The sequence below is a fragment of the Felis catus genome, chromosome C1, assembly GCF_018350175.1.
Source record: "Felis catus isolate Fca126 chromosome C1, F.catus_Fca126_mat1.0, whole genome shotgun sequence".
In the NCBI taxonomy this organism is placed as follows: domain Eukaryota; kingdom Metazoa; phylum Chordata; class Mammalia; order Carnivora; family Felidae; genus Felis; species Felis catus.
The window spans coordinates 75748514-75809461 of NC_058375.1; the positions used below are offsets into that span (position 1 = coordinate 75748514).

Genomic DNA, 60948 nt, shown 5'->3' on the forward strand with positions numbered 1-60948 from the left:
AGGCATGTGATACTTCTTTATTAAGTAATTCAGAAGGAATGTCATCTGTAGGGGATATGGTATTAATTTCTTGGAACTGCATTTTAATAGGAAAGCCAGGAAGAAAAGCCTCGTAAAATATCATTTAAATACAGATTCAAATTCAGTTAGTTATTCCTCTTGTCGTAAAATTGATGGGGGAATGTTTCTTTGTAAGAAGCTGTGCCTGCAGGGTGCACCCTTGCTCTGGCTATCTGGCATGTCAGTCTTAATTAATTACATAATAGAGGCAGGCAGGATGGAGGGAGCGTTTGTTGATTCTGTATGGGGATGGAGTACTGAGTAATGAGCTGGGAAACCTGCAGAGATCGGATTTTTAGATTGTGTCTTTTGGTTCCTCTAAAAGATAGATTGTAATTTTTTTTTTTTACAGAGAGATGCCACGTTCTATATAAAACTCCTTTTTATATAGTTCATTGGAGAGGCGGTGTAGCAGATGGCTCATAGCGCTGGTTGGTGTGAATTTGGGGTTCGCTGTGTGAGCTTGAGCAAGTTTCTTCATTTCTGCAGTCCTCAACTTTCTCACCTTTAGAGCTAAGATCATAATACCTCCCTCACTGAATACATGGTAATGGTAGCCTTCCCTTTTCCATCGCCTACCTCTTAATTCAACAGCTAGTTATTACTAAGAATCTCTTGTGTGTTAGGTCCTGCCCAGGACACTGCACTCTTCAAAGAGCTCAAAGGGAGAGGCTGAAAGGCATCTAACCAGCTCTTTGTGATGCAGTTTAATGGCAGTGTAATAGAACTATCAGTACTCCCTAAATGCTGAAGAAGCCTGAGGAATGTTTTGAGTACTTTTCTGAGTGGGGGGAGAGTGGATAGCATTCATTTTAAACATCTTTTGTGTTTAACGGTCATTTAGTACTTGGTGAACATTAACCCTTTTAGGAATAATTTTAGGGTCAGAAGTGAATTTAATCTAAATACCAGGGTGATTTGCAGTGCATGGCAATTGATATTTATCATTGGGTTAAGAATATATGGTAATGGACGTAACATTCTTTACAGCGATCCCTATGAGAAGTTACCAATTTTATGAGACTGAAACCATCCAAAAGACATACAGTATTTTGAGCTTGGTCATAGCTCACAGGAATTGTGGAATTACAATACTTACAGAGCATCTAAGATCTGGCATACCCTGAGGAGATGAGAAATATTCTTGCCTTCCCAGGGCCTATGGTCTTGGGGATGGGTGGGAAGGGCAGGTAGGCACAAAACAGCATGATACACACCATCCTTGTTGGGGTGAAAACTCGATACTTCCACTGGTCTTGGTATTATTCCTGTTGCACTGTACTTTTCATTTGTACAAAAGAATTGTGAAATCATAACTTGATAAGATATTAAAGCCATTTAGGAGTGCTGTGGCATTTATCCAGTGACCCATCACTGATTCAAAATGACTCACCATCATTATAATGCAGCCAGTCATGGTAAATTGACAGCTGTTCTCCGTTCAGGTTTGTGAGATGTCATGTTTGGTGGTGAAATTGGCAGGTGTAAATTTTTTTCCTTTCTTCCTGAAGAGTGAAGGCTTAGCCTCTGCTTCTGAATCTCTGGATGTATCATGGGGTGATGGAAATGCCAGAGGTTCTGTCCCCTCCCTCTGCTTTGCTTTCTCACCCTTTGAGACGCATCATGTGTGTGGTTGGGTTCACGGACCATTCACAGAGCTGGGCCTCTTCCTCTGTACTTGGTTCCTAACTGGGTGGTAAGACCTGACCTAGTATTATTTGTTCACTCAGTAATTATATACTAAATATTTATGGTGGGAATAGAGGCAAGACTGAAACATGAGGGAACAAGAGATAAGCTAATAATTTGTTACCCTGGGCAGGCTAATGATTTGATGCCACTTCAGACCGTTATTCTTTATATATTTATTCACAACATTTTTTAAGAGGAAAAGCCAAGCCCTGTGTGAGAGGGAAAGGGTAGCCAAAGAACCCCTCAAGTTCCTAGCATCTCAACTGACCAGAAGTAAAATAGCAGACCCCTTCTTTTTCCTTGCAACCACACTCTGTACAATCCCTGAGAAAAGTGCTGGTGGATATTATTCTTATTTAATCTAGTTACGTTTCCAGAGATGTTTTCAACACCCTGCTGATGAATCTGTACATGCAAGCTGCCGTAACATGCAGGCTTTTAATCTAGCACTGGAAAGAGATACCGAGAGCAGTCCTGGAGATGTAGATAATGAGATGCTGTCCCAGCACTCAAGGAACTTGAGGCAATAGCTTATTGTATACGATAAAACAGTGGGAGAGAACTGTTAGTGTCATAGGAACACAGATGGAGGTCAAGGTGGCTCATGGAAGTGATTCATGGAGGTGATCAGGATAGGACAGATGGTGAAAGGAAATGTCCCTCTTTTAAGTACATCTGGTATTCATAGTTTGAACTTTTCAAACTGATGAAATAGGCTATTATATAACCTAAAGCCTTAAACTTACGGAATTGCCCAAGGCAGGATGAATAAGTGTGATATTGCAGTGACTCTTGCCATATCTGACTTACAAAATGAGATCGGGTTACTATGCAGAGATTTTTGACTTCTTGCTAAACCTTAAAGGGAAAGATTTTATTTAGCCATCTAAAACACAAATTTGCCCAAATGGAAAGCCAATTTTCAGATCCCAAAGTTTTATAACCGTTCTTTGCTTAACTACAAAGGAGTTCATTTTGTCAGTCTCCCCTATCTCTACTGACCAGAAGGAAATCAGAGCATCCAGACTTCTCTGCTTTCAAAGTAAAAGGCTGGGGGCCTCCTGTTTTTCTGTCATAGTTGATTGTCCCCTATTGTTCTTTAATCCCCAGACCTTGGTGGGGAGGGGCGGGTATTCCCTTATATGTCCCTCACTAGGAACCTCCCAGAGGGAGCTCTTATTTGAGAAAGGCAATTCTTAGTCTTGTGTGTCCTCTCCTAATCTTCCAGAATACGTGTTTTGAGATTATTTTGGAATTGACTTTGTAAGTGAAAGTGAACACGTCTTGTGTCCTGCCACTGGGGAGCGAAAATGTTTTTGGGGGGGGGTTGTTTATTTTTGAGAGAGAGAGAGAGACAGAGACAGAGGATATGAAGGGGGCTCTGCGCTGACAGCAGTGAACCCAAGCCCGATGTGGGGCTCAAACTCATGAACAGTGAGATTGTGACCTGAAGGTCATGACATTGGACGCTCAACTGACTGAGCTGCCCAGATGCCAGTTTTATAAAACCCATTAGCCTCGCAAGCTGGAGGAGCTACTGACCACGGCACAGCCCATGTCAGCACGGGTCGGTCAGCGTTACTCTGGCAATCAGAGTCCTGCCTGTTTTTAAGCTGCCTAATGTGGACTATTTATCCTGTTAGAACAAGCATTGTCATTTAGTATTTTCACATTTCATTTTTCTAACTGGTGCTTTTGTTTGGGGCTGAGGAGGAAGAAAGGCGATAACTTTTGCTGTAGTTTCTAAAATTAGTTTGAGTGATTTGGTTTTAGCCTCGGTACAGAAACCGAGCTACATTCTGTTGTGTTTTTTTTTTTTTTACTTGGCAGCAGTCACTTCACTCGGAGATGACAAGCTGTCATTGTAAGAGCTGTCGTTACATTTCAGTCTTCTCAGCAAAATACTCCTCTGGTGTAGGTAAATAAATGTTAATGAAATTTGTTAATAAAACATGTTGAAAAGCGTTCACCTCCACTCCATCAAAGAAATGCAAAATAAAGAAACAATAAAATAACTTAGAATGGAATTAGCATAGTTTTGTGTTTTTTTTGTTTTTGTTTTTTTAATGATGATGACCACATCTGGTGAGGGTGCTACTCATATATTGTTTATAGAAAAGAAAATCCGTGTATTTCTTGAGAAACAATTGGTTGTTATATATCAGAGGCCTTAAAATGTTTATGCCCTCTGGCCCATTACTCTCACTTTTAGAGATCTATGCAAAGAAAATCATATGAACAGAGTACAGGGATATTTGCAGTATTATTAGTAAAGGGGGAAAAAGGGAAAATCCAAGATTCAGTAAGGAAATATTTTTTTAAATTAATGACATACATATGTACTATTACACTCCTAAGAAAAATGATGTTGGGCTCCTTGGGTGGTTCAGTCAGTTAAGTGACTCTTGATTTTGGCTCAGGTCATGATCTCAAGGTTCGTGAGATTAAGATTGAGTCTCTCTGTCACCACAGACCTCTCTCTGCTACTCCCCTGAACGCTGTCTGTCTCTCAAAATAAATAGGGGCCACCTGCATGGCTCAGTCTGTTGGGTGTCTGACTTCAGCTCAGGTCATAAATGATCTCACGGTTCATGGGTTTAAGCCCTGCATCAGGTTCTGTGCAGCCTGCTTGGGATTCTCTCTCTCTCTCTCTCTCTCTCTCTCTCTCTCTCTCTCTCTCTCTCTCTCTCTCCCCCCCCCCCACTCACACTTTCTCTCTCAAAATAAATGAATAAGCTTAAAAATTTATAAATAAATAAACTTTATTATAAAAACAAAAACAAAAATGATGTTCAGGGACATGCCTGGCTGGCTCATTCGGTAAGAGCATGTGACTCTTGATCTTGGGGTTGTGAGATCAAGCCCCACGTTGAGAATAGAGACAACTTCAAAATAAAATCTTTTTTTAAAATGCTGTTTAGAGAAACTGTGACAACACTGAGAAAGCCTATGATAAATAATAGGCAAAAATGTTGTGCCATTGAATTTTACAATGGCATAGTTTGTGTAAAACTAGCAGGCCAGCAAACAACAACAAAAAAACAAAAACAGTGGCAACAAAAACTGGAGAGAGAAACTATCCCAAATATTGGCTCTCCCCACCCCACCATGTTTCCTCTCTTTTCTATAAGAAACATGGATATTTTCAATGGGTTTTTTCAGTGGGATTTTTCTATTATTTATAAAGTGAGTGGTACCTGAGATATAATGCTTATCTCATTCTCAAGTAAACATTTAATGTTCATATTTTATGCCTTGTAAATTGCTGTGGTGATGACATTAAATTGTAACTTGTGCTAGTCCCTGGGTCACTCCCTGGGTATTAGTCGATAACCTTTGCAAGAGATCAGAAGGTGATCTCTTTAACAACGCTCACTTTTTTAGTTACTTTTTGTATGTTTCATAAAGTTATTATAGATGTTGGAAATCTTAGAGCTGCATGAGCGGATAACTTGTCTTGCAGTCTGATGGGTAAAATGTAACAATATGTTTATGATTTCTCTTTAGGAATTTTTCAAATAGAAACTAATTGCAGAGTTTCCAGTTGACCACCATTCATAGGGTAAGATTAACATTCTGAATTGTGAACACATGGTAAAGATAATTACTCTTAACATTGGTAGCTTGAGGCAAATACTGACTACTTAGTATGTAAAAAGAGATTGTTATTTCGACCGACATTTTGAATAAAATCTTTTTTAGGTTTTTCAGCCAGTTAATAAACAGACAATTAAATCTCTGTACATTTTGGTAAAATGTCATCTTGCTATCCTTCGTTGGTCTTGTATGTTGCAAAATATATGTGTGTATGTTTGATATTTGTCATTTTTTTAAACCTTAAAGATCTGAGGAATTTAATGTCAATGACAGGCTTAGACTCTGTAACTCCATGTCTATAGTTTTCTGGGTTTTGTTCAAGGTAGTGTTTTTTATGCATGGAATCAATTTGCCATGTTTCCATAAGTAAACGATAGCCATACTTTCCCAAATTACGTAAGTCAAAAATAAAAAAGTCCTATTCTCTGTTGCTTCCTAGAAACATCACTTATCTTTTATAATTGTGGCAAATTAATCTTAAATTAGTTCTGTGGCAGAGCTTTTGACTTTGACGTAATGACCAATGAATTTGTACACTGTATTAAGTAGCATGACTCTCTAGTATTGTGAATATGACAGATATCTTGAAAAGTGTATCGCCCAGCTCTGAACATATATAATCTAGGTTAAGGAGTGGTGAGGACAGTGCCTCTGTCCTCTAATGTATTGTGAACACCCTTCTTTTTATAGATGAAGGTATAGATCCTTTGATGTCTTCAGTATATCCACATAGCCCTGCTGATCCACTGAGTTGACTGTGAGTTTTTAAAAGCTAACATGAGATCAGCTACTTCTCTCCTTAAGGCTCTTCAGTGTCTTTCCCATCACTCCTGGGCTGTTTCTCATCCAAACTCTGTGTATTGTCTGCAGGCCCTCTCACTCCTCTGCTTTCCCCAGGTTCCTGACATTCCAGCCTGGGGCCTCCTTTCTGATCACCCATTCATAAGCTTCTTCCTCCTTTTACTTGGAATGATCTTCCCCAGTATCATTGCATGGCTGGTTCCATTCAGGTCTAAAGAGGCCTTCCCTGTCTGCCCACTCTAAAGGAGCTCTAGGAGCACCTGGGCAGCTCAGTCAGTTGAGCGTCCAACGTCATGACCCTCAGGTCACAATCTCACTGTTCATGAGTTTGAGCCCCACATCGGGCTTGGGTTCACTGCTGTCAGCGCAGAGCCCCCTTCATATCCTCTGTCTCTGTCTCTGTCTCTCTCTCTCTCTCTCTCAAAAATAAACAAACATTTAAAAATGCTTTAAAAATAAATAAAGGAGTTCTATATTCTTCATGGCATTTCTGATTTTATTATGGTTGTCTGTTTGGTTGCCTCTCTTCCCTTTTTCCTCAGTAAGGTCTCTGAGAGCAGGGATCTTTCTGTCTTGCATATCTATATTTCCTGAACCCTCTGAACTCCCCTGGGCACATAATAGGCATTCTACAGACTAAAATCCTGACCTCTCTTTGAGAAATGCTGCTGTTAAGATATTTCACCCATTCTCTTTGGGTATTTTCTTTATATAGAATCAGATGTAGTACGTACTAGGTTTAGCCGTCATCCCACCCATTTGATACTGGTGACAGCATGACATGGTGGTGCTGACTTTCAACTATGCGTGTCTTCTGTCCACAACAGGACTGTAAATCCCATGAAAGCAGAAGCAAGGTCTCATATTTTCTCGGTATGCTTTTGTAGTCCTAGCCTCCATAATTGAGTGCATATAAATGTTAAGTTTAGAGAAAGGGTTAAGACTAGTGGCTTAGGGGCGCCTGGGTGGCGCAGTCGGTTAAGCGTCCGACTTCAGCCAGGTCACGATCTCGCAGTCCGTGAGTTCCAGCCCCGCGTCGGGCTCTGGGCTGATGGCTCAGAGCCTGGAGCCTGTTTCCGTTTCTGTGTCTCCCTCTCTCTCTGCCCCTCGCCTGTTCATGCTCTGTCTCTCTCTGTCCCAAAAATAAATAAACGTTGAAAAAAAAAAATTAAAAAAAAAAAAAAAAGACTAGTGGCTTAATCATATTTTTAGCCTTTCTAGAGCACACTGGTTTGTCCCAAAGCAAAAAAAAAAAAAAAATCATTTTGATTTATAGTTAAAAATATATATATAACAAAGAAATATTCTGGACTCCATTTGCAAATTCATGTTATGAAACCCTGTTTATTTTGTTAGGAAGAGCCTATTATTTAAAAATTTTTTTTCAACGTTTATTTATTTTTGGGACAGAGAGAGACAGAGCATGAACGGGAGAGGGGCAGAGAGAGAGGGAGACACAGAATCGGAAACAGGCTCCAGGCTCCGAGCCATCAGCCCAGAGCCTGACGCAGGGCTCGAACTCACGGACCGCGAGATCGTGACCTGGCTGAAGTCGGACGCTTAACCCACTGCGCCACCCAGGCGCCCCGGAAGAGCCTATTATTAATTAGGACAGGTGGCCAGAATCAATGCTCTCAACCTCCCAGCTCTTTTGAAATTAGGAAATGTGACCATAATTCCATGCCCTGGAGAAGCAATTTAAACACCTCTAAACTTTAGGTTTCTTACTTGTAAAGAGTTGCACTCTGATCTCCATGGTTTCCTCCTGGATTAAATAGCCCATGTGACTCAGCTCTTGTGAAAGTAAGTAACCAGTGGAAAAGCAATTGTAATGGTGATCTCAGCTATCAGCCAGACATTGGAAAGGAGAGCATGTAGATTCACAAGAGCCAAATTGCATGTTTACTGTGGGTGGTGGGAGGGGGAGGCAAGAAGACATTTTTATTAACAATGAAGATGGTGGAGAAAGGTCTGAGGTGGCCTTCTGTTTACACATCCTAAGAATTATGTAGCCACTGGTGGCTTATGTGCTAGTGTTAATATTATAATGTAACTGCAACTTCTTTCATTTTAAATGGATTCTAGAGAATTTGGTAGCTTACTGAACTCATCAAAGAATTGAGATGTCTTTTCCTAGAAGGACAGTCGCCATCTACGTTAAATAAATCATGTGTTCTGTAACTGTTAGAAACAAGGAAAAGTAAAGCCACGTTTTACTTTTTAAGTTCAGAACAACTCAGATTTAATAAGGAGTTCTAGAGTTACTGTTTTTTATTTATTGTTGTTAGTTATTATTTATTGTTATTGTTACTTGTTTTTTAAGTTCAGAACAACTCAGATTTAATAAGGAGTTCTAGAGTTATTACCATGGTGTTGTCATATTCAGCAAGTGTCTTCTGGGGCTTCAGATGATTAATTTTCCTAGGATTTAGAATATTATTTACGATTGTTTCAGAGACCCATTGCCACTGTACAGCTTTTGGTAAGAAGCTGCAGAATGCTAGTTACGCAGCACATTTTTCCTTTGGTTTCTCTGTGTTATCAACCATGATGTCAGACTCTTTCCTTGAATTTCTGTGCTCCAGAAACACCGCGTTTCTCTTTTATCTCACTGACCCTGCTTCTTTCTCCCCCTTTGTTCCTCTTGGTCTGAGAGCTCTTCCTCATGGGATTTATTATCTAGGAAAGAGATTTTGTTCTTCATTCACTCAATTCTTTCTCTCAAAGAGTTAATTCACTTCTATGGCGTATCTACTACTTAAATATTCTTGAGTCCCTATGGTGCATTAAAGATGTCTGTAAATGCTCCAGTTGGGGTCTGTTACCTTTCCCTTTAAAAATCTGGGCCGGCCCTGTTACCCTTTTTGAGCACTCACACATGGCAGAGATGGGGTGGAGTTGTTTCTAAGGCTGGAATTTAAGGAAGTGTGTAGCTTCTCCTATTGTGTGCTTGCAGTGTTCCTTAGCTGCCTTGCTGTGGGGCAGCCTAAACAGCCATATGGAGTAGTGGCCGGGCCTCTGGTCATTAGCCTAAGCTGAGCTGTAGACCAGCAGACAACCCAAATGCCAGTCCTGTGACTGAGGCATTTTAGAACTTACAGCCCTCCCAGCATTCCAGTCAACACCATGTGAAACAGAAGAACTGCTTCATCATCCCACAGAATCATGAGAAATGATAAATGGTTGTTTTAGCCACGAAGTTTCGGATTTTTTTTTTTTTTTGGCATAGCAGTAAAGAACTAAAACAAAAATTTGTACCCAGAATTGAGGTGCTGCCATGACAAAACATCTGGCATTGGCTTTGAGACCAGGTGACAGTGAAGGTCTGAAGGGAAGTAAGACAACTATTAATGGTAGCTGGTAGGGCGATGAAGAAATTGCTTTTTGAGGATATAAAACAGTACCCTTGTTTCATACTGACAGGAAAACTGACAAGACTTGTATCTCCAATAACACGGAAGATGGAAAATGAACCCAATGGATTTGTATCTCCAGCTTAGGGGATTTTCTAGCAGAATGTTGGAAGCGTCAAATGACTTTTTTAACCACTCATGACCAAAGTATTGCAAAAGAGAGATGAATTAAAGAAGAAACTGTTCAGATTTTAAGTAGACTTTAGAGGATGTGTTTCCAATCCAGAATTTTCTAGGGCTGTAAATAAAACTGTGTTTCTCATTCCCTGCTTCTCGACTCAGCGAAAAGGTACTCAAAGTAAGAAATGGCCTCAGGTGGAAAGAACAGATCCAGAGCAATACTGCCACTAAAACTTAATCTCAAGGTACAAATGAAAGCAAGGGCATAGCGGCAAGACCCTATATTATGACTTCAAAAAGATGTAAGTCTGTGCCTCCTGGGGCTTCTTAACTAGATAACAGGGCTTCCAAGGACCTTAAGAATGTTGTCCCACAGCCTCCTCTACTTAATTTAGACGACAAGATCCTGGGCTTCAAGCCTGAACTCGATACCAGAGTTGGACGAAATTTTTAGGGGCTTGGAAGAGAGTGAGTGTGCTTTGCATGTAGGAGGACTTCACAACGTTTGTAGGCAGAGAGACCAGGGAAGGTTAAGCAGAGCTGCCCATCCTTTGCCACCCCTCCCATCGAGAAGTGACGTTTCCCATTCCCTGGAATCTGGGCTGGATCCATGGCTCCTTTGGCTGATAGAGTGGAGTGGATGTGACACCGTAGCTTTGAGAGCCAGGCCATAAAAGAACTGCAATTTTTCACCTTCGTGCTTGGGATGCACCATCTTGGAACCCAACCACCGTCTATGTGAGGACCCTGAAACAGCCATGAGGAGTCTCACTGAAAGTGCCAGCCAGCAGGCAGCTCCAGCTACCCCGCCTGATGAATGAGAACATTCTGGACCTTCCAGCCACTTTGTGCCAGCCAGTACCATGAAGTGAAAGAACCACCCACAGAATCATGAGAAATAAAACACTATTGTTTTTTTAAGCTGTTAGGCTTTAGAATATGCAGAAGAGTTAGCCCAAATCCTTCCTGTCTACATGTGGCTGTGTTCTAGTCTCTCTCAGGAAATGCCCAATTACCTTAGATATACCCTGCCTAACATCTGACCATATTATTTCCTGCCTTCTGATATGTTCAATTTTTTATTGTACAAATATTTGTCGTACACCACATGCTAGAAACTGTGGAGGATACTGTAATACCATAGACTCAAAATGTGAATCCATTTGACTCCTGCTTCTCCATGGACCCCTCTGTTTGATGTTGCTAAATGGTGTTGAATTTTCATTTACAGTGACAATTTCATTCATTGCTTTCTTTCCAGTGCATTGCAAAATTTTCCCTCATTGCTTCCAGCCTACGCAATTTAAATACCTTTTGGCTGGGTTCTGTTGTTTCTGATTCCTCTTCAAATCCACCCTGCAAATCTCTATAGCTCAATGACTCTCTGACCTACTGCTTCGCACACCTGGGGTCTCAGGTCTCTGAAGAGTTTGTGGAGTTGCTGGTAGCTGTTACTCGTAGTCTGCAGAGAGGGGGAGGCACTCTAGATACCTAGTGAAACTTCCAGGAAGGGTTAAAAGGACAGTACTTTCCCCAGATATTTCATTGTCAGTCTGTCTTGTGAGCTTTCTCCTCCTGGGGAAATTTGGAGAAAACAAACAAACAAAAAGTACTGGTCTCAGCTAGACCAGTTGAATTGCTTGACCAATCATAGGAGAAGGGCTTGGATTTGAGTTTTTGTTTTTGTTTTACAGAGAGAGTGCACACAAGTGGGGGAGAAGGGCAGAGGGAGAAAGACAGAGACAGAACCTCAAGCCAGCTTCACACTCAGAATGGACTCCCCCCCCCCCCCACCTCCCGCCAGGACTCAATCCCACCACCCTGGGATCATGACCTGAGCTGAAATCAGGAGTCAGATGCTCAACCGACTGAGCCACCCAAGTGCCCCTGGATTTGAGGTTTTTTAAACTGCTCCAGGTTATTCTAATGTGAAGCCAAAACTGAAAACCACTGTCATAGATTCTCAAAAAATGGTTACTCTACCTACTGGAAGCATCGACATTAAGTAGAAATTTGTTAGACACATTCTTGAGGACTACTTCAGACCTAATGAATCAGAAACTCTGAGGGTGGGACCTACCACTCTGCGATTTAATACGCTCTCCAATGATTTTTATGAGCATTAATGTTGAAGATACACTTTACTATGTGAATCTTAATTCCTTCTAGGAAGTCTCAAAACTACAACTAAATTTGGAAAGGGTGTTTGTCACTTGAAAATTACTCCACTGACAAGATCTGAAGCAACTGGTAAGGGACATAAGCTGGCATATCATGTGTCTTGCTAGTGATCATTTAAGTACTTGAGAAATGCTGAACAATCATCAGATCTCTGAAGAACGGTTCAAGGGGTTATTTAGTCTGAAGAAATGGAACAAATTAATCGGGGGTACTGACACACTATTTCCCAGAGAGAGAGCTCCAAGAGGTGAATTTAAACTTCAGTTGGATATACGTTAGACCCAAGAAACGTCTTGTTGAGAAGTAGTACTAAACATTTTGAAGGGATATAAGGCAATCTCTAAATCAATTTGCAGTTAGAGCAGAGAGAAACCCCATTTTGAATTGTTTGGTTATATCCTGCCTGGGGTCAGAGACAGAGATCTTTGAAGTAGTGTCCAGTTCTCTGCATAGAATGACTCTAAATACCATCTGATCATCATTTGTTTATTTTTTCACTGGTTATTTTGGAAAAGCTTTCAAAGTAAAAGAAGGACTAGTGGGAAGACAAGATGCCTAACTTGAGTGTTTTTGTTTCAATCCTAGAGACTTTGGGGTGAGATTGTCAAATGAATTCATGTGCTTTGAAAAGCTTTTATGATTTCTTAATGAGGTTTAAAAGCTAAAGGAATGGGATTAGGACCACAAAATCCTTTACTCTTAACATTGTGTCTTTGAACTGATTTAGTGCATTTGTATATTAGAAATAGAGATCTGATTTAGATTGAATCCTCATTGTTTGCAAAAATATGGTCTGGAAAAAATTTCCTAGACACACAAACAGTATTAAATTTTGTAATGACAAAGGACAGCTATGCTCTAGCTCTCGTGTTAAAAACTTCCGTTAGAAAAAGTTAACATCATTTAATATATAGGAATGCTTGAGACTTTTCATGCATCATTAGATTTGGATGCTATCTATTTATACATTGAATCTTAGTTCAGTGGAAAATGTTTGGTAGAAAAAGTTCAGCTGAGAAAGTAGATTATATATTATGTTATAGGGGACATTGCAGGAAACTGTACATTTACATCTTTTGTTTTTCAAAAGACTAAAATAGAACCAAGTTACAATGCAATTGTTGGGGTAAATTGATGTCTTAGTCTGTTCAGGCTGCTATAACAAATTACCATGGACTGGGTGACCTGAACAGCAGACATATTTATTTCTCAGTTCCTAGAGACTGGGAAGTTCAAGATCAAGGCACTGCTCTGGCAGATGTTTTTGTTTTTTGTTTTTTTTTATTTTTTTAATGTTTATTCATTTTTGAGAGAGAGAGAGAGAGAGAGAGAGCATGAGGGAGGGAGGGGCAGAGAGAAAGGGAGACAGAATCCAGAGCAGCTCCAGGCTCTGAGCTGTCAGCACAGAGCCCGATGCAGGGCTTGAACCCACAGACTGTGAGATCATGACCTGAGCTGAAGTTGGCCGTTTAACCAACGGTGCATCCAGGTGCACCTAGGCACTGGCAGATTCTAATGAGATCTTACTTCCTAGTTAATAGGTGCCACCTTCTTGCTGTGTCCTCAGATGGTGGAAGGGGCAAGAGAGCCCTGTGGGGTCCATTTTATAAAGGCACTAATCCCACCCTCATGACCTAAGGGCTTCACCTCCTAATACTATCACTTTGGGGGTTAGGATTTCAAAATATGTATTTTAGGGGGACAAAATATTTAGTCCACTGCAATTGGGGAAAAGAGATAAATATTTAGCTATTTCTTTAAACTTTGAGAGAACTGAGTGGCACAGTTAATTGGATTTAATGACAATGTGATCTTGTTTCCAGTGTGGAAGAGGCTTGAGATTTGAGTCTGAAGACCTCCATTCTAACTAGAACTATTTCTTGCCAGTTTTGTCGCTTTGGACAGGATAACTCCTCTGGGCCTGCTTTATTTCCATGTTTTGAAATGTGAAGAGTAATAATATATCTAATGGTTTATTATATGAAACAAATTAATGTAAATGAAAGTGCTTTGAAAGTAGAAAGACATGGGGCGCCTGGGTGGCGCAGTCGGTTAAGCGTCCGACTTCAGCCAGGTCACGATCTCGCGGTCCGGGAGTTCGAGCCCCGCGTCGGGCTCTGGGCTGATGGCTCAGAGCCTGGAGCCTGTTTCCGATTCTGTGTCTCCCTCTCTCTCTGCCCCTCCCCCGTTCATGCTCTGTCTCTCTCTGTCCCAAAAAATAAATAAAAACATTGAAAAAAAAATTAAAAAAGAAAATAGAAAGACAGATATTAGATTTTAAACAGTATATTTTTATTTGCTCTTATTGACAAGGAACCCCTCAGTGAAAATCTGAGTTAGGTGATTATAGGGAAAATTTATAGTTCTTAAAAAGGCAAACAGGAAAAAATTCTTTACTAATAAATTTAAGTTAGTATAAATATAGTAAACCTGTAGTTAGTTGTGGTTCTTTAATGGATTAGTTATAGTAGTTTCTCATATTGATTATTTTAAAATATGTGTTTTAAAATAGTACTATAGTTGGAGGTTTGTGACTCTGTTTCATAGAAATACTGTGTTTAAAGTAGAAAATGTGTTTACAATATTTAAAGAAAACTGTGTTGTATAATAAATATCGGGATGGCTGAGAAGCACTCTGGAATTATGTAATATATTCTTTCCGGATATATTATAGACCCAGTGCAATGGAAGAATATGTAAAATGTTTCACACCTCAAATATTTTATCATGCTTGCTGCACATAAATGCAGGTGTGTATCATATGTTGTAAGCCTTTTAAAAATGAATTGTGAATGAGAAACTCATACTCCGTTGGTCATATCTAATTATGAATTAGTCACAGCTAGATTGTCGTACACACTAACTCTGCTTTCTGGCCTGCAAAATAATTTGATACGGGATGGCAGTTAGAAAGTAGGCTTTGCACATGGATTGGTAAATCCAAAGTAAATTTCAGACATGCCCAACTTTTTGATCTTTGAAAATGACGAGATCACAAGAGTATTACTAAAAATATCTTAAATGCAATTTGGGGTTAGTACACTGAGCTGGGTTTCAAGTACTTAATAAACCCAAAAAGGATTGTATCTTTGGGGCAACTATATAAACATTCCCAGCAGCTCTTCAGAAGTTCCATAGGCACTAAAAAATACAATTTTCATACCAAATTCAAATTTTTATATGTTTTAGAATATCCTCATATTTCAAACTGATCGATATATATGTAATTTAAATTATTGCAAGTGATTGTTTGAAGTAGATGCTAAGAATGGCTTTTATTAACCAACAAGGTTAAAAAAAGCTAATATAAAGGGTAGCTACATTTAATAATATAACTTCAGAGAATTTCAGCAAATTTCTGAGCTGTGTCTTCAAAAGTTATTAACTTGTGACTATTTCTAATGAAATCAGTAGGCTAAATTTGAAGAGCACCGAGTCTTATTTGGAGAGATGTGCGGTTTTAAATTAGGATGCAGAAACTACATGGTTTGACAGGCCATCTGATAAATGCAAATAAGACCAACTGTGTATGAGGACTGAATGAGAGAAATTAACATATGTAGGCTGCTTGGAAAAGCTAAGTGTTCATCTAAGTGATGTAAATATGGCATTTTAAAATACATTAACATCTAAGTTTCTGTGGAAACTTCTCTGTAACCTAAAGGAATTCAGGGGCTGAGTATGATCTCATATATGGGTGGGGTCCTGTCTATATATACCTTGCCAAAATGTCCTCTAGTGTGAAAAGTAAACTGATCTATGAAAATCTATTTGCCATATCGTGTCTTATGATGGAGAGGGTCTCTGAAGACAGTGTTTCCAATTTTGTTTGAAATACTGCAGCTATTATAAGATATCTGTGCTTTCTCACAGAATGAAGACAAACACAGAGATGGTGTGTCTAAGAAATTTCAAAAGGTGTCGGCCTCCTGATTGAAGCACAGTCAACTTATTGGATTCATTTTTTTTTTCATCCAGTAAGTGTAAATATTTAAAGTACTTTATTTTGGTCAATGTTGACTTGTGTTCTTTGTTGAATGAATAACCGCTGTCTGAATACCCTTATCTCTATTTGTGTTTATATTCTTTTGCATTTTCAGTCTCATGTCTTAAATGAATTTAACTTTCAGGGCCTTTAAGGGGACAAATTCAGCCATAAACTTTGAGGCTGGCGGTGTCCTTAGAGATGATTTGGTTCATTCTCTTTATCCATTAAAAAACCATGCTGCTGTGATTTTTTTCTTCTTTTTTCTTACTAGATATGTTATTAGGCCCAAATGTTTTCTTTTTATTTCTTGTACTCTGTGCCATTTTATAGGTTGTCTGGATTTTACTAATTAGCAATTTTTTAAACAATTGATTTATATGAGGTTGAACGTTACATAAATCATTTCTGTAAGGAACACTGCCTGAATACTTTTTAATGTGAAAATGGAAAATCTACCTCTTGTTTTTCTGAGGCAAAAAATAATTTAGTAATAGAGTATACTCTTACTTATTTATCCTATTAGTTATTTGCCATCAAAACATTAACCACGAGTGAGAATCCCCCCATAGTAGCATGTTCTGAGTTTTTCTTCCCTATCCCGTGTTAAGCCACTAGTGTTGCTTCATCAGCTTTTAAATACTCTAAGTTGGACATGAACTTAAGTTACAAAGCAAGAGCTTGGGGGGAAAGGAGATAATGCATTAACTTACAGTTTGTTTTGAATGTAGAACTGGTAGATCCCTCTAATCCTAAGGGATAACTATGTAAAGCAGTGCTTGCTCAAAAGAGGTTCCCCTTGGTGGTTGAAACACAACTCTTAGGCTGTAACTGATGCGCCAGGTGTGGGACAGGATGTGGAAAAGAGCTTACTTACTCAGACCATTTGGAAGGCATAAAATATGGCTTCCGGTTTTTAATAGCTTGGGATGGAGTCAAGATCCAGGAGGAAACTAGATAGTTGCTTCACAATTTGCCCTAAATACCTTTATAGATCCAGTCTGGCTATCACTAAATGGTGTCTCATCTGAAGGACTTTATAGTGCACAGTTGGGATGGCCTAAGGTTTCAAATGAAACCAGAAGACATTTATATCCTTTGATCAGCCCTGCCTCCCAGAGTTTGTCCCTGATTTAGATCGTACTTGGGTATCTACAAGCATTAGAGTTAAATGCTTATTTTGGATACTCCCTTCAGTGGTTTTTCTTTTTATTTTCCTCTCCCAGTTTCCGTACTCCTACAAGGGAAAGTCATGATTACGCTAACAGAGCTGAAATGTTTAGCAGACGCCCAGTCATCTTATCACATCCTAAAACCATGGTGGGACGTCTTCTGGTATTACATTACCCTGATCATGCTGCTGGTGGCCGTGCTGGCCGGAGCTCTCCAGCTTACACAGAGCAGGGTTCTGTGCTGTCTTCCATGTAAGGTGGAATTTGACAATCACTGTGCCGTGCCTTGGGACCTCCTGAAAGCCAGCGCAAACACATCCTCTGATCCTGGGACACCGCTCCCACTTCCCCTCAGAATCCAGAATGACCTCCACCGACAGCAGTACTCCTACATCGATGCTGTCTGTTATGAGAAACAGCTCCATTGGTTCGCCAAGTTTTTCCCCTACCTGGTGCTCTTGCACACACTCATCTTTGCAGCCTGCAGCAACTTTTGGCTTCACTACCCGAGTACCAGCTCCAGGCTCGAGCATTTTGTGGCCATCCTTCACAAGTGCTTCGACTCCCCGTGGACCACGCGTGCCCTGTCCGAAACAGTGGCCGAGCAGTCAGTGAGGCCCCTGACACTCTCCAAGTCCAAGGTTCTGCTTTCGTCCTCAGGGTGTTCAGCCGACGTCGATTCCAGCAAGCAGTCATTGCCCTACCCACAGCCTGGCTTGGAGTCGGCCAGCATAGAAAGCCCAACTTCTAGCGTCCTGGACAAGAAGGAGGGCGAACAGGCCAAAGCCATCTTTGAAAAAGTGAAAAGGTTCCGCATGCACGTGGAGCAGAAGGACATCATTTATAGAGTGTATCTGAAGCAGATCATAGTGAAAGTCATTTTGTTCATCCTCATCATAACTTATGTTCCATATTTCCTAACCTACATCACTCTGGAAATCGACTGTTCCATTGACGTGCAGGCTTTTACAGGATACAAGCGCTACCAGTGTGTCTACTCCTTGGCAGAAATATTTAAGGTCCTGGCTTCATTTTATGTCATTTTGGTTATACTTTACGGTCTCACCTCCTCTTACAGCTTGTGGTGGATGCTGAGGAGTTCTCTGAAGCAATATTCCTTTGAGGCGTTGAGAGAGAAAAGCAACTACAGCGATATCCCTGACGTCAAGAATGACTTCGCCTTCATCCTCCATCTGGCCGATCAGTATGATCCTCTTTATTCCAAACGCTTCTCCATATTCCTCTCGGAGGTCAGTGAGAACAAACTAAAACAGATCAACCTCAATAACGAATGGACGGTTGAGAAACTGAAAAGTAAGCTTGTGAAAAATGCCCAGGACAAGGTAGAACTGCACCTTTTTATGCTAAATGGTCTTCCAGACAACGTCTTTGAGCTGACAGAAATCGAAGTGCTCAGCCTGGAGCTTATCCCGGAGGTCAAGCTGCCCTCCACAGTCTCGCAGCTGGTCAACCTCAAGGAGCTTCATGTGTACCATTCGTCCCTGGTGGTAGACCACCCAGCGCTGGGCTTTCTGGAGGAGAATTTAAAAATCCTCCGCCTGAAATTTACTGAAATGGGGAAGATCCCACGCTGGGTATTTCACCTGAGGAATCTCAAAGAACTTTATCTGTCGGGCTGTGTTCTACCTGAGCAGTTGAGTACCATGCAATTGGAGGGCTTTCAGGACTTAAAAAACCTGAGGACCCTCTACTTGAAGAGCAGCCTCTCCCGGATCCCTCAAGTCATTACAGACCTCCTGCCTTCTCTGCAGAAGTTATCCCTTGATAATGAGGGAAGCAAGCTGGTTGTGTTGAACAACTTGAAAAAGATGGTCAATCTGAAAAGCCTAGAGCTTATCAGCTGTGACCTGGAACGCATCCCACACTCCATTTTCAGTCTGAACAATTTGCATGAGTTAGACCTAAAAGAAAATAACCTTAAAACCGTGGAAGAGATCATTAGCTTTCAGCATCTCCAGAACCTTTCCTGCTTAAAGTTGTGGCACAATAACATTGCTTATATTCCTGCCCAGATTGGGGCACTATCTAATCTAGAGCAGCTCTCTTTGAACCATAATAATATTGAGAATCTGCCCCTACAGCTTTTCCTATGCACCAAACTACATTATTTGGATCTAAGCTATAACCATCTGACCTTCATTCCAGAAGAAATCCAGTATCTGAGTAATTTGCAGTACTTTGCCGTGACCAACAACAATGTAAGTATATCTGTTCTTGCCTTCGTTTAGCTGGTGTTTTGAGCATCTGTTGTTGTAGCGTATAATGCGGGTAAAGAAAATGGACTTGTAGTCATACTAAGCATCCTCTGAGCCTGGCCTGTCTGCCACTTACCAGATATGTGACCGTGGGCAAATTACCAAAACACTGAGCATCAGTTTTTAGTCTAACTGATAAGTTGTCATGGAGATTTTATAGAAGAAAAAATTATATTTATATTTATATTATTTATATTTATATTTATATTTATATTTATATTTATATTTATATTTATATTTATATTTATATTTATCTAGTTAAAGCACCAGTTCCTAGCACATAGTAATGCTCAACAAATGTTCTCTTTATTCTCTGTCCCCATTTTTCACATAAACATCACAGCTGAAGTATTTTAAACTAATTGTAACAGAGCTTACTTTTCATTCTGGAAAGATCTTAAGTATTTAGGAAGCTTCATAAAAGTTTTTAGCTTTCCAAATCTGTCACAGGAGAAGAACTTTTTGTTAAAAATACTGGGATCATGAATTATTCATAAATCTTTTTTGTGATGCAGTAAGAAAAACTGGAAATCTACATGCATGTCTAGAAAGACAATTCAAAATGAAAGGCCTGGTTCTATAATGCAACACTAGGGCTTCTTAGAAGCTTTTTCCAGCATCCATACTTTAAAAATGAACCATAATTTGCAACAGTAAAGCCAAGTTAAGGAAAACTTGACTTCACTGAAACAAGAAAAAACAAAATAAATGACTAGTTTCCTAGGTTAAAATGTGAAGGAGGAAGAAAAAGAAAAAAAAAAAAAATCATGCTAGCCAAAAGGGCAAGAGAGTGATGGTAATGCCCCTATGGGAAGAAGAAAAATAATCTTTCAGAAATCAGGTCTGCCAAAAGATGAAAGTGGTCTTCCAGTAGTAGAAAATGGGAACTACTTCCTTCTACCCCACCCAAAAAATGTACTATCTCTTAGACTTTCTGTAATTTGTATTTCATGCTAAATATAGCTATGAGCATGCTGTTGGCTAATAAACATATTAATCACCAGACATTATTTTCAAAAACCATGGATTGGAAAAACACCAAAAAGTTGAGGAATGAGAGCAAAATTCATGCCAATTTTTAGAAAATTGATTTGACTCATATATGCAAAAAGCTAGAGCCCATTCTAAAATAAATGAGAAATCTTCAGGTCTTTTTTTTTTTTAATGTCTTTTTTTTTTTTTAATTTATTTTGAGAGAGAGAGTGAGAAGGAGAGGGGCAGAGAGAGAGGGAGAGAGAGGATTCCAAGCACGCTCGAACTCACGAACCGTGAGATCATGACCTGAGCTGAAACCAGGAGTCAGACGCTCCATTGACTGAGCCACCCAGGCGCCCCTGAGAAATCTTAAGGACTTAAAGGATTAGGAGGCTGTAAAACTCCTTGAGGGTTGATCTAGATTAGCAGTGTTCATCAGAATTACCTGAAGGGCTTGTTAAAACACCGATTGCTGGACCCCACTCCCAGAGTTTCTGATTCAGCAGGTTTGGTGTGTAGGGTCCAAGAGTTTGCATTTCTACAAAATCCCAGATGAAGCTGATGCTGCTGGTGTGGTGACCATACTTTGAAAACTACAGGTCTAGAGATTTATCATTAGTGTTGTTTAATTATGCAGTGGATTAATATTAATATTTTGGTTATACTTTTCCATTGTTAAATCAAAAATTAAAAAATTATTAATAATTATTTTGAAAGGCACTGGTTCCACTAGTTGTTGTATAGTTATATCACTACATGAATTTTTGAAAGTTGAAGGTGATTAAATTGTTAGCTGGCCATGAATTACTTAAATGTATAGGCAGGTTAATGTTTTTTCCTAGTTTAATGTAATAAAACCTTAAGACCATTGGTACTTTTGACACCAAGTTTATTGACTTCTTGACCATATGTGAAAGAGAAACTAGGTGCGAGTATCAGACACATTTTATTTTGAGTTAGGGAGGATACTTGGTTGACATGTAAAGTCCTATGGTGAAGGCAGATTATGGCCAAAGTAGAATGATATCTTAGGCTGGGTTGTCTCAGAAGTCTAATAACCAGGGGCACCTGGGTGGCTCAGTCAGGTAAGCATCCAACTTTAGCTCAGGTCATGATCTCATGAGTTCAAGCCCCGCATCGGGCTCTGTGCTGACAGCTCAGAGCCTGGAGCCTGCTTCAGATTCTGTGTCTCTCTCTCTGACCCTTCCCCACTCACGCTCTCGCTCTCTCTCTCTCTCTCTCTCTCTCTCTTAAAAAAAAAAATTTGTTTTTAAAAGAAGTCTGATAATCAGCAATTGCTAAGCATCCCAGAGCCATAACAATGACCATGACACCTTTGAATGGTTGAAGGACACTGTCCTCAGAACTCTGAAGAGACTTATTTAATTAGGATATGGAGAAAGTGAAACTCACTCAGAAGACAGCAGCCAGAGAGATGAAAAGTTCTCTGATGGAACAGCCTAATAATAGGAAATATTGGGGAGGGAAGGGAAAAGAATAGTCTATAATATTGGTCTTTAAATATTTGAAACACTTAATAGAAAAGAAATCTTCTGGAAAGTAACCATGAGTGTTTGAACCAAGACAAGCAGGAAAAGATTTCTCATGTTTCCCGAAATCTTGTCCAAAAATTGAACCTTTGAGAAGGGAGAAATGATTTTTATTTTCTTCTTTTTTTCTAAGTTTATTTATTTATTTTAAGAGAGACAGAGAGAGAGAGAGAATGAGTGGGGGAGGAGCAGAAATAGAGAGAGAAGGAATCCCAAGCAGGCTCTGCACTGTCAGCACAGAGTCCAATGAGGGGCTCAATCTCATGAACCATAAGGTCATGACCTGACCTGAAACCAAGAGTCAGATGCTTAACCAACTGAGCAACCCAGGTGCCCTGGTTTCCTTATGAATAAAACTGTCCAGATATGGGTCGTCAACTACTTGGTAGGAATATTGTTAAAGGGAATCAGGGATTCATGCTTCAGTTTCAAGTTTCCTTCTAACTTTGAAATTCTTAAGATTCTATGAGGTAGACCAAAATATTTATTAAAATTAGAAAATAAAACATCGAATTGGATGCATAAATATGTAGGTATGCATAGTCTCAGAAATGTAGTTGATCTCTCCATTTGGAATAGAAGTTAGCAAAGATTCCTGAAGGAAGAGGTTTTAAAATACTCTTCTAAAAAGTTGGGGAGTATACCAGGTTCATGGATGGAGGCAACAAATACTCTCTGTGGTTTAGTAGAAAAGACATTTATTGAAATGCCATATTATCACTGAAAAGGCTGAATAATTGAGCTTGGAAAGCAATCAAGCACAGAGTTAGATAGCCAAAAGGCCAAAATTATAGCACAAAACCAAAATGGTGAGGATACCCTGCCATTGACCATACCAGCACTGGGCACAGCATTGCCCCTGAAAATTAGATGCTGCTGCTAATGCACCCCTTGCCCTCCCACAAAATAGGTCCTTCATGGTTTCTGCTGCTTTGTGACAGGAGCCCCAATTTAAAGTCCAAGTCTGAGAGCTTATGAACGCCCACCCACATTCAAGCTGTAAGGGAGCTGGGAACACTAGAATCTGGTGTTGTCAGTCCCCCCAGTGGGAAGTGGACTCCGCTTCCCACCAAGATAAGGTAGGGAATTCTCCAGACATTGAAGATACTGGGCATCCCCCAAATGACAGACATTCCCAGAGAGGGCACTCTAGAGTTTCTTCCACAAGGTAGTAATCAGTGTTACCACACAGAACATTAAACACTTCTTTTTGTCATATTTTTTGCTGCAGGATTCCTCAGAGCCTTTAGAATTTGAATATGCATTGTGCTTCTCTAAGAGAGACATGACATGCAACGTTTACCAAACGTATTTGAGCAAGATACTCTTAAATATTTTATTTTTTAATTTATTATTTTTTAATTTATTTTTTATTATTTTTTTTTAATTTATTTCTTTTGAGAGAGAAGGAGGGAGCACAAGCAGGGGAGAGGCAGAGAGAGAGAGAGAGAGAGAGAGAGAGAGAGAGAGGAATCCAAAGTAGGCTCTACTCGGCCAGGGCACAGCCTAATGTGCAGCTCAAACCTGTGAACCATGAGATCATGACCTGAGCCAAAATCAGGAGTCAGATACTTAACCATCTGAGACACCCAGGCATCCCAAGATTTTATTTTGAAGTAATCTCTACACCCAGTGTAGGGCTCAAACTTCAACCCCAAGATCAAGAGTGCATGCTCTACTGACTGAATCAGCCAGGCGCCCCAAGATGTTCTTTTTTACAGTAACTCTTGAGAGGAGTGTTCCTGAGGACGGGGGGTTGGGGAAATGTAAAAGGACAGAGGTCATGTGCAGAGGATTACAACAGGCAGGCTCAGATGCAATAAGAGATGAGAGCATTTAGAAGGTGCGTCAGAATGGAGAATGCTTTTAAGTTTGCGAGTCAAGTTCAAGTTTGAGTTCATTGGATAGTAGCTGGGGTCAGACTTGAACTGGTTCCTTCAAAAGAGGCTCTGATTGCAGTATTTAGAAGGGTTGGGAGAGTACAATCAAGAAATAAAACCCCATGAAAAGACTTAATCAGTTATGATTTAGAAGTAGGAATATAAATTAAACACAAGAAATGAAGATTTATATCTTAGAGGAACACCATGGGCCACCGAGTCGGCAAATTACAGCCTGGGACCAAAACCCACCCACCGCTTGAGCTAAGAATGCTGTTTAATTTTTTTTTAAGTTTATCTATTTATTTTGAGAGAGAAAGAGAGCACAAGCAGGGGGGGAGGCAGAGAGAAGAAGAGACAGAATCCTTAGCAGGCTCCACACTATCAACGCAGAGGCAGACACAGGGCTCAAACTCACAAACTGTGAGATCATGACCTGAGCCAAGATCAAGAGTTAGACACAGGGTGCCTGGGTGGCTCAGTCGGTTAAGCTGCTGACTTTGGCTCAGGTCATGATCTCATGGTTTGTGGGTTTGAGGCCCGTTTTGGTCTCTGTGCTGACAGCTCAGAGCCTGGGGCCCCTGTTTTGGATTCTGTGTCTCCCTCCCTCCCTGCCCCTCCCCCACTCATGCTCTGTCTCTCTCTCCTTCAAAAATAAACATTAAAAAAACAAAAGAGTCAGACGCTTAACCAGCTGTGCCACCCACGCACCCCTGCTTTTTGAATTTTTATATAGCCTTGACCTACGTATGGTTTTTAAAATTTTTGAATGGTTGGGGGAAATTTTTTTTAAATAACATTTTGTCTCACATGAAAATTATATGAAATTCAAATCTCATATAATTTGTCCATATGAATAAATTCCATTTTTCTCATTCAGGAGCCTATACTACAAAAAATTTATACTCAGTTATTATATTTTGAATTTAATCACTGAAAAATGTATGAAATTTTTTCTGTCTTGTTGTAAAAGTACCTACATAATATTTTCAGTTTTGCCTTTTAACACAAAGCCTAAAATATTTACTGGCCTGCTCATGTAGAGAGAAACTTCTCCAACCTCTGCTCTAGTTATTACCCTCATATTACCGAAACTGAAACTGACGCTCAGGATGATGTTCCTGAAGTCTGAAGCTCCTAGTGATGGACCTAGGGTGGAAGGCAGGTGTTCCAGCGCCCGCTCTGGCGCATCACAGGTGCGTCAGACCAAATGCTGTTACGTGGGAAGCAGTGTTGTGTGGGCACGGGGGATGGGAGAAGGGGAGGCAGTGTCTACCTCTAACCCAATGCCAAAGTGTGATTGCATTATGATGGTACCGAAGGTGATGGAGAAGGAAAAGGAGGATTTCATAGTTTCGCTCATATCTTAAAAACCACTCCAATTTGCACCCAGGTCTTCCAATTTCGACATTTGTGAATTTAATGCATGTCTTTTCTTAGTGCAAAGACTTCTGGCTGGCAGTAGAAATTCCTTCAGAAAATCGTTTAGGCGGTAGTACTCATTTTTGACATCACTCCTTAGAAATGGAAATATTTCATTTCTGTTTCCTGAAACAATTGGATTTTATGGATTTGGTTAGCATGTTCTGAGATGATGTGTCAATGGCCAGGGAAAAAAAACGGGGGGGGGGGGGGAGGGAATCTGACATTGAGATGGATTCTGAAATAAGGTCTCAGCCTCTGGAAACAGGGGAGTACTCACTATCCGTGTTCACAATAGACACAGGAGGAGGACCTTCCTTCCCTGGATGTTCTGGGGGCTCCACTACATTTTGTTAAAGATACTTTGTTGCTGGAGAATTCTAGGATGTAGCTATTCACTTCTGTCTTTTTTTCAGTTGATTTCATAGCTGTGTGTGTGTGTGTGTGTGTGTGTGTGTGTGTGTGTATTATAGGTCTATAAAAACATTCTGTTTATGAAGTTTATCATCTCCCTGATACCCTGAAAACATTTCTTATGATCTTATAAAAGAAATCAGTAGTCCATTAGGGTAATTTTTTCATTTTTGGCTTGTGTATATTGTCTAGCAAAGAGCATGTTACATGAATTCAGTATAAAGAAAGGCTATCTAACATTTTTTATAAAATGAATTGGCCCAGGAAAAATATTTTTGGTGTTTTTGTAAGTTTCAGGGCAAACTGTTTTTAAAGGTTTGTAAGTAGATTTTTTTTTTCAGTATAAAATCGCGTAATTGAAAGAACGTCTTGAGTCTCTAACACAGCTCCCCAGCCTCCTTTAACATAATTCAAGTCAGGCAGGTGAATAAGGGTCTTGTGCCTCAGTTGGACGCTGACTCTGAGAGAAAGTCCCTGAGGTGGACACTTGGCACTCAGGAAGCAGCACCACTAACCACAGCTCTTGACTCACTTTCATGACAGCAGCACAGCTGAGGGGCCTCTGATGAGGGCCCGGCCCAGTAGCTCACTCCCATCACATTGTGAAGTCCTCCTCCGGTCTTTGAGGGCTGAGAAGTCACTAAAAATGACAAATTTAGAGATTTGAATGTGTGTTTCTTTTGAGAGAGAGGGTGAGCAGGGGAGGGACAGAGAGTAAATCCCAAGCAGGCTCCATGCTCAACCCAGAGCCAGCTGCAAGGCTCAATCTCACAACTGTGAGATCGTGACAGCAAGATCATGACCTGAGCCAGTCTCGAGAGTCCGATGCTTAACTGAGCCACCCAGGTGCCCCACAAATTCAGAAATTTGAAAGAAGATTTGGTGAGAACATGGTAGTGTGCTGATAGCCAGGCAGGGCAGTGATGGCAATGGCTTCAGGGTATTTATTCAGTGGAAAGGAATCCAACAAAACAAGGTACTTGCTGGGGATCTGGAAGCTGACTGAAGAAGGGAGATGGGGGAGTCCCTGATACAGCCCTGAGCAGGACACTCCTTCCCAGCCGAGACTAATTATTCACAAAATTGTCTAGTATTTCCTACCTATTAGTCCAGTGCTACTCAAATGGGGGCACTTTGCCCCACAAGAGACTTTTGTCTGAAGACATTTTTTATTATCATGGCCGAGGAGGGGGATAGTCCTGGCATCTGTAGGCAGAGGCCCGGGATGCTGCTAAACAGTGTATAATACACAGGGCACCCCCCACAAAAGGAATTATCCCACCCAAATTGTCAACGTTGTAGGTTGAAAAACCCTGCATTAGACCAAGGTCCTTAAAGACTCATCTGTCTTCTCAGCACTTTAACCCCAAGACCTAACTGGGAGCCTGGCACAAAAGGAGGATCTCTGCATGCATTTACTGAATACAAATGAGCCAAGCCTACCCTCTATTCAACTGGTTTGCCTAAGTCATTGTTTAGTCACCAATGGACACTCTCAACTCTGAGCACATTGCAGAGGACAGATTGTTTCCTCTACTTATCCATCGCTGACCCTACTTCTGAGCTGCAGGTATATGACCAGAAGAGGTTGCATTAGAAAGGGGCTACATTTCCCCTGTCACTTATCCCTCTGCTACATGTCTACATTGAAATCCACGGATGTGGGGGTTTACATCTGCATTCTTGGAAGGGGAGTGAAATAGGAGGGAAGATATCTTTCCTTTGCTTATACCTAGTATTTTGACATACAATGATGAGTTATATTGAATGCCATTCTTAGCAATGGTGATCATTTGATCTGTTTTCTAGGATATCCAGCATTGAGTGTATGTGTGGGGAATGGAAGAGAGGGTAATTTCCAATATAATGAGCAGGTTTGAATGCAGTTTGACCATTTTTTAGTTTGTGTAGAGAGTATTTATCCTTCTAAGGAGATAGTTTTGGATGGTCCTGGAAATTCCAGCAGAGGGCTGGCTCAGTGGGGCTATGTTAGCCCAACACAGGAGCAGACTGAGCCCCTGAGTGCCCCTTTCATCCCTTGTCTAACAAAGCCACTTCCTGATCCAAGGAGCCTGCATTACTTCATAGTTGAAAAGATGCCCCATCCACAGGTACATAAATATGTGGAGTATTGTAGATTGCAGCGTGTGCTGTCCAGCGCTGCCTGGTGCAAACTCACATCTCTGTGGCATGCCAAGAATTGAGAATGCTTACTCTCAGCTCTTCTCTGGATGTCTTTTCCGATAAACTATCTTTCATGTATGCAATGGGGCTCCCTTAGAAATTCATGTGCAACCTACCCACCACGGGGGGGGGGGGGCAGCTCCTTTGAGCAGCTGTAGGAGTTGACCTAATTTCAGGCTGTTTATCATATTTTAAATTACTTCTTTGTGTTGCATGATTTAATTGAAACTGCCAGAGAGCAGGAAGAAGGGTAAATATTCACAAGTGTGTATATAGAGGGGAAAGAAATGTGCATGAAATGATATATGATCATATCTTCCTGTTTCTGCTTCTGTTGACTTTTTTCTTTTAACAGAATAAAGTTTTCAGTCTGTAGTCTGAAACTCTGAGAAAGAGCCTTGTGTCTGTACTCACGATGTTTTTGAGGATGTTGCTCATTACATTACACAGTAACTCCGCCTCAAGAATAATTACGATTTTCCTGAAATACTGTTGTTGGTTTTTTTTTTCCTTAGGGACAATGAGTATGTGACTAATTAGATTTTATTTGAGACTGCTTGTTAGAATGCTTAGAATCAAGTCTTTTGCCCACCCATATGTACAGCAAGGGTTTGGAAGTTCACGGTAGGTCTCAGTGCTGACTTCATGTCAGGATGTTGTTACTTTTCCTTTATCTTTTCCGTCTACTTCGAATGTATCGTCACTGTTCTATGTATCCTTGTAAATGTCTAGAAGTGTTTTTGGGGAAAGGTAGGGGTATAAATAAATAAATGCGTTATCATAGGCCATGGAAAACCAGTTTCACTGGCTTCTTTTTTTCCCTTTCCAGATTGAGATGCTACCAGATGGGCTGTTTCAGTGCAAAAAGCTGCAGTGTTTACTTTTGGGGAAAAATAGCCTGATGAGTTTGTCCCCTCACGTGGGTGAGCTGTCGAACCTTACTCATCTGGAGCTCATTGGTAATTACCTGGAAACACTCCCTCCTGAACTAGAAGGGTGTCAGTCCCTAAAACGGAGCTGTCTGATTGTCGAGGAGAATTTGCTCAACACTCTTCCTCTCCCTGTAACAGAACGCTTGCAGACGTGCTTAGATAAATGTTGACCGAAAGGGGAAATACCTTTTAAATGTTTGCCCCAGGGCTTTAAACGAGAGCTAAAATTTCCTAAGTTATAACGATGAAAAATGGGTAATAATTATGACTAACTATAACCAGATGTCTTTAAGGCAACTCAGTGTCTAGCCCTACATTAAACAGGTAAAAAGTGTTAACACTGAACTAAAAGTTTTGTGAATCATTGACTTTTAACTTATTAAGATGTGAGAAGTACACTTGGAGGGTGGCATGGGGGACATGAAATTCCTGAGTCTCTCCCTTGCAGTTTTTACCTTGAAGCTTAGGCATTCTTTCATCTCCCTCCCCAATTCCCCATTACTTACTTTTTTGCACACTTGTTTTAACTGACTTCCTGTTTTGGTATTTATCACCTCGCCCATAAATTCATCAATATAAATGTCCTTGGTGTACACTCCACACTCTATGATTTATTCTTAAATATTTTTAGGCAGGGTGTGCATTGTGCTTGGCAGAATTCCTTCTTGGCTTGAGTTTTACTTCCTGTCCCAGCTTGCTCGAGTCTTACTCCATCTTGTTTTCTCTCAACAACGGTGAGCCCTAAAAAAAAAAAAAAAAACAAAACAAAACTGTGGTGAACCCTGAGAAAGTGCTTGCCTTTGGCCCTTGCATAGAAAAGGACAGGGTGCTTAGGGCATGTCCTCCTCAGGGCCTCCTAAAAATTCATGTATTCTCTAAAATCTCTTCTTGTGTATCATCAAAGCCTTTTTTATTTGCTAATAATTTTTATATTAAATGTAAAGCATATAAATATTTTCTATTGTATAATCTTGGATTCAAAATCTGTGAGAATAATTTTTGTAAGGTACAGAGAACACATGCATTTCTTTAAGAATTTACTATTAATGTGCTTCGTTTGGGCTACTTACGCGTCTCCTACTTGTGTGCATTCTGCTCCAGAATGTTTTTGTACTCTGCAACTCATTACTTTTGGATAACAAAAGCCTTGTGTTTCATGCCCTAAAATATTTGGGGGGTTTCCTTATAAGAGGTTGGCCACATCATCTACCTCTCTCTTCCCTAGTTGCTGTGCTATTGTACGGGTACAATTCTTAATTACTTCAAAAACTGTGATGGAGGGGAGAGGTACAGATTTGACTCCTTAAAACTGACTTCAAAACACTTGGAGAAATTAAGACTTAAAGCAAAATACTTTTCTTCTCCAGCTGCATGATCTCTAGATATGATTATAATGTAAAACACTCGGCCTCTATTCAGTATCTAAGAAGAACTCTCAGAGCTCACAAAGTAGATCCATTTAACTGAAATTCATCTCATGCCTTTGTCTGACTTTCCTGGAATACATTTTGCTCTTTTTTTTATAAAGAGCTTTGTGTTTAGCCTTTTATTATCATGCATATTGTAAAATGAATAAAATCAAGTGACTCATTTTTGGGAAAATGTACAGTTTTACTGTGTTTTTCTCCAGCGGGTCTAGGCATGATGATGCCTGTCTCATTTGGGGTGTTAATGATGAAGTAACCTACTAACTGCACCCAGACAAAACTGGAAAACACTACGGATAAAGAGTACTGTAAACATGGAACTGTGATGTATGGTGTGTTGTGTCTTGCTTTGCCTGTTCCGGGAAGATGAAGATGAGTCTTGAAATTGTAGCAAAATCTGCAGCCCCCCTCACCCGCCACACACCCCTGAACTGCAGCTCAGAAAAAAGAATTGTCTGCATCAAATGTAATTTGAATAATATTATATAAATCTATTAACGCCAGAAGCTGCCTAAAAGGTTATTTTTATTCTGAACGAGACAGAGCAGTGTAAAAATGTTAATTCCTACCAAAACTTGCCTTTAGCCAGAACATTCAAGTTCTCAGGGACCCAGGCCTAACTGACGAAACTTTCTTTCATCTAGGACTTTAGAAAACAGATTCTGACTGTATCTAGGGTTTTTTGTTTTCTTTTTTTTAACGTAAGTTAATGGCCATTTTAATGTTCCACACTAAAATTGTCAGGCGTACTAATTCCAAAGTTGGATAGGATTTATCTTAAGTTTTGGCTGTGAATATGATACACCAAGAGGTATCTAAATGGTTTTGGCCATATAATTAGCCATAATATGAAAAATCCCACCCTCCTCCATAAAGAAGAGTTTTCGAAGCAAATTTCAGATTGGCTAGCATTCTCACAAACTACATATAACTTCTCCTGCAAAAGTCATTGACTAAATCTTCCTCATCGCTTCTTTCAATTTCTGGAAGCACATTACTATCAGGGTCAATGATAAATACTGTAAGCTGCTTTCCAAACACTGGGGTACAGTTACTGGTGCACGCTTTGTTGTTTGATGCCATAGTGTTTAGATTTCTGTTTAATCCTACATACCAGTGTGGAGGTAGCTTTTCAATTCACACAGCACCGATGGAATGAACTGTGAGGCCACCACTTGACACATGAGGACGTGGTGTTTGATGTCACCTTTACTGCACTCTTGGAACAGGTGTTCATTTTGCAAGTGTTCAAATTCACTTCAGAGGCTTTTCAATGAGGAAAATGCAGTTTGTCCCATTATGAGACTTTAGTTGGCATTTGACTTCCAAGAATGCACAGTGCATGTTCCAAAAAGTCAATGTGGATGTTATTCAGAACAAAGTTGATGGCTTATGCTAGCAATGGCATAGGTTCGTTTTATTTACAGACCTACCCAGACGCACATAGCTAAGCTTGTGCACACATAGGGACACACACACCAGAGCAGTTTTGAGCACTCCTGGTGAGGTATAGTGTTCTCTCCCTAACCTACATAAGGATATGTCTGTGTGGCACATAGATGTGTGTTTTCATTCTTCATCCTCAGTCTTAATTTTTCTCCCGGGATGTCACCGTATTTCACTGTCCCTTAACAAATGTTTGTGTTAAACAGGGTAAGTAGAGATCTGTAGGCTCTCAGCACTGTGGCGTAGCTCCAGTTTGTGTGGTAAGCTTACCACTGTGCTATGGTAAGCTGCAGTGAGTTATCTGCGTAATTTTATTGTTTGAGAGTGACAATATTTGTTTCTGTTCTTCATGTGTTTCATGATGTAAATTTTGTATGTTTAAAATATTGCATACTGACGGGTTCAGAAACCATTAAAATAATCAAACAGTTATTCTGTGGATTTATAGCTTTATTTCCTTGTATTTCCAATAAAACCCTCCTTCCATCTTTACATTTTCTCTTCGTATTGTCCTAACTGCATAGGTATGTTGTTGTCCTTCTCCACTCACTCACCTCCTTAAATTTGGTCAGCACTTGTACATAACAGAATATATTTGTGCTAGAGAACTTGGAGTTGTACTTGAGCGTGTATTTATTTGGGGGAAAGCCAAGGCCTATAATGATGCCTAATATAGAAGCCCCACTTTACCCATCCCTGCAGTATTTAGAGCTGATTCAATCAATGATCTCTCATGCCTACCAAAAGCATGAGAATATAACTGTAAGTCCACCTGGTTTCCCAGAACTGTATATTGCATCAAAATCTGTGTTTATTTCTTTCTGGAAACAAGAGGAAGGCCGGTGGGAGGGGGAGGAGCTATTTTGTATCCTCACTTGAATTATGAAGACATTATATACATGAAATGGGATAAACTAATGACTGTTGGAAATGCCCTGGATATAATTATATCTTACGTTCAGTCGAATGTGAAAGCAGTGAAAACCTGTGGTCCTATTTAATTGGTTTCCTCTTGTTCCTGATCCATCACTTCTACATCCACTGGGAACTATCTCCTCAGTACCTTTGGTAATGGACTATGTTCTCTTCAACTTTATATATATATATATATATATATATATATATATATATATGAACAGTTTCATCAACACTAAAGCATTAATGCAGAATATATGAGTTAACGTATTGAGTTGAGATGGCTTCCAGTTGACCTTCATTCATATTTCAGCTTTGCATTTGACTTGTAGAATACCCCACTGCTGAGAAAAACAATTATGAATGTCTCTTGCATGTTATATATTATCTCTAACAGAGATGGTGCAATTTAAAAAAAATACAAAGGGGCATAGAATTAGAATGGATATGTTTGTGCATATGTGTTGTGTATAAGCCTAAATATTTATGTTTGAAATATTTTTAAAGCTCTTCAAATGTTTCACTCTGAGTGAAATAACGGGCCAGTCTCGGGTGGAAACATTTGCTTAGGTTAGCTTCACGGTGAAAGCTAGCATTTATTATTTTATCTTTGTCACGTATTTTCTCAAACACGTACGTGCTCGGGTTTTGCTTCTGGTAATGAGTTATTAGAAAATATAAGATCATGTTGTGAGTTGAATGTTTTTGGCCCTCAGGTTTACCATGTAGTAAATCTGCATTTTGGTGGTGAATCCCTTTGCCTGAGATTCAGTGGTTTTTGGTAAACTTTCCTGTTTTAAAGTAGCTTTTGTGTAAAGTAAAGATTCCGTTTTTATAACAAATGGCAAATAAAAAGAGATTAAATGTTGGAAGAAGTTCACTGTACTAATTTGTCCCTGTGCAGCTGTACTGTTATATTGTTCACCAGATGATGGATTTTAGATTTATGTGTGAATCTCCTAACAAGAGTAGGAGTTTTCAAAATATGCTACAACACTCACAAAATAGCAAGCCCCTGAAAAGAGCTGTATTGATTCTAGAATATAATATGTTGGGGCAGAAGGCAGGGAGGGGTGAAATCTGTCACAATCCTAAATAGGTCCCTCTTTCCAGTGGTGCTCATCCTTGGGGACCCATGCCCACAAAGCAATCCAGGTCTCCCCCTCTCAGCTCTCATTTCTCCATTTACTGTTAGTTTAGTACTGACGCTGAACAGTGGACCAGAAAAATAAAAAGTAGAGAACTGCGAGGTGAAATTTTGAGATTTAGTAAAAGAAGAAAAATGGAATTCTTGGGTAGAATAAGCACACGATAGTTTGACCTTTTGGATACAAGACTTTCTGTCTCTCTTTCTCTCAAACTCCTACCTGCCGCCCCCGGCCCACCCACCCTACGCACACACTTTCAGGAACACATTAGATGCCTGGTAAAAGTCTTTCCTCTGCTGGAAGACAGAACTCAACATATACTGAACCAGATTATGAAGGAAAATGACTGCTGAAACCAGATGGCCACATTTTTCCCTGGAAACGAAGTACTTCAAGGGAGGCATTCACCCACCTTCAAGCGCTTGAGGAATGGGAGAGACACGGAGAAGAGGAAGCCAGTGTGTGATGTAAGGCGTCAGCAGGCATTCAGGGACTGCTAGGAGCCTTGGGACGCTGGGGTCCTGTGCTGACAGCCTACTGGGCACTGACCAGGCCCCCCAAGCATGCTTAAGTGTGGCTTCACATTCTCTGGCATTCCCTTCCACACTACAGAGTGGTTTTTCCAGAATGCAGTGAAGGCCTAATGGCACGGGAGAGGCTGCGCCCACCCATGCCTTTGTGGGCTCTCTCCCCTTCTCCTGAGAGCTGCAGGCTCAGTCCCTCTCCTCTCTGAGGTCTAGAGAAAAGCGGTTTCTCCAAAGGCACAGCGTTGCACCTTGAATTCAAGCCCCATGTTTACAGAAGAAAACAGATCTGTAAGTCAAAGGAGGATCAGAAAAAAAAGTCATTTTTAAAAAAGACGTAGTCTTTTTTAAATAACAAACCTCTTTTCATCCTGTATGGTCTCATCATCCTCTAGACTAGAATTATGAGTCTTCCCTCCTAAATACCAATGATTCTAGAGAACTGCCTGTGTGCTGCTCAGAAGCTTTTCAAATTCGTATAATAAATACCTTAAATTTTGTATGCCTTTTTACACATGTCTATTGTTTGTTTGTGTAGGGCTTGACCCACACCATTTTTTACTCTCTGCCTCCCTCTGCCGCTGAGATGAGAATAAATCAAATAACTTCAAATAGAAGTTGACCAGCATCTACTTCCTCCCCTGTTACTCCATTTCTCCTTGCCTTGCCTTGATCAAATGCAGCCCCCAAGATCTTGAGAATTCCATGGCCCCCCACTGAAGCTCAGTGACTCCATTTCAAATGAGATGTGCTCAGAAAGCCTCATGTAGCACCCGGCACCAGGACCAGACACGTGGGTGCCCTGGGCAGGTAAGAATTTGGCACCCCCTTTAAAAATATGCTTTGAGTATTTATATAATATGCATTTGGTAGAGATAGGGGACTTGGTCTCCTATCAGTAAAAATCATGAACTTTTGGTTCAACTGTCTAATTATTCCTTTCTCCCAAAACAAAACTCCCAAGAATGAGCTAGAGACAGCTGGGGGCAGGAGCTATCGGGCAAATGAGAGCTCTCTGCTCATAGCATTGCTGCTCTGAGTCTCTTCTCCCGGGACTCAGGAGCAGACCAGCCAGCCACTGGGGCTCACCTCTTTGTTCCCTTGGAAGTACAGAAATATCCCCTCTCCTGGCCCCCATCCTCTCCCTCCCCACCCCTCTCTGCTTGTGCTATTTAGCATTTTCCTAATTACGTCCTCCCAAGTTCCATATCCTCACCCGTTACTAAATCCCATCTTTGAGAGTATTAAGTCATACTAAGGATGACGTTTTAGCTTGTACTCACCAAAATAAATCCCTTTCACTTATCAAGATGCTTCCTTCCTAGGATGGGGTTTCTTGTCACAATTTCAAATTCCAAATAAGAGACTTCTTCGATATACTGAATGGCAGTAGGACCAATTTGCATCCCTTAGGCTGGTGAACCTAAAGAATTACAAATGGAAACCTGAGTTGACTGGTCCCCTAATTCTAATTATTTCAATGCCATTTGGCGGTCCATGTAAATTAGTGCCCCAGGCAAATATTTAAACCCCAGGAAGACCGAATGCCACCCCTGTGAGGGGAGCCTCCTTCTAGTCTTTGCCTGAACTGGACTGGGATTCCCATCTTTGTCTTCGTGTCTCAGTAGTGCTTCCCAGAGAAACTACTTAGATCATTATGGAGGGAAGAGAACAGTTCTGTAACCCTTGTCATAATAGAGCCAGTATCCGGCAATTGATCTGTGAAAAGGGAAAGGCTGAAGAAGTAGCCAAGTGAAGGGAGAATTGATTCAGTCTGCTTGAAGAGGCTTGAGGAAAATTTACCAGGCTTGTGATACCTGGGCAGAATGATCCATCAGGAGCCTCATTCATGATTTCAAATTGAGAAAAGATAAAAATCTAATCATTTGTCCCTGATCCTTCAGCTTGGTGCCCATCACCGAAGGGGGAATAGCATAATGGAATACAACAGTAATGTTACTGAACACCTGCCACACGCCAGGTGCTCTACGAGCTTGTTCATGTGCACCGGCTCAATCCAGCCAACAACCTTTTGGTGTGCTATTCCTATTTTACAGATGAGAAAAACAACTTGAAAAGTGTAACATTTGCCAAGGTCTCATGACTGTTCAGAAGAGGAATCCTATTCAACTCACAGGTCTGCAAAGCCTATTTCTACAGAGGTGGAGGTAAAGAACACTTAACCTCAGCCCCACCTCCTCTCTCCCCACCTTGGAGTTTGAAGACTCACAGAGGACTCCGGTTTTCAGAGCTCACTGGTCTCTTCCCATTGCTTTTAGCCCAGTGCCTCCTCCTGCTCCATATCTGTCCTAGTTTGTCCTCTCCTGAGCCAGTGAGTCACTTCCTGTCCATTTTATTTGCTCCCTCATTCCCGAATGCAATCCTAGAATTTTAGAACTTTCCAATCGGAAGGAACCATGTAGACTTTTCTGTAGAGGAAAGCCTAACTGGCTTTTTCAAGATCACAGACCCACCGTCAGAGGGAGCTGGCACCTATCTGCATGTCCCCCTGTTGAATACTCTCTGCACTCGCGCCGGCTGGCTCTCAGAAGCACAGCTAATCTATATTTAACCCAAGAGTGGAAGTGCCAAGATTAGCATGCAGGCCTCCTCCCTAACCCCAGTCCTGTGCATTCCCTAACGAGCCGCATTCATTTCAGCTGCATCTTACGTCTCAAGAACAATCCCTCCTGTGCACAGTGCATTACTGGACGCAAAGCACTTTAGGCTCCTGTCCCCATTTCACTTACAAGAAAACGAGGCTCTGAAAGAGACATCCTCAAGCGTTACCATTATTGAGCATCTGCCAGAGACTTCGTAAACTTTAAGGTTTAAAACATATTAAGGCAGGCATTATCTCCATTTATAGAAAAAGAAACTGGTCCAGGCAAGTCAAACAACTTATTATGTCATATATGAGGCTGTATGGTTGGTGGCAGAGCCAGGTTTTGAACTGGGGACTCTGTGGCACTAAATCTCCACTTCTTGTATCGTGCACACTGTGAAGGTCCTATGGCAAGTAAGTGATGGGGTTGTGAGGACAGCGGAGGAGTTCGGCATCTCATACGGTTTTCTGCCCTTTATGATGTGCAGACTCTGAATATTCTGGGAAAAAGATAATCTGCACACAGACACACACATATGCACAAACACAGTTTTAAACACCCTTTGGTGTAAATACAAAATTTCATCCAAAGGGCTAATGTATTTTTAAACTTGATGGGTTTTTTTGAAAATGCAGTTTTTATTTAAATGTCCTAACCTAAACTATGGTACCATTCTGAATTTTGAATCCTGTGGGAGATGTTGGATAAAGACCCTCATCTTGTTAAAAAAAAGAAAAAAAAGAGTTGTTAGCATTTTGGTTTTCGTTTCGAGGTACAGATGAGGATCGAAGCGAGTTTGGGTTTTACTACAGAACTGCAGTTTAGCTCCCTGAGAGTCCTGATTTATGATAGGGAAATGCTGGCAGGCATTTTAGACTTGCAAAAAGACTACAAATCACAGTTCAGGCTAAATTCGTTCTAAATTCATTCTGCTGATTTAGACATTTGGAGGAGCGGGTTCTGCTGCCCTTACTGAATTCGTGCCATGATCCAGATAAAAAGCTGTGTTCCTCACCCCAAGCTGATGGTGTGTCCCTCCCCGGCTTTGCCTTTTGGCTGAATGCGCTGCTAAGCATGGAAAAAGCCTGAACCCAAGCGAAGAACCCACTCCTTGAAGCACAGATTTCCTTGGCATTTGCTTCTTCAAAATGCCTGCCTTTTAAGGCAAGTGGCACGTCAGGCCCACTGTGAGTCACCCGGATCAGCTGTCTCCATACACACAGTGGGACTGCAGCTCTTGGATGCTGCCTGTGCCCCACCCACCACTGAGCTCTGCTGAGGAAGGGAACATGACTTACCAAATAACTTTGTGCAATCGCATTCGTTGTTTTTCTATTCTTCTAGAAGATGAAAGAAATTGGCCCTCTTCCCTTTTTCTTCTGGTGGTGAGTCTAATTCCTCCAGCTTAGAAAAGAGTGCCCATAGAGAATTTTTTTGCAAGGCTGGAAATGAGCCAGATGGCTTGGGTGCTGCCTTGGATAAGCAGCAAAGGCCCTGGCTAAGCCCGTGACTAGAAGGCCTGCAGGAAATTAACATGCATCTCTTGCAGGGGAGCCGTGACTCAGGGAATTTAGTGGTGCTCAGGATGCTAGAGGCCAGCTCATCAGGGGAGAGAGTATGGGGTCCTTGTGACTTCTGGAATTCAGCATCTACCCTTGCCATGTCACTTCCAGCATGATCTGCATATGTCAGCATGCTCAAGGGCCTGGCCTAACTGAGCCTAATGGGAGGGTGAACTGAGGTGTTCTCTAGGGCGCCTGCAATTCTAATATTCTCATCTACATAAAATGCTCAGTGAGTGGGCTGATGTTAAGTCATTTTCTTAAGAGTTTGAGCACATCATACATTTATTTTTGAGCTTTTGAAACGACTCAGTTTTATGACTTTTTCTCACCAAAGAACCTAAAGCATAATAGCAAGTGGAGGAGGATGGGATTATTTTCCAGGGCTGTTCTGCCATGCCTCCACATCAGGAGAGCTGGGTGTATGATGAAGAGGAACTATCTAGGTCAGGGCAGATGGGACATTCCCAAGAGGGCCTTCATCGTGCTCAGGTTACAGATCCCAATAATGAGAAATGTCCTGAGGTTGTGCAGGTAAAAAGGTGACCCGTGAGGTTCTTGACCCTCTTGGGCTTTAACACCAAAGCTTGCAATCTGAAGCTGATCCTTCACCGCTGACATTGAGCCCAGAGTTTGACTTGGGGCTGATGGATGCCTCCAAGTTTTCAGTTCTCAGGTTTCTGTTGCTTGGGGCTCTGGGTCTAAGTGTCTGAGTGGCAAACAGGCTTCCAGTGGGAGAGACACACACCCCAGTCTTAGGTGGACTGAGACATGTCCGCTTCTCCCTGCACTTAGGGTACAAATCCAACTGGGTGCCAGCTGCCATGGCAGACTGTGTGCCCTTCAGGCTCACCTGACACATGATGAGCTGCCCTGGAGCTGTGTGCTGTGCACCTCCTCTGTGTCCTGGTGCCCAGCCCTACACCCGGGCTCTCTTGTGTCTAGAAGAAGAGAAAGCAAGATCTTTGCCCTACACAGAGCCGGACTGTGTGCCAGCCGCTGGGAAGGCACTCAGCTCCGCCCTTCAGGTGGGATTGGAGTCTCATCTCTACCAGTAACACTTGAGTAGCCTTATCTCTCTGAGCCTCAGTTTCCTCTTCTATAAAATTTAGACTCTATGCTACAGATATTAAGTGTTTGCTTCTAACCAGCCGCTGCCTTAGGTATTGAGGATACAGTGAGATGACGGGGATGAGACAAACCGGGCCCCACCCTCGTGACAATATGGTTTTAGGAGGATTCCATGAGGTTGTATAAAATGCTTAGCAACTTGTCTGACCCTGGTGGTGCTCACTACTGGTTAGCTCTAATGACTTTTCCTCCAAATGTGGTAGAAAATCTTTTAAAACTTGCCCTTTCCCACCTCAGTCTCGCATATGTATTTCTCTTTGCCTAGAAGTTTCTTCCTTTCTCCCTTTGCCTAGTTAACTCCTGTCCATCCAGTTCTTGGGGTAAACGGTCACTTCCTCAGTGTAGTACCTCCCTGACCAGGTCCCCATTCAGGTTCCCCTGTCGTGCGTTCTCATGGCAACTGGCACTCTGCTTTGAAGTATCCGTCACTTTGGTAACTACTATTTGTTTAATGTCCGTGTGCCTGACTAGATTGTAAAACTGGTGTGGACAGCATCCATATCCACTGGAAGTCTCAGCTCCCAGCTTTGAGATTTTCCATAAGTATCTTCCCATCCAACTGGCTGCCATGTGAAGGCGATGTTCTCTTCCAAATGAGAAAAGTATGCTGGACCAGAAAAAGGAGAATCAGGCCCACCGGGAGCACTTGGGGCCCTTTATTTCCTCCCTCTTTTTGCTGGCCTCATATGAAGGGGAGGGACCGCCAAGAGATGGCTGAAAAAACAGGCCAGGCCCTTGGGCAGCACCTACATCTCCCTGGAGGCAATCAGGTAGCCAAGTCACAGTGCAAAGGATGGCATGCAGGGTGGTCCATTGGTAACAAGACTTACCCATCACCACCCAGGGCGCTGCCGAGAGCAGGGCAGTCTCCGTACCACAGTCACACCCTTACCTGCCCTCCCATAGCCAGGCAGTGTGATTTAAAGGAAAAGGCCTATCTCTTGTAACTAAATAGAAGAATCTTGAAAAAATGAAATCCAATGCCACATGGCCAGAATGGCCGTCACAGAAATGTAACCGTGTTGACTTTTCACTCTCACGCAGCATGGAAGGTGCCCCCAGCCTCAGTACAGCAAACACTGTCATTTGCATGTGACTCAGTGCAAATGTTAATGTTCTTGCCCTTTGGGGCCCTTTGGGACTTAACAAAGCAGTGATGTGACCTGACCCCAATGTTTTTTTGTGGCTTTTTGGCCAGCATCCAAATCCTCTGGGCAGTGCTGGACTTCCCACATGCATTCCAGCAAGCCCACCATATGGAACTGCATGGCAGTCCTCTTTGCCAGGCCTTTCTAAACTTCCATGTCTTTGTCCATGCTGTTCTTTCGGTCGGAAGTTCCTTCCTTCCATAGAAATATGGAATATTATCTATCATCTCTCTACCTATCATCTATCTGTGTATTGGTCAAACCTCCATTCATGCTTTAAGACTAAGATGAAGTATCATTTTGTCTCCAACACCTTCCCTGACCACCTTCCTTCTCCAAAGTTGGAGTTAGGTGCTTTTATTCTTAATAACTATGTAGTGAAGCTTATTTATAGATTTCCTCCTCACTAAACTGATGACCAAAACCACATCTTGCTCATTTTTTTATGCCCTTTCACCAGCAGAGTGCCCGGCATGTTGCAGAGGGAGAATGAGTAAAAGGCAGAAAGCCAGACATTGGCAGACTATGTCATGGGGCCACTGGGTCAGCCAGAATGCCTAACAGCAAGTGTATGTGCCAGAAACTACAAGGGGGAACCTTTGTGGACAGACCATGAAAATGAAGAGGAATCATTCAAGGCTTGAGGGCAAAGAAATAGCAGGAGGGAGTAGAGCTGTGGGTACATTATCTGAAGGTATAATAGGTATGGTGAAATTAAAGCATGAACATCTTGTGCCCATTCTACAGATGGGAAAACTAAGGCTCAAGGAAGTTAGATGTCTTACCGAAGCACACAGAGCTAGTAAGCAAAGGAATCGGCTTCAGCACATCTGACTTCACGGAGTTTGTGCTCTTAGATGCTATGCAAAAGCACAACCAAATCTGCAACCACTACCTTGAACTTTTGTCCATCAGGACTTTGGGGAATGCTCTCTCAGCTGTGTTAAGTTAGACTCCAGAATGTAACTAACCCTCTCCGGGTCCACTTTGGTTTCCTCCTCAATAAAATGAAAGACATTGAGCTAGGTGATCCTGAGGCCAATTTCAGTCTGCTATGATTCTCCATAGAATTCAACGGACTTTCTCGCCTGGAAATCAGCTTGGCCAAAATGCAAGCACATTGGTGTATTGGCCCTAAAAACCTTCTTGTGGGCTGCAATCATGATCCCATAATACAACAAGCCTGTGAAATATTATCTTAGGCGTCTAACTATTCTTCCCAAATAGGCCTTTAAAATATACCCAGGCAACAACGTAACTGACAGAGAGTATCTTTATCTGAATAGTCATACCTAAGTCCAAGTTTCCACTCCCTCTCCACGGCCTTAGGGACTTCATTCTACCTGTAATTCTGTATCATACTGAAATCAAGTCCAGCAGCAGTCCCCAAACCTGTGACCCTCCCCCCCCCCCACACACACACACATCAATCTCAACCAGACATATGTGTAGTGCTCGGACTTCAGGCTGAATCTGAGGGTAGAACACATCTCAAAATGTGTGTGTGGTTCAGAATGACCTCTGACATGAAAAGTTCCCACCCACAGCGCTGAATAACATCCTGTTATTTTCCTCAAATCTATGCAGTAACTCCTTTGATTGGGCTTTCATTTGGAATAATCTGTCCAATGCCATTTTTCGGAAACACGCAGAACAAGATACAATCTCATTATGGTCAGCTACATAGAGTGGACCTTTCAGAGCATAAAGAAACATCTGTCCTCCATCTGCAGTGCCTAGAAACTAGGGCTTTCAATAGAGTACATTGTAGGATGCTAGTGCTTCTAAAAGGGCAAAAAACCCATTTCTACTAAGATCTCAATAAGTATGTCTGACAGAAGATTTTCATCTTACATACCAAAGAGCATTTTCCAAAGAGCATTTCTCATTTGCAAAATGGGAAAGAGTTTTTCCAGAGAGCATTTCAAAGAGCAGAAGCTTTAAGAACATAATCTCTAGATTCAGCCAGACCCAGTTCAAATACTTGTTCTGCCACATAGTAGCTGTATGATCTGGAAAAGTGGCTTAAACCTGACAATTGTAAGTTTTTTCAGGGATGTAAAATAGAGAAAGTAATAATACCTACCCTAGGAGATAATGTTTTCAAAGAGACTGGCTCGAAATAAACATCAGTTCTTGTTTCTGCTTTGTTACCACTGTTGTTCACACCAGGGGCGGAATGGCCGGGTTCCTGCTGCAGCTGAAAGAACACGGGATTTGAAATGAGAAGCCCTGAATTTGCACTCCACTGCTGCCACTTACTAGGTGTGTGACCTTGGGGAAATCACTGAATCTTTCTCAACTCAGCTTCCTCATCTGTAAAACAGGGAGACTAGGTAACTCACCTGTAACAATCATGGGGTGCAAATGAAGTGATTTATGTGCATGTACTTGGCCAGCTGCTGAACTCTGTGTGTATGGACTTATTTGTTATTGGTTGTATTATGAACTGAATGTTTGTGCCCCCCCCCCCCAGTGCAAATGTGGAAACTCTAACCTCCAATGTGATGGTATTAGGAGGTGGGGACCAGCAAGGTCATTAGGTGAGGTCACGAGGGTGGAGCCCCCATGTTGGGATCAGTGTCCTTATAGGAAGAGGAAGAGGGGCGCCTGACTGACTCAGTTGGAGGAGTCTGTGACCCTTGATGTCAGGGTTGTGAGTTCAAGTCCTACGTTGGATGTAGAGATTACTTAAATAAATAAAAACTTGAAAAAGAACGAGAGGAAGAGTCCAGAGTGCTCCCTCTGCGTGTCTTGTGATGGCAAGAAGTCGGCTGTCTATAAGCCAGGAAGAGAGCCCTCACCAAGAACCAAACTGGTGATACCTTGATCTTGGGCTGCCAGCCTCTCGAACTGTGAGAAATGTGTATTGTTTAAGCCACTCAGTCTATGGTATTCTGTTAAAGCAGCCCAAACTGATTGTGACAATAACACTACCAGAACCGAAGAACATATCTAGTTTTGTTTTGTTTTGTTTTGTTTTGTTTTGTTTTGTTTTGTTTTCTCAGGAATGTTGATTTACAGAAATCTTAGTTGTATGCTCAAGTGATTACAACTGACTTCCACTTAGCCACAAAAGTGAGGATTCTGGGGATGGACTAAGGCATAAAAGTAGAAGGTCTACTTTTCCAACAAAATGTCGCCATCTCTGTGTGTTTGTCTTAGACCTGACCCCTGTGAACATTTAAAATGTGGCCTGGTAAAGAGCCCACATCTCTGAAGAGGTGCTGAGACAGAGAAGGGTTGTCGTCTGTGGTTTCTGCTATTGGGTTTGGTTTTGAGGTTGTAATTGTTCATTTTTTGTGGGGTTTTGTTTGTTTGTTTGTTTGTTTCAGATTTCACCTCCCACCCCTTCCTAGAGCATTTAAAACAACTAGCAGTTCAGCCACTCTCCACCCTCCTGGGTACCTGCTCGCCTTTGTCTTTCCAGTAGGGTGGAAGTCATTGGGCTTGGGACTTTGAAATCAGCCAGACTTAAGTTTGAATCTTGCCTCCAAAACTTTCTAGCTGTTTTACTTTGGACAAGTCACTTGACCTTTCTACATCTCAGTTTTCTCATCTGCAAAATGGGAAAGAATAATAATCATCTCCCCAGGTGGTTGGGAAAATTAAATAAAACAGTACCCTGAAAATTCTTAGAGTCATATCTGACACCGGATAGGTCATCAGTTTCCCCTTCCTTTCTCTGAACTCTCTTCTCACCCACTTCTCACTCCTTAATTGACATTTCCCTGGGACTTTTGGTAAGGCAATTGCTAATAGCGTCAATAGCTATGGTGAGCCTGCAAGAGAGTGTCCTGGGGGAACACTTCTAACTTCTAAATTAAAACTCCTGCCCCAAGTCTTTATAAATGCTATGACTTTGGAGTATCTCAGTTAAAACAATATACTCCTATTGAATATATGTGCTAATTGAGTATTTGAAAGCACGTGTGTGTGTGTGTGTGTGTGTGTGTGTGTGTGTAAGTTTGGATATTCACAGAAGATCACATGAATCATGTGAACGATGAAATGAAATGGGGTCAGTTATGTCAAGGGGTTTTTAAATTAAGCCAGAAGGTCATTAAGGAGATGGGCCATATGCATGTTTTCATCTGGTAAAACTCTGAATTTTTGAACTGGGCCAAAGTGCAAATATTCCAAAGACTTAGCCTGAACACCTGCAACTTCCTACATAAGAGACTTTGCTTGGTGATAGCCTTAATGACTAGGTATATTCAGCCAAGATTGGTTTTACGCCACCAACACCAATCAAAAAAAATTTTATTTTGTCAATCAAAAATTTTTCTAAACAATATATGCAGGCATTCCTTTTTGTCTTTTAAGTCTTTGGCGGAGGTGGGGGGGGTGAGGGAGGCACTATTTGGGTTGCTTCCCAAATCTGTGTTCCCCTGAATTGTAATTCTGAACCCCAAATAAATGCTTTTGTTTTTATTGTAGCTCAGCCTCTTTTCTTGGTTGGCATTTCTAGTGTCTGAAGAAGTGGGATCTGAGGTAATAGCGTCTCACCTCCTGTGCTGCTGATGTTGGACCAGCAAGGTACCTGCTTGAACCCTCTGTGCTCTGTTGTCTCCCCACAGCCCGAGTGCCTGTGGTGAGTCCCCCCCCCACCCCCCCACCCCCCCCACCCCCCCTGTTTGTGCCTGTGGTGAGTCCCCACCCCCCCCACCCCCCCCACCCCCCCCACCCCCCCCACCCCCGCCACCGGCTCTGAATCTCCCTCGTTGGTTGAGGTTCTAGCCTTTCTAACACTTCTCTGACCCAATTGTGTTGCGTAGAATTTCTCAGAGGGGAGTCACACATCCCTGTCTGATGCTGGCCAGTACTTGTAGGGGATTAACACTTTCCTGTGAGGATTCTGTTTGGTAAGGCTTCTACAAGGTATTAACGCTCTCCTATCCAGAGTTATCTGGTGAGTACTCTACATTTAAAATTACAACGCTCACAGGGTGCCTGGGTGGCTCAGTGAGTTAGGCGTCCTACTCTGGACGTGATCTCAGATCATGATCTCACAGTTGGGTTCCTGAGTGAGAGGCTCCTTGGGCTCTGCTCTGACAGCACAGAGCCTGCTTCAGGTTCTCTTTCTCACTCTCTTTCTGCCCCTCCCCTGCTCCTGCTGTCTCTCAAAATAAATATATAAACTTAAAATAAAATAAAATCACAGTGGTCACTTTGGGGATCCTTTGAAATTCTAAAATTAATTTACTTGCGTGTACAACTGGAAAGGGGGTATAAAATCAAGCAAAATAAATGAGAAGCATATTTCAGTTGGTATTTGGAGGGCTCCAAGTAGCCAATCAAATGATTCAAAACTCTCTTCCTTTATGAGAAATGAATTCTGGCTCTCCAAAGACAACTTTGACCTTTCTCAGAGGCTATCCAAACTAGAAAAGCTCTCTGGAGCTCCTGAACCAACCTCTGTCACTACTTCCAAAGACAACTTTGACCTTTCTCAGAGGCTATCCAAACTAGAAAAGCTCTCTGGAGCTCCTGAACCAACCTCTGTCACTACTACTTCTCTGCCTTCTTTCCCCCAACCCCCACCCATATACCCCAATTTAGCTGAGCTTCTCGCCTATAACAACAAGCTTGAAGCCCGCCCCTGAATCCTCCAGTCATTCAAGCACCCTTTGAGATAAAACCTAATGAAGGGGGGTCAGGAACTCCCTGTTTCTTATCACCCTTGGACTACAGCTAAATTGTGAGCTATTGCTAAAGAATTGCCTAATACCCTTGAAGACCCTCTAGAGTTGGCTAAAAAAATAAATAACAATTTGGTCATTCAGATTTATAATCCTGGTTATTCTGATTTCTACCAACGTATTCGTATGCTTGTAAGTGAAACCCATGCTGGGGAAACTTTAACTTAGAAAATTCACCTTAAAGGGACCCTTAGAAGAGAGGAATCCAAACTTCCGAGAGACAATAGAATGTGCTCCTTGATTGATGTACAGAAGCTTCTAAAAGATACAAATGGCTTCAAAAACAGTTCTATAAGGATCCTTATAACATACAAATAATATAAAAGTCTTTAGTTAAAGACTTGGGCCATCTATGCCAATAACCCTAACGTTTTTTGTCCATCTGCCAAAACCATAATTTGGATCCAACTATTCTTTTTGAGTTTCATACCTGAGACATGGCTAAAATTCAAAACAAAACAAAAAAATAAGAAGCATAAGGTCGTTGCCTCTGTTTGCTTATATGTATATGTTAGAGATACGTGATATTGTTCTACCTCTGGTTGGTACTGCCAGAATTAGTTTGCAAAAGAGCTCTATTTAATTGGCTTGAGAAAAGTCAAGTGCTTATAAATTAAGTATTCTTAAATTTCTCAGAAGTATAAAAAAAACTAATGCAATTTTTTTTCAAGTTCATGTAATCTAAAATAACCTTTGATAAACAAAAGCTAATCCTGTCTTCAGAATTATCGGTGTTAAATATAATGAGATAAACAACTTTTTTTTTTACCTGGATTTACTAATCAAATAAGCTCATTTATCTCTATGATGCACAATTTGTCAACAGCGGAAAAAAACAAATAACTTAAAATGATGATTAGCTGTGTAATAGCTAATCCACGTATAATGACTAAAGACAAGTAATTTAAATAATTATAAATAAGATCAAAGTTTATATTAAGTTAAACTAAATAATGGATATTCATTGGCTTTCTAAATCATCTTTCCAAATAAGATAAACATCGAATGCTAAACATGAGTTGATCTGCTTTTGGCTTTTTAATTTAAATTTTAAAATATTATGAGAAAGAATAATTTCAAAAATGAAAAAATGCATGCATGGGGTAGACTGAAAATAGAAAATATGTGTCCATTTATTAAACTCTTATTTTAGTCACTTTCATGTGTTATAAGTGTATGTACTGGGACCTAATATACACTATATTTCCTACTGTGAAATGATCCAACATGTTTAAAAGCCACTGCTCTTAATATCCCGGTAAATTGAGCAACAGAAGGTCTATGTGGCCAGCTGAAAAGGCCAATATCAAAACAACCACCCTTTCTATCCTATAGACATAGTGGTAACTCCTCAAGACCAAGCTGTAATCACTCTTTGATGGGTTTATACTTTGTTGCCTTGTCTTTTCAAATTTTCAGCCAGGCAGCAATCTGTTTAAAAGAACTTTCCCCAGGGCGCCTGGGTGGCTCAGTGGGTTAAGCGTCCGACTTCAGCTCAGGTCATGATCTCACAGTCTGAGAGTTTGAGCCCTGTGTTGGGCTATGTGCTTACAGCTTGGAGCCTGGGGCCTGCTTCAGATTCTGTCTCCCTCTCTGCCCCTCTCCTGATCATGTTCTGTCTCTCTCTGTCTCAAAAATAAATAAAAACATTAAAAAAAATTAATGAACTTCCCCCATTTCTTACAACTACTTGCAAGGCTGGGAATTCTGGTGGTGGTTTCCCTTATAAATACAGCTCTGCCATCAGTTTAGGGAGTTGTCCTACCTTTCTAATCTTTCTTCTGCCTAATTCAGAACAACCCTCCTCAGCAGTGATATGGGGCTCCTATTGTCCTTGCCTGTTTTATCATTCCCATTCTAGCGGAGCAAAGGCAGGATGAGTCTGCTGACAAATAACTCTCACACTGTAATTTCCCTAGAAGTACATGGTTTACTTTCATGATACTGTATAGAAGGAATTTATATTCATTTAACACAATGCATAAGGAATTACACCATCCTCTAAGAGTAAATCTGCAATTATTCTGTTAACAACTGCCTTATATCATTTCTTTTCTAGATAAACTTTATAAGTTTTGGAAATAAAAAAAAAAACCACTTGAGGGGCGCCTGGGTGGCTCAGTCGGTTGAAAGTCTGACTCAATTTCAGCTCAGGTCATGGGATCAAGCCCCACCTCAGGCTCCACCTCAGCATGGAAGATTAGGATTAAGATTAGGATTCTCTCGTTCTCTTTCTCTCCCTCTGTCCCTCTCTCCCATCACACACACTCTAGATCACTCTCTCAAAACAAAACAAAAACAAACAAAAAACCACTTAAACTAACAAAGTTGAAACTGCCAAAAAGATTTTAAAAAAGAAAGTAACTGTGTCCTAAAGTAAAATGATTGTTTCAAAATAAAAAAGGAAAACAATAAGACAAAACCTAAATACATCTAAAAAGTTGTAGAAGGCTTATAGAAAGGAATATTCAAAAGGAAATTTTATAGTCAAGCTAAGATTTGAGTGGATTCATTTAAATTTTAAAAAGGGAAAATGTTAATATCAAAAATACACTGCTACATTAGAATTCAATTTTTCTCTCGGTGAAAAGGATAACATTTCCTTAAATTATGGGAATAATAACTGCCCTTAATAAAAAATTATGAACAACGACCTTTCTTTACCTTTCGTATAATATATCTACAAAACAAAGATTCTATGTTTTGTCTTCACCAGATCTTTGATTATTCAAGTAAACCAAGTTTTCTGGTATTAAGAGAGTCAAGTTTTGCTTCCAACTATGCAATCCTTTGTATTTGCCTTTGAAATCTTTTATTGTCACTTTGGTCAAAAAAATACTTAAAGATTGCTTTACAATAGGGGTGCCCGGGTGGCTCAGTCGGTTAAGCATCCGACTTTGGCTCAGGTCATGATCTCACAGTTTGTGAGTTTGAGCCCTGCACTGGGTTCTGTGCTGACATGACAGCTCAGGGCCTGGAGCCTGCTTTGGATTCTGTGTCTCCCTCTCTCTCCGCCTCTCCCCTGCTCATGCTCTGTTTCTCTCTGTCTCAAAAATAAATAAAACATTAAGAAATTTAAAAATATATATTGCTTTACAATAATCTTATGATCCTATTTGGTCAAATGTTCAAAACCTTTCTGACAAACTTCCCCAAATCACATTCTAAATAAAGTCTTTTTGACCTAAAAGTAACTGACAATTTCTAGAGGGTCTGGAATTTTTCAAAAGATCTGTTCCCTCTCCTTATAAAAAGAAAAATATTACATTAATTAGGATTATTTGATATGCCCAATTACATGGGAAATGATGTCAAATAAAAAGAAATACGAAACCTTCTTTATGTTGTATTTGCATAAATAGATATTATAAATGTTGGAGAAAGTATATAAAATTCCTAAAACTCTAATAAAAACTGATTTCTTGATGTTTTGTTTTCCAGGTTTAAAGGACCCCCCTTTCCTCTCTCCTTTCAGCTATCTGTAACTTACCATAATTTGGTACATTGTCTTTACAACAAAGGTTAAAACATTTACCTTTTTCTCCCAGAGAAAAAGAGTTCTAAAACTCTTGTTAAATATTCTTATTTGTCATGACAAGGTATGTATTTGCATAAGCTCAATAGGAATCTGTTCTTGTAACAGGACACCCAATACTCATAGCCTCTGTTTCTTTGATCCACAGTTGACAACAGACAATATACTTCACCGTGGTAAGGGCCTAATTGCTTCTATTAAAAATAACAACACTGGGGCGCCTGGGTGGCGCAGTCGGTTAAGCGTCCGACTTCAGCCAGGTCACGATCTCGCGGTCCCTGAGTCCGAGCCCCGCGTCAGGCTCTGGGCTGATGGCTCAGAGCCTGGAGCCTGTTTCCGATTCTGTGTCTCCCTCTCTCTCTGCCCCTCCCCCGTTCGTGCTCTGTCTCTCTCTGTCCCAAAAATAAATAAAAACGTTGAAAAAAAAAAATAACATAACAACACTTTAGTTGAGCAACCTTTTCACAGTGTGCTCTTGGGGGAATGAAAACATTAAACATCACGAACCTTACAACCTGTAGATTTCGTCTATTAGAAAAGACATCTCCAAAAAGACTCCATTCGGTCTCATTGGCAAGACTCCCAACAAGTACAATTTAACCAATCCTTGTGCCAGAAAATTCCAAGAAATAGACTCCTAGATTCACATGTCACATCTAAAAAACAAAACAAAACACCAAATCCTGAACAGACCTATACATACCAGCTGATGACCTAAAAATTAAAATTCCAGGAATTGAAGCAGATGAAAGCCGAAAGAGACGGCTTTCCCAGGATGAGCCCACCAGGCCTGTATACCGTTTCTTCACTGTTGCTTCTACCTTATTTGTTTGTTTCCCCCCTCCTCTTTCTCTTAGAGAAACGATATTCTTATCCACACTTCTTAGTCTACTATAAAAAGAAGAAACCTCTCTGATTGTTAGACCTGTCACCAAAAAATTCTGGTATGTTCACCGTGTCAGAGACCCCTGGGTCTTGCCTATAACTAATTTCTCTTTCATCCCAAATGCTACTATTGATTATACCCACAAGCCTATAAATGTTACCTATTGGGTTATTACAACCAGGTGTTCCCATACCTGCTTCAACCTTTCCCCAGTCATATCTGTACTAGCTCAACTGAACACGTTATAAAGAGTTGCGTACAATGACTCCATTTTTGTACTTCGTAATCAATCTCGTTAAAAAATGAAACTGTACTGTCGCTTCTGTTTTGCCAAAATTAATGTAAGGTTTTAGTTCCTTAGATCTGCTCTATCACTTTGAAAATTACTGAACCTTTAGTTAATGAATATTCCATCATTCTTCACAATTTCTTAGATTAATGCCTTATGTCCATGATGTTTACAAAATATTACTTTTCCTAATTGCTCTTTTTATGCTTATCGTCTTGCTAAGGTCACTCTAAAACCTCTACAAGCATCTAATTATGCACTCCATAAATTGATTCATCTGAAACTCCAGGTGGCTTCATAAAGCCCCAGATGAATAAACTGCCTGAGAACCATTTCCTGACTGCCCCCTTGTTGCTCAAATGTGGCCGGATCCTAATGACAGTGACACCTTAAAACAACCATCAATGATTAAAAATTCTCCCCAACATCAGACATGACTTCCTGGGACGGGTCCATCCCAGCAATGAGGGACTAAGTTATCTATGGTTGAAAAAGTTAACGCCCCATTTATTCTGTGACTAAGAGCTCCACATTTGTCAAGACAGTTTTTCCTTTGGTTTTACTTCCTGTGAGTGCCTTTCCTCTGTGTATCTTTTTGCATTTTCTTTTAAGTTTGCATCATGTCCATATGTCAGCTATTCAAAAATCACTTTAAAAATTGTTAGTGATGTTGGGGAGCACCTGGCTGGCCCAGTCAGTGGAACCTGCAACTCTTGATCTAGGGGCTGTGAGTTTAAACCCCACATGAGGTAATAGAGAAATGACTTAGAAATAAAACCTTTTAAAAAATATTTGTGATGTTGGAATACATTCTTGATTTATATACCCTACAAACAATTTTGGAGTATACCCTCCAAAACTTTCTAGTATATGGACAAGGGAAATTGTGGCTCTTAAAACTGAAAGCCACTGTTAATAGCCTTAATAGCCAGACAAAGAGATTCTAACCCTGTGGACTCCTTGCCATAGAATATTTGCAACCACTTTCCTTAAGATTTGTAAAGTAACCATTTGTCACCAATAACGGTAGCAATGTTTATGGAGATCTTCCCAAGCGTCAAGCACCGTGCAATGTACATTTCACACATTTCGAGTTAATTTTCACGAAAACCTAATTACATAATAGAAAACTAAATCTCAGAAAGTTTCCTAGCTAGCAAGTGACAGAGCTGAGATTCATATCTGTTACAGGTTTATTATAAGGGGCATAAGACTTAGAAGGATTGAGCACATCAATGCATTTAAAGTGCTTAGAACAGTATTGCTTGCAGTAACTCTCTCCACTCAGTACGAACACTAAGATTCTGGCATCAGGGAGGAATTTTGTAAGTTAGAGATATGACTGAGTCTGCAAAACTACACGAAGTTATTTTGATGAACTGAAATGTGTCCCAGTTATTCTGTGACTAAGAGCTCTACGTTTATCAAGACAGTTTTCCCTTTGTTTTTATTTCCTATGAGTGTCATTTCTCAGAAGATCTCCTGCCACCAGTTCAAAGTGATTTGTGACCCCCTCTACCACCACCATTTTTATGCTTTTTCTATCATAAAGATTCTTAGCATAAAATCAGAGGAAGGTAACATTTTAAAGTGCAGCCATCAGGATGACCACCCACACAAGCACAAGTTTTGCTATTGGATCTTTCCTTTGTGGGTTTTCTTCTGTTTTGTTTCTACCCAAGGGAGATAAGAACAGGTGAAGCGGAGATACCATTTTCCATTCCTAGGGCATGAAGACAGTCTGAGATCCTCTGTTTCCATTGTGTATAAAAATAGCGACCTCATAACTGCCTGCTATATAAAACAAAGGAACAAGTAATATCTGAGCCTGACTGACTGAAAACACACCATGTTTCTGTAGTTGAATGTCAGGCGCATAAAAACATAAAACAAGAGAAAAAAGTACCTCCCTTTTGCCGCCAGAACCACACTGTCCAGTATGATAGTCACTAGCCATGTGTGGCTATTAAACTCTTGGATTGCAGCTAGTTTTAATTGAGATGTTAATTGAGTTATTTAGTTGAGGTATAAGATGCACACTGGATTTCTAAGAATTAGTTAAAAACAGAATAAAATGTCAAAATTTTTATGTGGATTACTTGTGGAAAGGATAATACTTTGGGTTAAATAATACCATTAAAATCAATTTTATTGCTTTTCATTTTTTAAAATGTGTATACTAGAAAACATAAAATTAACTATGTAGCTTGCATTATATTTGTACTTGGGAGCACTGCTCTCGATTGAAGTCTTAACTCTGCCTTAAGTCTCTAGTACCTTAGAAATATTAATATACATTATTAGTAATATATAACAAACATATTAATATCGAAGGTGGCTACATTCGAATCTAGAAATAAGTACCTTTATTATGTACCTACTAAGAGTACAAAGATTCATAGTACAGAATTCTTGTCCTTAAAAGCAAGTGAACTAAGATTCATTGAGTCCTACCATGAGCCAGGCCCTGGGCAACCTTGCAAGCTAGATATTATCATTTCCACTATACAGCTCAACTCCAGCTTCACAGCCTTCTCTATCTGGGAGCCAGAAAGCTTCTTGCAACCAAAGTGAGCATAGGCACTGAGTTCTTCTCTGCAGCCTTAATCATAAATACTCTTCTTCTAACTCTGGCCTGTCTCAGTCTTTTGGGGCTACTGTAACCAAATACCATAGACGGGGTGGTTCTATGCACCAATTTTTTCTTACAGTTGTGGGGACTGGAAAACCCAAGATCTGGTGCCAGCGTGATTAGGTTCTAGTGAGGGCCCTCTTCTGGGTTGCAGACTGCGGACTTCTTGCTGCGTTCCCACCTGGTGGAAGGAGCAGGAAGCTCTTGGGGTCTCTTTTACAAGGGCATTAATCCCATGTGAGAGGGCTCCACCCTCATGACCTAATCACCTTCCAAAGGCCCCACCTCCTAATACCATCACATTGATGATTAAGATTTCAACCTATCAATTTGGGGAGGGGTGTGGATACAAACATTCAGACTATAGCTGTGTAACTTTCCCCAAAATGGGTGGGTGGATGTGTGCTTTCTGTATTGTATGTTCCAGTGACCAGACCTTTCTTTACCTTTAAATTTGTGAACTTTGCAATCCCGCATTAGGTAATTAACTGCAAGGAGATAATAATGATAATAGTGTCCAGGCTAGGAAAGCACAGAAACTTTACTTCTCAAAATGATTTACTTCTCAGTCATCTTGGTTTCTCACCACATGGCATCACCAGAGGTTACTCTGATTTTTCTTGAAGACAAAAGCTATCATTCTTTTAGATCGAGTTCATCTAATAAGTTCTACTGTTTGCAGAGTCACATGTTTTCGTTGTGTCTGTTTGGATTTCCAACTGGCGTCTCAAACTTCACGTGCCCCAAACTGAGTTCCCGAGGTGCCATCCCTCCCCACCTGTTTCCCCTTACGCTATTCTCAGTCTCAGAAGATCGACACTCCACTCTTCCCAGCAACCAGGCTAAAAAACTGGGGAGTTCGCCTTCGCTCTCTTATTTCACACCCACATGTAATCTGCCAGCCTTGACAGCTCTCCCTTCAAAGTAACGTATAGCTACGCTTCAAGCACTTCTCACCACCAAATGCCAATTGCCCTGGTCCAACCCACCATGGGCCCTTCCTTCAGTTACGGCAATGGTGGCCAGACTTTGTCCCCTTTCAGTGTGCTCTCCACATAGCAGCCAGAGTTACCGTAACACATCTTAGATCGTTTCTCCTCTGCTCAAAACCCTCTGAGAGCATCCGCTGGCAAATCCTCTTTGGTGGCTTTCAAAGCCCCCACACACAGATTTGAGCCATTTTGGACTTCTTGCTGTTTCTCAAAAACAGAGGCAGTCTCCAGCTTCAGGGCCTCCCCACAAAATACTCTTCCTCCGCCATCCACCCAGAACACCTTCATACGTCCTTCAGACCTCTCCTCCACTGCCTCCTCTCTACTGAGGACTTCCTTGACCAGCGTGTTTCACACCTGCAATTGTTCTGCACAAACACTCCCTTCCCTGTTCTGTTTTTTCCATGACCCAATTGCCGACTACCATACTGTGTCCTCTACTCATTTATCTCCCCCCACAAAGAATTTAAACTCCACAAAAGTGGGGATCCTATTTTATTTATCACTATCTTCCCAGTTCTTTGAACAGTGCCTGCCACAAAATAGATGCTCAATAAGTACTTGTCAGGTGACTGAATGACATTTTCAGATGAGGAAAATGAGGCCCAGAGAAGCTCAGTTGTAGCCCAAGGTCACAGGATTAGTGAGGGCAAGGTCAGGCCTGGGATTTTCCGCCCTCGCTCAGTCTACTCTCTCCGTCTGGGTCAGGAGGTAAGAGGGGCAGCCGTGCCTTGGAAGAAGCACACACTGAGGTTCCAATGTGGATTTTGCGGGAAGCGCTGAGCTGAAACAGAAACAACTATTTTGGCAGCATTTTTGACAATCTGTGAGATTAAGGAAAGTAATGGGAAGGTATATGCTGAAGCTTTCCAGCGTTAAGACTGGCTTCAACTATTTTTCTTTCAGCTGTAGCTTTCTGGGGTAATGAATGTACCATATGTCTGTATCTCCAGGTTCTCATACAAATGAGGAAACTAAAAATGCCAGATGATTAAAACAGATTTCTGCTTGTTTCCATGGGAAGTCAACTGCTGTGAAACCTTCAGAGATGAGAGAGAGAGAGAGTGTGTTCGGCTCAAGGCGTTCCCTGGTGAGTGGCTGCACTCTGTCTTCAGCCCAGGCCCCAGCCCACAGGTGAGACACTGTCCCAGGCTGCCCGCTGTGCCGGTGGCTGCGTGAGACTGCCAAGGTCAGCACGTCTTGTCCAAGTGTCCTTTGAGCGTCCACCACCACGGCCTGCAGTGTCAGGGCCTGGCCAACCGTGCAAGAAAAGGCACCTACTAATGACAAACAGATGCTTAATAATGCAGGTCCCCCAGCCTCAACCTCCCAGTGTGGTCTCAGCTCATGGTGAACCCTCTAGGGAATCTTCTGGTGGTCAGAAGGACGCACCATCAAGGATTCTTGCTGGAAGAGTCACTGTTTCCTACTTGCAACTAGATGGAGCTAATTCAGGGGAGTGGAAGGGGCACTCTGTAAACACAGCCACGTATGCCTTGGGTGGCGGCACCAAAGAAGTCTCCAGGAGGCCGTGATGGTTACTTGTTCCCGTCTGCCCCAGAATTAGCACCAATTTGCCCAAATGAGACAATGCTGAGGAAAGAAGGCTGCAAAAGAGTCCCATGTTGTCTTGCCACTGGCAATCTCTGGCTTGTCTGGGGAAAATTGGTTCAGGAGCTTACTCTATATTAAGTTGAGAGGGAAAAGATAACCTTTCTCGGCTTTCCTAACCCAGAGTGTAACTCGGGCATGCCAGGGTGAGGCCCAAAGCTGGCTCGTCAGCAGTGATGGAGAATGTAGAGTCTAAATTTGGATTCAGACAGCCCTGAATGCTCACGCCTCTTCTCCAACTTACTAGCTGTGAGAGCTCACAGCACTTGTAGCCAGTTTGAGTCTCTGTAAAGTGGGATGATAATACCTCCACCCCCTCCACGGGGGAGGACAAAATCAGCTAAGTCAAGTAAAAGCACTCACACGGGGTCTGATAGGCAGGGGCTGTGCAGCGCCTGGGGACTTCTCTTTTCTTACCCTCTGTTGCTAGGTTTTACTGCCAACATTGGAAACAGACAGCTTGGTGAGCAACAAGTAGACGATGACCTCTCTCTTGCCATAACCACCGTCACCAGCACCAGCAGCTTGATTCTCTTCAGAAGTGCTACCAAGGATGTCGACAGTGCAGGGGTCTCCAACTCTTCACATACTCATTTACTTATAACTGCTCAGCCAGGCTTGGCCGTCTTGCTTAGGTAGAATGTTTCTCGGAGAGGCTATGTGGAGGACACTTAGGTTGTCTTCTGCCCAAATAAACCACCAGTAGGACCCCATGGAATTAAGACCATAGGTCATAAAGCATTTCAAATGTCTTGCCCTAAGCTCATCAAAATATTTTGACTCCTCTTTCTTCAAATGACTCACAGGCATGATTCCTTAGCACAGGGCCAACCTAACAGGTTCTGTGTAAGCCAGACCATAGGAAGCAGTAGTGCCATTTTGTGGTCCTGGGGAAGCTTTTAAATCAATCTTTCCATTACAGCCATGATATCCCAAATCATACTCTGGTAACACGCTCTATTTCTGTAGATTCCAGTAATAGCTACTGAATGCCGTCTCTATTCTGTTTCCACCCAACCCAGTCCTGATACTGATACTATCTAGACTTGGCACAGGCTCCACAAGTTGAGTGCAGAGTTCTCCACAGGACCGCCCTCCCTTCAGATGCTAGTCACAAGCCCCCCAGGGATTCCCAAGGCCAACCACTCATGGGTCCAACTGGCTACAAATCTGGAGGTTCCATGACTCCCTCCAGTTTGATAATTCACAAGAATGACTCACAGAACTCAAGAAAGTGCAAAATTATGATTACAGTTGTTTTTGAAGAGAGCTTAGGACAGAACTCAGCTTCTGTGCCCTCTCTCCATGGGGCAAGACTGTGTCTACCCTCTGGGCACTTCTATGAGTTCACCAACTGGGAAGCTCCAATGAGCCTTGATGTCACAGTTTTTACTGGAGTTTCATTATGAAGACAAGATTGATCTTAATTTCTCTCCTCCCCAGTTCCTAGTTCCCCCAACCCACCCTCCCCTCCAGGTCAGGTTGGGCCAAAATCCAACACTCTAATAGCAGGGCTGGCCTTTCTGATGTCCAGCCCGCATCCTGAAGCTTTCTAAAGGCCCACATGAGTCATCTCATTAGCTTAACAAAGACACTTCTATCACTTGGGAAATTCCAAGGGCTCTGTGTATCAGGAACCAGGGACAAAGACCAAATATATTCTTTATTATATAATAATCTCTCATGATTATTTACAAAACATAAGGGCTTTGAGTTGAAGTTTTTTCCTTTGGGCAGTGGGAAATCAAGTGATTTCTTGAGCAGCTACTATGGGCCATAAATAATATACATGCTGAGAGCTGTACTTTTGGAAGATAATTTAGACAATTGCATGGAAGGTGGTCTGGCTGAAGTGAAGACAGGAAGGGGGAGACTAGGAAGGAGGCAGTCACCCTTGTGTAGCCATAAAGCAATGAGAGCTAATGTAGGGGAGCACAAGTGGAAATGGAAAATCTGGGGGACATTTGAGAGAGGCTTTGAAGGAAGATTTCAACTTGCCATCTAACTTTTTTTGTTTTCATTTTTATAGAACATCTATTAATCTTTATGTGATTTGACAAAATCTGCATTATTAAAAGACGGCTAATAAAATTTAGGCTTATATCGAATCTGACATATTAAGTTCTATAGTATCTAGAATATTATGTAAGAAATGAGGGGAAAACTGAGGTGGAAACAGGATAAAAGCATCATTATATCTGCAGGTGTGGTCCATAGTGCGCAGCACATAAAAATAATCCTAGAAAAAATGCAATTGACTTACTTGGATGAAGCGTTTTTCCTTTTGGGGAAAGGAAGAGGGGGCAAAGAGGGGCAAGAATTCAAAGGCATAAGCAGAATGGTTTCTCCATTTCAAAATGGTAATAAAATATTTAGATCATTGCTCTAGGGCACCTTTGAGAAAAAGAACACCTTGACCAGAGCAGGTTCATTGCATAATTCTTTAGTAATATGTCCAATTTTCAAGTAATGGAGAGGACCTAAAGAATAATTTTACTTTAACTGTGGCTATCTATTTCTCTTCTCGCCCTCTGGGGGTTGATCTGTTTCAGCATCACATGGACTCTTCGGTACACAGTTTCTAGAAAACCAGATTCTTACTCTTGAAACACCTTTGATAAAGGAATCATCAAGAATTTTATCTCCATACAATCAGGGCTAAAATGAACTCCCCTTTCTGTAGCCTTATTTAAGGCTCTTCAGTGCAGGTGGCTCATGAAGATTTCAATTCCTTTATTTAGAGGACAGCAGGTACCACTATAATCTTCTATTGCTTTATACTGAACCCTTCTGATTCCTCTATTTGCTTTTTGTTTTAATTGTTCTATTGTACTGGTGACAGCCTCCTCTTATTGGCCACTCTAGCTCATCTCCTTCAGGGAAACCTGACCATGTAAATACCTGTTTAAAGTTCTTCCATCTACTTCCTGTTTCATATGGTAAAACAGAGACCTCATCTAGTCAGTAATATTGAATTCGATGTTTAGCATTTTCTTCAGTCCGTGATTCAATAGAAGTTTTGTTTCTGAGAATTATTTTCGTCTGGCTACAAAATGACATCCCAACAGCTATGGTTGTTCCCAAAGCTAATCCCAAGGCAAACAAGCTGCCTATAAGTGCCACTAATTCAAAGGGAATAATTGGAAGAGGATCTCTCCGGGCTGCCTTCCTCAGTCTTTACCGTGTTCCATCCAAAGGAGAGCCAATTGTAAAGCCATGTAAACATAGTCATAACAAAAATGAAGGCAGCATGAATGCAACCCAGCGGTGCTAAAAGGAGATGCGGGGTGAACAAGGCATGACTTTGGTAACCAAACAGTTGTTGACCCAAGGACAGTGATGGTCCAATTTCATCACACATCTGTTGCACCTTCTGTGGCGATGCAACTGTGGTGACTTATATGCGTGGCAACACTTTACTATCTTGAGCATTTTCAAGTTTCCACCCCAAAGGGGCAAAGCCAGGACCAATAAACTAGCATGGAGGTCATTATAAAGAATTTTATAATTTATAATTTATCAACATGATAAAATGAAGTCATGCTTCCTCCCGTTGTGTGTCAAGACCAAAACCGTGACAGAGTCAATCTTGGCCATGATAGAACGTGCTGCTATGTCACCAAGGGCTATGATGAAAACTCAGTGACATAGTCTCTGTCATTCTTGGAGATTTTCAACCTTGATAACTGCTTAGAATGTACCTGGTTTGGTGAGAAAGAATGAATGCGTTCCTACTTTTAGAAAATCACACATCTCCTTGTTCTGTGCCACGTTTCCATGTGCCACAAATTCATGTGTGTTCCTGCACTGTCATGCCTTCAAGTCATGGGACGTTAATGCAGCGTATGCCATTTTCACTGTTACACATGCAGAGTTCTGTATCTTAACCAGGAGAATCCAGTATCTTGGCTTGAAACCCAATCTCGGTCTGGTCCCTGGTGCCCACCCCTCGGCCATGTAATTCCAGGGCAACGTGGGCTCACCCAGAACAGGTCTTCTCCTCAGATAACTCTGTCATGGGTACCTCCGTCCAGCGCAAGCAGAAAGCAAATCCTGGTTGTGAGAGGCTAGAAGGCAGGCCAAGCTGCGAGCAGTCTGTCTTTCCACCAGTGCTCCCCATTTTGTCTTCATTACAAAATACAACATGATGACCAGAGAAAACTATGGGAAGAGTTAAACTACTTGCTAAAGAAATCCAAGGAATCTTGATAAACAAACTGGCTTCTTTGCGATGAACAGAGCTTTGTGTTCTGAACATTAAAAACTGACAGAAAGATCTTAATATTTTACCTCCTGAGCAAGCTTCAGCACCTCTGTCCTGATTTTTAATGCCATATTTCTATTATTCTTCTGAACAAAAATGTTGCCTCCTCTTGTCTTCGAATGGCTGACCTATTTCTGCTTTAAAATGAACATTGTCAGTTTTTACTCTTCAAACAGACTTTTGAAATGTGTTCTCTTTTGAGTACAAGGCCCTCCCTCCCCTTGTAGATCACAAATTCATGAAGCAGCCGGGGGAATGTTGGGATGAGCCCCTGTATAAATCATGGGGCAGAGAGAACCTGTAACACTGATGTGTTAAAACTGGTTATTTCTTCAGTCATGCAGATTTCGGTAAACAATAAAAGCACTATTTGAAAATTCTGTGTGTACTCTTTTTTCCATAATGTTAATTAAGACACTGAATCACTCACATCAGCAGAAGTTCTGCAACAGGCTGGAAATTTTACATAAGAATTT

The 60948-nt window shown here is 41.2% G+C and overlaps 1 protein-coding gene, 1 long non-coding RNA gene and 1 pseudogene across 51 annotated transcripts; 1 reads left to right on the plus strand and 2 right to left on the minus strand.

The window, feature by feature from the left end:
* The first annotated feature begins 6088 nt into the window (after window positions 1-6088).
* LRRC8B (leucine rich repeat containing 8 VRAC subunit B) lies at window positions 6089-56974 on the plus strand. 50 transcript variants are annotated; one of them, XR_006584489.1, is made up of 14 exons: window positions 6089-6106; window positions 11853-11933; window positions 15738-15841; window positions 17076-19240; window positions 24746-24898; window positions 28552-28681; window positions 34798-34924; window positions 36172-36282; window positions 42734-42826; window positions 45007-45100; window positions 45340-45473; window positions 49947-49974; window positions 55551-55687; window positions 56639-56974. XR_006584489.1 is itself a non-coding variant. In XM_023258884.2 (7 exons), exons 4-7 carry the CDS (start codon window positions 17102-17104, stop codon window positions 30335-30337), a joined length of 2475 nt encoding a protein of 824 aa, XP_023114652.2. In that variant the 5' UTR covers window positions 6089-6106; window positions 11853-11933; window positions 15738-15841; window positions 17076-17101; the 3' UTR covers window positions 30338-31959. The 50 variants fall into 50 exon arrangements, 2 of the variants coding, with proteins under 2 accessions (XP_023114652.2, XP_044892081.1); XR_006584480.1 differs by having other exon boundaries at window positions 36172-36251; window positions 45002-45100; XR_006584497.1 differs by having other exon boundaries at window positions 36172-36251; window positions 45002-45100; window positions 55622-55687.
* Window positions 29246-55553, minus strand: LOC109502452. Its single transcript, XR_002744591.2, has 8 exons — window positions 50306-55553; window positions 46441-46521; window positions 43970-44120; window positions 42648-42761; window positions 38019-39223; window positions 35398-35537; window positions 34003-34403; window positions 29246-29395 (listed from the first exon to the last, which is right to left on the minus strand). It is a non-coding gene; the product is annotated as an uncharacterized LOC109502452 (long non-coding RNA).
* Window positions 56975-58635: 1661 nt separating the features above from the next.
* LOC101094437 lies at window positions 58636-59569 on the minus strand (annotated as a pseudogene).
* Window positions 59570-60948: the final 1379 nt, after the last annotated feature.

What these genes read in the sequence shown, in the direction of transcription:
- LRRC8B (XM_023258884.2), top strand. Translation starts at nt 17,102, where the DNA reads ATGATTACGCTAACAGAGCTGAAATGTTTAGCAGACGCCCAGTCATCT. An exon ending in CCCGCTCTGGCGCATCACAG is followed by an intron (nt 24,899 to 28,551) that starts GTGCGTCAGACC and finishes TTCCCTTTCCAG; the next exon opens with ATTGAGATGCTACCAGATGG. An exon ending in TACTCATCTGGAGCTCATTG is followed by an intron (nt 28,682 to 30,284) that starts GTAATTACCTGG and finishes GTTTTTCTCCAG; the next exon opens with CGGGTCTAGGCATGATGATG.